The following is a 72,089-nucleotide window of genomic DNA, read 5'->3' on the forward strand; positions in this document are numbered from 1 at the left end:
TCTTAATGCACCGCGAAAAAGTGAAACGAGATGTAGTCAATACCAGCGTGTTCAAGTTTACGAATTTTCAATCGCCACAATGTGCAGTGGGAAGTGGTCCTTATGAAATATTCTTAGGCCTGTGTTCATCCTAAAAAAGCTGAAAATGCGGTTTTGATGTGGTCGCGCCGCAGTGCAGGATCAAAGCACGTGTGAATCTGCGCATTGATAACTGCTGCTTGATTTCAACTTTGGTGATTGAGCTTTTCGGGCGCAGCATTTCTTTTAATCGTAGAGTCAACGCTGCATGCGAAACAGAGTGCAAGGAAGAGCAATAAACCATGTTGACTTGAATTGTTTAATAAAATTTGCAACTTGATTCACCTTGTTGGCAGCGCAACCACTAAAAAGCTAACGAGGAACATGACACGTACACAAGATGGGCAAACATTTTAAAAATTATTTTCACCTTCGATCACAAACGTAGAGATAGATCTTGAGAAGGATTACATCCTTTACAGTAGAGGTAAATTCTAACAATTAAAAAGCGTCTAAAGTGAAGTTGGTTATTTTTGCAATATCGCTTGAAGTCCAGCTTTCTCGGGCAAAAATTTTGAAAAGTGAAAAACTCTAACACACTGTTATCAAAATATTGCAGGAAAATGGGCCATTCTTCAGAGATATCGCAAATTCTTTCATTGAAAGTGTTTCCATTAATTAAATTGAACTGCTAAGACTGCCAAACAAAGCCAAAGTGGAGTGCTTGTGACGATAGCGAAAACGTCAACAAAAAAATACCAGACTGCCATCGGGTGATCTGCGGATGTTTTGATTGTTATTGTGAAATCTCAGATTATATGACAAAACCGCGTTTATAAACGGTTCCTGCTCAACAATGCTTTTGTCCAGAACTGCTGGGTATGTTTAATTCACGTTTTTGCAGGGAAAGCAGCGGTAAAGCTGTCTTGCTGATGATGGCTGCAATGATCATGTTAGTAGGTGCATCTGTGGGCATCACGATTTTTTTGCTCAGGGGAGGTAAGCACCAAGCAGATTCTTCAATAGGCGCATCTTCAGGGTACAGAAAAATTGCACTGCAGTGCCGTAGCTTGTTTGAAACATTCCGCACACACGGTTTTCAGAACGGCCTGCTTTAAAACAGCTCGCATGAAACGAGCTCATGAGCCTCGCGTCACATATATTGCCCTATGTTTTTTTTCTTTCGTAATTGTAAAGCTGGTTGCGTCGTAAAAGCAGTGCTGAACAATAAATCCAACCATGGCACAAAGTTTTGTTATTTTACAACGCTTTCTCTCACAGAACAGTCTCATCCGAGGTCGGCTTCGAAGTTAAATTTAGCGCAAGCGCTTGAGTTGCAAAACAACATTTATGTTCTAAGTTGATTCAAAAAGGAAGGGTAAACAACTTTTATAAGTGCCAAAACTCAACAAATAATCGCATAATTTTAAAATCACGCTGTAGAAATACGCCGGCAAATTTTAGGCTTTTTCGTAGAAAAGAAAAATGCAGATCATTTTGCGACTTAGCGTTTTGTCAAGATGCATGATCCTCGTCGTGGAAGCTTCCTATCTCTAATTGTAGTGTACTTCTTGCATCGTTCAGAAAATTATTGATTTTAAATAATCGCAGTTTTGGCCCCGCAGTGAAACGCGTTTGAAATTGCGTGGACCCAGGCTGAAAAATCTCATGCACTGGCACGCAGCTTCCTTGACTATTCCCACTGTAACGGAGGCTGAGAGCAACGAAGGCCGGGGCACTCCAAAGGTCGTGTACCGGGGGACTGTCGAAGTGCGAATACCGGCCCCTCCCGGTAATCCGACGGCGCCGACGGATGTGTCTACTGTTCCACCACCGATGAGTGAGTGGGACAATCACTTTTTGTAAAGTGCTGCGCGTATCACTTTATTATACCGTTATCTGACACGCTGTGTTGCTCATTAAGGTTTTCGACTGCTGAGCATGAGGAAGCCGGTTGGAATCCCGGCCGTGGCAGCAATGTTATGATGCAGGCAAAATGTAAAATACGTCCATGTGGGGTGATATGTGAGCGCACGCTTAATAACTGCAGGTACCCGACAATATGTCTCTAGAGCATCTTTAATTTAGCCTGCTACAGTTACTGTGTGTTTCTTTTTTCTACAAGCAATTATTACTCCGCAACAAGGAATTACTCCGACCTATCAGCTGAGCTGGGAATAATGACCTTTAGTCGTAGGAGCATATAACCTTGTAGGAGAAAATTACGTTGGCATGAGGGACACTTCATTAGAACGGTAGCGCAAGTGAAGACTCGGTGTGTGAAGCCATCGACCTTCCAGAAGCGCGAACCCTCATGCACCCTCCAGAAGCTGCACCGACCGGAAGTTCTGGCAAAAGCGGGACGAACCAGTGACGGCGAAACGACAATCAACTTCACCCACCGCTACCATGTAGAAGCTGCAGCCACCTTCGCCCTAGAGAAGCCCCACTCGCCACACACACATGTAACTTCCCTTCCCACCCGTCTCCACCTTCCAGAGTCCTTGTTCCAGCGGAACCAAACGTGATGATGAAACCAAATCTAAAGAAGCATTATGCTGGGGGGAAAGGCTCTATGACCCTCTGTGAGCAGTCCAAACCCGTTTGGCGTCGACACTCCTTAGTCAAGCTGATGTAACGCCTCTGAAAACCGAATCCTCGCCATTCTCACCTTTACTGCGGTTGGTTGCGCTCTGAGTATGAGGCATACGCTGCGCCTAAAGACGCTGGTGCATACTTTTGCAGGCGTCGGGCCGGAGATGCTGATTTGCACCTACGGCCGCAGAACAACGTCACGCGCGGTCATGGCGAGCGACGGCCTGTGCGACATCGCCTTCTACGACTCCATCTACGCCGACAACCGAAATAATCTCTTCGGTGGCGGGCCGTTTGAGCTGGACCTGGTGACTTTCATGCATGCTGCCTCAACGTACAAAAAAACCACCCTGGGGGTAGCATTCGCGTTTCAGTGAGTGACCTTGGCCAATATATAGCCTGTTATGTATCATTGGAAAGTTTGCGACTCATTGTAACACATGCTGCGAGATCGTCAATACCCTACCAACTGAGCAGTCGTTTTTCAGCAATTCTTTACCATTTCTCGCCTCTGCGCCGCCAAAGACGAATAGTTTTTTGAAGTGAAAAGCTTCACTACTCTATGTAAACCAGTTTTCGGGTAGGACCTTGAACGACCTTCAGCCCAACCAAGGAGAGCAGTGTAAGACCATATGGGGTACAATTATGGTCTCGAACCTTTGACCCACGACATTTAGGTGACCTCTGGGCTTAGCTTTGACCTTTAGAACATCCGATTGGGCGATGTAAAGTCATGTGATGAGTAACCATGCGTGCAAAACCTTTTCGCTGAATTCCATGGTTAGTCAAGCTAAGCCACTACCAATTTATTTATTAATTGTTCTCGAAAGCGATGCTTTTAAAACAATTGGGCTCCATTGGAAGGTGCTTAGGTTTCCAGGCAAGCGTGTTATTGATACAAAAAGGAAGGGTAAACGACTTTTATACCTGACAAAACTAAACAAAAAGTCGAATAACTTTAAAATCACGCTGTAGCAATACGGCGTCATATTTTAGGCCTTTTCGTATAAAAGAAAAATCCAGATCACTTTGTGCCTGACCCACACAAAGGAACTTGTTTAAAGGCGGTGTTCTCAACACAAGCTAGGAAAAACACACCACCCATGAAGGCACAATTCTCTTTTGATATTCCTTGTGTTCACTGAAAAAGGGACGAAGAAATTTAATGTTGCGGTTTTGTCGCATGTATAGGGCATCTCGCAGTGCCACTGTAAATACTTCGACACTCTAGACGCACAGCATAATGTGGCGATGAAATTAAGCTGTGCTGCATTTTTTTCCTTTTACCGCGCTTGTGGTCAAGAGTTCGCCATGTCGAATTTTTGCAGGCACACGACCCAGCTCGGAAACGATCTGAGGCGGATCAAACCAAATCTGCTCGATGTCTTCTGGCAGAGCGGCATCTTCCACACCGGAATTCTCGACACGCCCGAAGGGGCGACGCGAACTCAAGTGATGACGGCTGTGTTGCGCCTCAAAGTACGGCTCTCTCCTATAGTTGCAGCAGTTAGGCTGAGAAAAAAATGGCTGTGGTTTCATCATCATCATCATCAGCAGCATCCTTACTACACCCACTGCAGGGCAAATGCCTCTCCCATGTCTCTCCAATTAACCCTATCTTTTGCCAGCTGCATCCACCCTTTGCCTGCAAACTTCTTAATCTCATCCGCCCACCTAACCTTCTGCCGCCCCCTGCTACGCTTACTTTCTCTTGGAATCCACTCCGTTACCCTTAAGGACCAGCGGTTATCTTGCCTTCGCATTACATGCCCTGCCCAAGCCCATTTCTTTCTCTTGATTTCGACTAGGATGTCATTAGCCCGTGTTTGTTCCCTCAACCACTCCGCCCGCTTCCGGTCTCTTAACGTTACACCTATCATTTTTCTTTCCATGGCTCGCTGCGTTGTCCTTAACTTAAGCTGAACTCTTTTCGTTAGCCTCCACGTTTCTGCCCCGTAGGTGAGTACCGGTAAGATTAAGCTGTTGTACACTTTCCTCTTGAGGGAAATTGGTAAACTGCCACTCATGATCAGCGAGAATTTGCCATATGCGCTCCACCCCATTCTTATACTTCTAGTTATTCCCCTCTCATGTTCCGAATCAGCTGTCACTACCTGCCCTAAGTAGACGTATTCCGTCACAGCTTCTAGGCTCTGGCTGCCAATTGTGAACTGTTGCTCCCTTGCTAGGCTGTTGGACATTACCTTGGTTTTCTGCATGTTAATATTTGACCCATCGATCTGCTCTGCCTGTCTAACTCATTGATCATGATTTGCAGTTCACCTCCTGAGTGACTCAGCAAGGCAATGTCATTAGCAAATCGGAGATTATTTAGGTATTCTCTATTTATTCTTATTCCCAACTGTTCCCAACTCAGGCCTCGAAATACCTCCTGTAAACATGCGGTGAACAGCATTGGCGAGATCGTGTCTCCTTGCCTGACGCCCTTCCTTATTGGAATTTTATTGCTGCCTTTATGGAGGACTATAGTAGCTGTGCAGTTGCTATATATATCTTCCAGTATTTTGACATAAGACTCTTCTACCCCCTGATTAAGCAATGCCTGTATGACTGCTGAGGTTTCCACTGAGTCGAATGCTTTCTCGTAATCAATGAAAGCTATATATAGAGGTTTGTTATATTCTGCGCATTTCTCTATCACCTGATTGATAGTGTGAATATGATCTATTGTGGAATATCCTTTACGAAAGCCTGCCTGATCATTTGGTTGATTAAAGTCTAACGTTGCCCTGACTCTATTAGCGATTACCTTAGTAAATACTTTGTAGGCAACGGATAGTAAGCTGATCGGCCTGTAATTTTTCAAGTCCTTGGCATCTCCCTTCTTATGAATTAAGATAATGTTTGCATTCCTCCAAGCTTCTGGTACAGTCAAGGTCATAAGGCAATGCGTATACAGGGTGGCTAGTTTTTCTAGCACGATGTTCCCTCTATCCTTCAACAGATCTGCTGTTACCTTATCCTCCCCAGCTGCGTTTCCCCTTTTAATTGCTTCTAAGGCTTTTTTTACTTCATCTTTCGTTACTGGCGGGATGACGCATTGCTGTGCACTGCTGTTTTTCTCATTAGCGCTCTGATTACATTGGCTACTGTACAGGTCTGTATAGAACTCTTCGGCTACGTTAACTATCTTATCCATATTTCTAATGACATTGCCCTCCTTGTCTCTTAATGCATACATCTGGTTCTTACCTATGCCTAGTTTCCTCTTCACTGCTTTTATGCTACCTCCGTTCTTTAGAGCATGCTCGATTCTCTCCATATTAAACTTCCTTATGTCGGCTACCTTGCGCTTATTTATTAACTTTGATAGCTCCGTTAGTTCTATTCTATCGGTAGGGTTAGACGCCCTCATGCTTTGACGCTTCTTAATCAGATCTTTCGTTGCCTGAGATAGCTTCCCGGTATCCTTTCGAACTGTCCTACCGCCTACTTCTACTGCGCACTCCGTAATTAATGATGTCAGATTATCGTGCATTGAATGAACATCAAGATCGTCTTCCTCGGTTAAAGCCGAATATCTGTTTGGCAGCGCTATCCTAAACTCCTGTGCTTTCCCTTTTACGGCTAACTCGTTAATGGTCTTGCTCTTCACTAGCTTCTTCCGTTCCCTCCTCTAGTCTAAGCTAATTCTAGACCTTACCATTCTGTGGTCGCTACAACGCACCTTTCCGAGGACGGCCACATCCTGAATGATGCTAGGTTTAGCGCATAGTATGAAGTCGATTTCATTTTTAATCTCACCATTGGGGCTCTTCCAGGTCCACTTCCTGTTTTCTCGTTCGCGGAAGAAGGTATTCATGATCCGTAAATTAGTTCTATCCGCGAATTCGACTTATAACTCTCCCCTGCTATTTTTAGAGCCTATCCCATAGGCTATCCCATAGCCTATCCCATAGTCACCTACCGCGTGGTCGTCAACCTGCTTCTTGCCCACCTTCGCGTTGAAGTCGCCCATCAGTACAGTGTACCGCGATTTTACTGTATTCATTGCCGATTCTACGTCCTCATAGAAACTTTCAACGGTGTGGTCATCATGGCTGGATGTGGGTGCGTAAGCGTGCACCACTTTCAGCTTGTACCTCCTATTCAGCCTAATTACTATAGCTGCTACCCTCTCGTTAATACTATAGAGCTCCTCTACGTTGCCTGCTAAATCCTTATTAATGAGGAATCCCACACCTAGTTCTCGTCTATCGTCTAATCCGCGATAGCCCAGTATGTGTCCATCCTTTAGTACTGCATACGCCTCACCTGTCCTCGTAACTTCGCTTAGCCCTATCACATCCCATTTAATTCCCGCTAGTTCCTCGAACAGCACTGCTAGGCTAGCCTCACTAGATAAAGTTCTAGCGTTAAACGTTGCCAGGTTCAGATTCCAATGGCGGCCTGTCCGGAGCCAGAGATTCTTAGCAGCCTCCGCTGCGTCACAGGTCTGACCGCCGCCATGGTCAGTTGCTCCGCAGCCACTGGGGACCGAGGGCCAAGGGTTAACTGGTTTGATCATAGAAGGTTGTGGCGAAGTACTACACCAGGGTGGCCAAATCCTGCTCAGGTGAGAGAGTGCGTTGTCGGTTCTGTTCACCGAGATCAGGCCGCACTCCAGGCCTGGTTATGCAATTCCATCGACACGCGGATTTTTTTTTTGAAACCCGGTGGACAATTGCGCAGCACCAGTATTTGAACCCCGGTCCTCTTGCACGCGAGGCGGATGTTCTACATTTACGCCATCGCTGCATACCTAGCTCTGGTTAAACCTGGATTGACGCGATAGCTACAGCTGGCCGACTAGAGTGCGCTCAGTCGAATTGCAAAGTCAGTCTTTCGCCGCTGCGTTTCACTGGGCCTTCCTTTTTCATCTTCGTTCCTGGATGTGGATTCACTCTTTCCCCCCTCTCTCCGTCTGCACTCCTCCCCCACACAGTTTTGCCCGCGCGCCTCGCCGCCGGAAGCTGCCACAGTGGCAACGGCGCCGCCAAGCTGAACGCTCTAAATGCTAGCGTAATGTAGGCGCGCGGCGCGCACACCAGCTGCGTGCTCTGACGTCACTCCGCGCATTCGCACAACTGACGAAGCTGGCGGCGCCGACGGCGAAGCGCGCAGCACGCACACCAGCTGCGGTCTATGACGTCACTCCGCGCATGCGCACAGCTGACGGAGCGATGGTGCCACGGCTCAGCGCGTAGCCACGCTGACCTCGCGAAGTTGCTGGCGTTGTGTAGCTATCGCTACAAAAGAAAGCTCTTCCAGCATAACTAATTTATGAACGCGATAGCGTTAGGGCTCACGTTGTGCAGCAAATTCGACGTCGTAGTTGTCGTCAGCGTTGTGAGCAAAAATCCTCGGTAAGGCAACCTAGATGGGCCACCTAGGACACGTGACCTGGTGGCGTCATCACAACCTGCCCACTGGATTGCGAGCAAAATTATCAGCGTGGCACGTGGCAGTTAAATTAACAATTGGTCGCGACAAGTTGTTCAGGAAGAGCAACCAGGATTGCACAAGCCCAACCATTGGCAACACCTGCCGTCGCAGGCCAGTGGCACATCGCGTAACCGCTGCCCCACAGCGCCAGAGGTGGTTTGAGGACCCCCCGGGATTTATCAATGAAAAAACGACAATGACCAATACGTCATGTATGGCCATTAACACTGTTGCTTCATACCCTTAAGGCGGAACTTTTATAGCGCCAGTTAAAACAGTGGTTTATTAAAATCAACAATAAGATCTATTAAGGACTTGGAGGACAGCCCCCGAAAACTATAGTAAAATCTGTAGACCTCTCTAATAACAGGGTACTTATTCTGTTTGCTAAATACTGTTGCTACACTAAGGAAAAATGAAGAGATCAGAAAGGAAGAAAAAAAGAGCACACATACTGGAAAAGGGTGAAATAGTGTGATACGTGAGCATAACCTAGGATTTAAGGAAATCTAATCATCAAGACACCAAGAAATTTCCCATAAACCTGGTAGGGCTCAAAGGTCGTGTATTTAACAATTATAAAAACAAAAATAGTATTAGCAGCAATACCAGATCGTGTCTGCTCTAAGCAGAGGTCTTGAATCATTCCCACCCCACGCCTTCCGCAGCTGTCGAGATTTCTCTCGAGTTTTCTATCGAATTTACCTCCCAGCACACCTCGCTCGAACATTATTAGCATCCCAAAGAACACACTTCGTTACTATAATCAACCGCCACTCTGGCCCAGTGGTTAAGGCGCTCTTCTACTGAGCCGGAGAACCCGGGTTCGAATCCGACCGCGGCGGCTGGGTTTCGATGGAGGCGAAACGCAAAAGGCGCCCGAATGCTGTGCGATATCAGTGCACGTTAAAGATCTTCAGTTGGCCGAAATTATTCCCGAGCCCTCCATTACCTCCTTTTCTCTTTCTTTCACTCCCTCCTTTATCCCTTTCCTTAAGGTGCAGTTCCGGCGTCCACAGAGATATTCGAGGTAGCTGCTGCGCCATTCGCTTTCCTAAGAAAACAAAATAATTTTCTTTAGGTACAGTAACTGCCCATCTGTCACCTCTGCCATGTCTTGCATGCGCCGTCCTGTTGGCTTTTCGGTGGCATCGGTGTCACTGACATTCCCTACTATTTTATAAAATAAAACTATCTCCCGGTCTAGAAAATATCCTCGGCATTGGTCTGTACCGTAGGATACAGCACAGACTGTGATCAGGCGCTCTTCAAAAATAGGACATCTCTAGTCAAAAGGACTGTGTGCTTCAGAGCGCAGGTCAAGCCTGGTGATGGAGGTTCGGTTGTTGAATGCCTATCTTTGTCTGTTCTTTACTCAGACGGATAGCAGAACGTCTAGAGCCGTATTGCTGACGCCACAAATTCTGCAAGCCGCAGATAGGCAGAATGTAGGTAACAAAGGGGAAACCAGAAGTCGGCAATACCTTCAGTAGAAGAAAAGTTCTCGCTGTCAGCTTCTCGGGCTAGATTGTTTTGCGGCTAATAGGCTTGCGCGTATCTCGTAGTGCATCACGTCTACTATCTTAGCAACACTATCCTTCAGTCTTTAACATCTTTCCGCTAGTTCGGCGTACTTATTACGTCAGACCTAACATGGTCTCTTCATATTAACTATATGATATGCAAAGCAAGTCGAAGGCTCGGAGATCTGTGACGTAATTTTTCTTCTGCCCACTACCACTAAAATTGCTTCTTTATAAAGCATTTGTCCGCACTAAAGTTGAGCACGCCTCCTCTGTATGGGACCCGAGCTCTGCTAAGCTCACTCGAGCTTGCTCAGAATAAATTTGCTCTGTTCATTCCTCATAACTGCAATCGGGCTGCCAGTGTCTCTACCATGAAACAAGCGCTAAGACTACCTTCAGTCGCCTATCGACGCTGTAGTTCTCGCCTCTGCTTTTCTCGCCAAATATACTTCCGTAACACCCACCTGCTCAATGAACTAAATTATAATCCTTTCGGTCGTTCTGCCCGCGTTGACCAATCTCACAAAGTTTTAATTATTTCTTCTCGTACCGATTCCTGTTCCCACAGTTTTATTCCACGAGCATCACAGGATTACAACCGCCTTCCCGGATTTATCACCGCCATTGAAGGACATCAACGTTTTAAAAATGCACTAGCTAACATTGTATAATTAGGAGCCTAATAACTTGGATATTTTTATTTTGCTGCGTTTATTTCTTTTGTTTAATGTGTTAGCCATTTGATCAGTCCCCACTGTAATGCCAAATGGCCCTTTGGGTATTAATAAATGAAATGAAATGTGGCGTAAATTTGCTGGGTTACTTGAAATCCCATACTACAAAAAGCTGCAAGGTTGTAAGGGCTCTAAGAAGAAAAGAAATGAGTTTAAAATCTTCAAGCAGCAGCTCTTTTCTTTTCTCTTTTCGTTTACAGGATCTAGATGGACTTTCCCATACCCAGACGGCGATGCGCCACCGTGCGTTAACAGCTCTCGCCGCACCATCCCCAGGCAGACAGTGGATTTACTTGCTTGACGAGGAATTCAAGTGAGCTTAGTTGGTCATATTGTTATGAAGTAATAGTGAGCGCACCTTTAAAGCAAACTACCGAGGTGACGCAGATGATCCCAAGTAAACAAACAATAAGTTATGATCACTGCCCTACAAAACTTGCAGTGTAACCTATCACATTATATGACAATGCCTGATCCATGCATTTGGGCGTTCCTCGCGTTCTGAACTACTCTCCCCTGAATATGGTGGCGGCAAAGAGGCACCTACAGCTATCCTCGGCAAACGGCCCCGAAAACTAAAGCATGTCAAACCGGTCTCTAGCTGGTGCGGATGCTATCGAAGGCTTCGCTGTCGTGTTTGCTGAGAACAGAAACTATGAACAGGTCAAGAACTCCGTCCAAGCAGAGTTCAGAAGTCAGTTCCTCCATCCTTCACACCAGATAAGTAGTAGTCAAATTCCTGTTATGTCTAAAGTAGAAGACTGTTTATGCTTTAACTATGCCGCGAACACAGTCCTAAAAAGAAAGTTAAAGCTTTTAAAAAACAACAAGAAATTTGTCAATGAGAATTTCAAGCCTATAATATTTAGTCCAAAAAGGCATCGTCACAAAGGTTGTCAGTGGGGTATCGGTAGAAGAGGACCGGATCAAACGTGCCTCCTGTTCTCTACCTTATTACCCCATTCATACCGACCAACTGGCGAAACTAAGCCCTGTTGCAGGGACTGAGCTTACCTGCTGAAAAGGTGCTCAGTATCTGTATTATATCAATACCTCCTTAACAATCCCTGAAGGATGGACTGAAGCGTGAGGTTCTGCACCTACGTAAGACAGGCGTAGCAATTTCTGTAAAGAGGAGATTTCATCAGAATGTACAGGGTCATGAAACCAGAAACTGTAAAGGATGAAGTGAATGTAGCAGAACATGTAGAAATAATTATCATGCCAAGAGAAATGGAAGAGTTTGTTATTGGTATATGGAGTTCAACGTCCCGAATAGACGAACGGCTGTTGACGAACGCCGTAGTGAAGGACCTCTGGTTAATTTATATCACTCATATGGCGCAGCATGTAGTCTACATCAAAATGTGGCCACCGTGATCGGAATTCGAGACCGCGACTTTTGGATCAACACTCGTACGCCAAAGCCACCGAGCCACCATGGAAAGGGCAATTAATGAGAGGAAGTAAATTACATGAAGGTTCAAGAAGTTTGAAAGATTAACAAGGAATAGTATGGTTAGCGTCTGGAAGCAAACGAAGGATCGGTTGAAATCGTTTTACTCCTTATGAATAAACTATTATGTTTTCATTAGCTGCCTCGATAAATGCTTGTGCAAAATATAAAGGTTCAAGCAAAAATAGAAACGAAAATGCATGTTACATCTGAGCTAAACCTAATTAAATTTTTGCCAACATACAAAAACGGCAACGCTAACGGAAGGTCAGGCAGTTGGAGACCTGATGAAACATAGCGCATAGATTTTATAAAATAATTCTGACCCGACGAGCACAACCTTAAGACCTCACAGACATTAGCGGCATCAAGAAATGCCTGCGTTGTACACAGTTCATAAGCAGGGCAATAGCGATTGCTCAAAACTGTGTCGACCGTTTAATCGCTTTCGCCTTTCCTGCGAAAACTGCTCCAAAGGCCACGACAACCACAGGAACTTTAAACAAGTGGTCTATTTTCTGGAGCCACGCTAGGAAATAAATGACAATTATGGCGTGCATATTTTTCTGTCTTCTCAGTATGCCTTTTTTTTGCAAAACCTGCCGTTCCGTGAATAGTGTTACCGAGGAAATTTGCAATGCACTGTACGCCAGTTTAAGAAATTCACCTATAAAAGGCATCCAATATACAGTGATTACTAGCAATTGTGCTCACATTGCATAATCTTGGTAGGAAAAAATTCAGTCAAGAACAAAATACGTGCATGGATATAAAGAACCAATTATTGTTTCTCAGGGACAAATACCAATCAGAACGATTGCTAGCACGACAAGAAATCTCCTTCGCTTCCTTTGAATTTTGGCAACAAGCGAGCAAGAGCGAGGAACGAATACATTTAAAAGGGACGAATTAATCTGGCTGCATGGGGCTTCTGATTGCTTCAAGGTGTGACCTGCCGCGAATTGCGTTGTTGCTTAGCATGTAAATACAAACGGGAGTGCAGAGCTAAATAGTAATAAATGCTAAACTTTATATGAAAGGAATAGTCCGTCGCAGTCATCATAGTAGTGGCTAAAATCACAACAACTCACTCATCTCGCTAACTTCTGGAGCTTTGCTGTGGCTGCAAGTTCATATGATTCATTACACTGTATCTTAACAATAACCCTGGGACCTGCTTCAGTACAATTTTTTTTAACTACCTGGGAATAAATTTCGTATTTCACACAAGTAAATACACAAGCCGTCTAAAAGTATTATGAGAGTGAGAAAAAATTAGAAAAAGAAAAAAGGCGATTAAGGTGCACTGAGTATCGAGTTCTTAGTTATGCGTTGGAGCTGACTCGTCTCCAAGAAACGAAGACATTTAAGGAGTTTTCACTATGACTTTGAACACAAAGTAAAAATTAATCTCAGGGCTGTAAGTAGGATTTGTAGTCGTAGTATCTGTGCTATCGCTCCCTAGAGAGCTAGCCGCGTCTGTTAATTATATTGCTTAATAAATTGTAGTAATTACCTGTTAAAATTGTATTTAAATTTTCCAATGTTTCACGAATATACAGCTTGCTTGCATAATCGAATTTAGATCGCTGTACAAAGCCAGTAGTCTGTGTGAGCCTAAGGTCTATCAGTCACATCATGTCAAACGTTCTTGGACAAACTTTTTAAATATTGGAGAATTGTAAGGTACTGTTTTGGGAGATTTGAAGGAAGTGGTCCATTCTTCCCATAGTAGCAAAATCTTGCTTTTAAAGTTTTTCCATCGCTCGCATCGAGCAGTTAAAACTGCCATATAGAAAATCAATAGGGAATGCTTTTGACAATAGCAAAAACGTTAATTACGAAAGAATATATACCCGCCGAAAGGAGATCTGCTGGTATATTTATTGTTGAGATGAAATCTTATAGTATGTTGTTACGTGGCAGCCAGCCGGAGAATGAGGCGCCGTGAACGATGGACAACAGATTTCATCTGCTCCATTGTTGTTGTGTTCTACTTCTTCCTCTTAAAACATGGCACATACCCAAGGAGGGGGGAGGGGGGATTGGCCAATGTGTAGCGGCATCAACAAGGAAATTTTCATAGAAGATTACGACTAAAAAATTTTTAGCACCAAGCGTGAATTTTGAAAAATGTGTCAATAAAAAACGAGAGAAGAATATTTAAGGTAAAATAACCGCCAGCATTTCGCTCAAAAAAGATAAGCTCGAAGAATTATAAATGAGCAAATCAACCTACGAGTTGCAATTATGTAATCATAGAGAATCCCACAAATTGAACCCAATGCAAATCCTATGGCGCTCGAGCCGAACGATAATCACGCTGGCAGAAAGAACGGGAGCGCTAACCTAGATAGAGGGACCCTTAGCGTCGTGCTACTGCCAGCTTCGTCTTCTTCGTGACATTACGAGAGGCCACTGACCAATCGATCAGATCTTCAATGATTGGCACTGAAGAACATGCACGCGAAGTAGTGGTGGGCTGTACATGACGGTACAACAAAGATGGCAAGTTGGTGTTATGCTAGCCGGCACGAAGAAAACGTCACGTGACGCAGCATGAACGCCAGCACTACACCACCTTGCCATCTTTTTTGTACCGTCATCTCAAACCCGTCACTATTTCGCGCACATCTTCTTCATTGTCTTTCATCGACGATCTCGCCGATCGCTCTCTAGCACCGGGTAATGTGACTAAGAGACGAAGCTGGCAATAGAGCCAGCTTCTTCGTCTTCGTCACAGTACAAAAAAATTGCGTTGACAATTTCTTTCCCCGTTGTAAAATGTAACAATTGTCCAGAATTTTTGAGTATGTAAGAAACAATTTCCAGGGCTCACTTAAGTGTTGTCCACGTTCAGGAGGCTCCAGTTCATCCCGGACTTGCTCATTATGTACGGCCACTACCCGTTCGGGGACAGCACGGTCGCCAACTGCGCCGTCGTGCCTCCCACCAGGTTGTCGGCGCCCCCCTTGCCACCTCAGTTCCGAGGGAGCTACCTCTACGACCTGGTCAGTCAGACGACTCCATTGATGACAAGCGCTAGTTCGCCTTTATTCGGAAGCTAGCATTAGGTTCCCATTTAAAAGTTGGGAGAGAATGCGGCTTGCTTCCGACGCTTCTTAGAATGGTGTGCACTACTTGGTGCAGCCTCGGAGGCCACTATGCGAATGAACGAAGCAGCCTCCGCGCTTTGGCTGTGGTGACGCACCGCTCATTTTGCGCAGCCAGAAAGAGCGATGGTAAATGTGTTTGTCAGAGCGTGTAGTCTTGTAGCCATTAGAGGTATTCGAGTCTGGACCTGAAATAATTCTAGATGCCATGCACATCAATGTGCCATTAGGTTCTCAGTATTCTATCTCTAACGCCACGTCAAGGTCATGTGGCAAAAACTGCAGCAAATTTTCCTGGGATATTTCCTGCAATATAAAATGTAAAGCCGGAATGCGGCGGGTATTCAGCTCAAAAGAGCAACACATACTTTCGTTTAGTAGTAAAAAAAATTGGCCACCATATCGCAGGTTGCAGAAGAGGAGAGAATTGAACTTTTTACCGTGTCCAGAACATTCTCTTCACTATTTCATGCCCGTCTTTCGCCACAAGAGAACTTACAATGTCGCAATTATGTGAGCTGTCGCTGCAATAGGGCTAGTTCTCTTTTCGCAAGATGATGCAGCGCTTGAGAACAGAATTTACTGCAGCTGCGAAAAGAATTCAAATCAAATCAAATTTTATTCCGCAACAAAAAAGTTACGAGGAGGGCAGGTAAAAGCTGCGGCAAACGTGTGTTGATGAAATTACGAAGAAACAAAAGGAGCCGTGACTCACTCAGTCCCGTGAACACCTAATTATGACACCCTGGACAGCATTCAGAGAGAGAAAAGAAGGAGCAAGAAGTTAAGGAACATGCCATACGTAGTCTAGTTCATCTCTTCAGCAGGTATGCCCCTAAATAATATTATTTTCCTACAAATCAAATCGTTTATGCTTTCTTTTAGAAGAGTTTCCAAAGACAGTGAAAAAAAATGAAAAAATCGTAGACAATTGCGCTAAGCGCTGTGTTTAACGTCTTTTTATTTCCGTAATTCCTCCTCATTTTCCATCCCCACTTGCATAACAATTGAAGGCATGTGTCCAGTCAGCATTACGTGTCGGCACATGCACACTTGCGAGCAAAAAAAGAAATATTAGCACAATGACGTCATCGGAGTGGTGAAAACCGCACCGCGTGGCTCTATCGGCGGCGTGCTCTGCAAACACACCTGGCAATTTTGTTATCGCTGTGTTCGTAACCAGAGCGCGGAGCGTTGCTATCTGCTGCTCCTGTGGCACGTCACTATAGTGCTAATAATTTTTACTCACAACTCTACAGTCTTCTCTTACAAGACACAGTTGGTATTTATGATTACTAAGGTGGCGCATTGCTCATTTGCCGCTGCTCTCAATGACGTAGCTGTGAGGATTTATGGTATATGGTTTAAGGGGGTTTAACGTTCCAAAGCGACTCAGCCTATGAGGAGTGCCGTAGTTAAGGGCTGCGGAAATTTAGATCACCTGGGATTATTTCATGTGCATTGGCATCGCATACCAGGCTGGGCTCTATAATTTCGCCGCCATAGAAATTCAATTGCCGCTGCTGGGATGGAACCTGCGTTTTTCGGGTCAGCAGCCGAGCGTCATAACCACTGAGCCACCGCGGCTTTTTTTTCCTTATTGACTGAGCCACCTCGGCGGCCGAATGAATGAATGAATGAATGGTATATCCGTGAGGTCAATACAAGAAAGTTCGTTATACCCGAGGTAGTATACAAAGTTCGTTCTTAGTATTTGCACTGACTACTGAGAGATGGCGCTCGCCATTCCCGCTTGCATAGACAGTTCTAATGGTAACACATTAAAAAGTGCAAGGCGACGATAACGGGCATTTGAGAGATGGACGCCAGTAATTTTTAGCAGTAAGATTTTTGAAAAATTAAGTTGTGTTGTGTGGCACACTAATACCAGTGGTTGAAGAAGTCATAAAAATGGCTAAGTCGTGTTCACTAGTCAATTGCCAAATTTCTGCAGTTCACGTCCGAGTTTTTGAGGCCGCGCTTTTAGCGTTCAGCGGATGACCTCAATGGGCTTCAGAACGTCTGGCATCCATTTGTTCCCGATGTTGAAATGAAACAAGGCATCATACAAACTAAAATTCAATGTTGGTAGGCTTGTATAGCTAGCCAATGTGTTTCAACGTTTTGAGTCCCTTTTCTATGCGTTTTATTTATCAAATGCAAACTGAAGGATAAAGATTTTAACAGACAATTATTATTATTTTGCACAGAAAACTTACGAGAACAAAACTATTAATGCCATGAATACTAGGAAATTTTTTGGTGGGGAGAGAGAGAGAGAAAACTTTATTTGCGCCAAAAAGTGGTCGATTCAGCGGGACCCGGGTGTCTTCATGTTGAAGTTCCGAGTCTTCCAGGGGTGGTGCCCTTATTCCAGGGCCCCACTGAGTCTTGCTACCTCATACGCATGCTGGACCAGTCCTTTTTGGACCGCCAGCACGCTGCTGGTGAGCAGGCTCTCCCACTGTTCCGCATTGGGCTCTTTTAGTTTATGGAATGAATAATTGTTTTTACACTCCCATGTAATATCGTATAAAGTGGGGGTGGCTCCACACAACTTGCATGTGTCCGCGCACTGGTTCGGAAACATGTTGTTAAGTATGTGTGTTATGAAAGCTTCCTGTTTGCAGTCTACGCCAACCGACTGCCTCATATTGCGTTAATAGCTGGTGTGTGGAGGATACGCTATCCTCTGTCCTCTGTAGTGATTTAGGATTTCCGTGTACGATGGTTCCACCGTTGTGGTGGGCTCAGGGTCACTTGATGTATCTGCTCGGTTGGTAAGCTCGCGAGCTAGATCGTCGGCCCTCTGATTCCCAGTCACCCCAGTGTGCCCCGGCACCCAGAAAACTTGGTGCTGAATTTCTTTGACGGGGGTCCCACCTGGAGGATGATGCGTAGCGCTCCCTTGCTGATCCTACCCTTAGTGTAGTGCCTGCATGCTTCTTTGGAGTCAGTGATTATTGTGAGCGATTTATTTCTGCGGTATCCTTCAGCCACTGCTAGCACAACAGCAGCTTCTTCCCCCTCGGATACTCTGCAGCCGCTCTGTGATATACTGGTGACTAGGTCCCATTGATGGTTCACCACCACCGATACTACTCTGTGTTCCTTCGTGTTTCGGTTCCATCGATGCAAAGCCGCATCTGTGTATACTAAATTTGTTTTTTCAGCTAAGTGCTTTTCAACATACCCTGCTCTCGCAGCCCTTCTCCCTGCGTGCAGGATAGGGTCCATGTTGCGAGGGATTGGGCACACCCTGAGTGTTTGGCGAATGTTATCAGGTATGCCCGCAACCCTATCTTCCACTTCTTCACTTAAGTATCCCAGCCTTAGGAGGAGCGCTCGGCCGGTGGCTGACTGCTGGAGCCTGTACATTTGGGCCCCTATTTGAGTTTCTTTATCTCGTCAAACGTATTGTGGACTCCCAACTTGAGGAGCTTCTCGTTTGACGCATTTCTTGGTAGATTTAGGGCCGTCTTGAAAGCCTTCCTGATTAAAGTGTCTGCTTGTTATTTTTCGTGCTGTGTCATCTTGTGGTAGGAGAGTGAGTATGTTATGCGGCTGACCACCAGGCTCTTGACTAATTTGATCGTGTCACTCTCCTTCATGCCAAATCTTCTCTGTGATACTCTGGTGATCATTCTGCTGACCTGTTGCATCGATTGTTGGAGAAGGCTTAGGGTGTAGCTGCACTTCCCGCTGCTTTGGATCCACATTCCCAAAACTCTGATCATGTTGCGTCCGGGAGGGCCTCCCCTTCAATTTTTATGTTGTATATTCCTTTGGATGGTCTCTTGCCCACTCGTAAAATTACCGACTTCTCGTTGGAGCGTGCCAGGCCTCTCTCTCTGACGTAGTTCTCCACGCATGTGGCTGCCTGCTGCAGGAGATCTTGTTTTTGCCCTGAGGAGCCCTGGCTGATCCAGATCGTTATATCATCGGCGTACATAGCGTGCTGTATCCCCTCTATCTGGCTCAGCTATCTGCCTAGCCCAATCATGGCTATGTTGAAGAGGACCGGCGAGATCACTGAACCTTGCGGGGTGCCTTTGTTTGGTGTTTCGGAGGCCTTGCTGCGTAGGTCCCCCAGTCCAACCGTAGCTGTGCGGTTTGACAGGAAGGCCCTTACGTAGTCGTGTACTCTTCTTCCGCAGTTGTTGGCAGTTAGCCCTTCCATGATGGCGTCATGGCTGACGTTATCGAACGCGCCCTTGATGTCCAGTGCCATGATGATGTTCTCCCCTGTTTTTAAGGCGGCTTCTGCGACTTCCTCCTTGATCTGTAACAGGATGTCCTGCGTCGATAGATTTGTTCTGAAGCCGAACATACTGTGCGGGTACAGATCTTCATCTTCCAGTTATTTTTGTATTCTCCTTGTGATTACTCTCTCAAAAAGCTTTCCTAGGCACGACGGGAGCGAGATAGGGCGCATATTGTTTATGTCCAACTTCTTGCCTGGCTTGGGAATCATCACAACTTCTGCATGCTTCCAATCCCGTGGCAGTGTGCCTTCTGTCCACAGTGTATTGAGGTAGTCTGTGAGTTGCATCACCGCTTCATCGCTGAGGTTGCGAATTAGCGAGTTTCTGATTTTATCGGCTCCTCCTGCTGTGTTTCTGGTAACCGCCCTGATGGCCGCATAAACCTCTTCATTGGTTATTGCCCTGCCGAGGTGCGGGTTCTCCTCCCCTTGATATTCTCCTTGGTATCCTTGCGGCTTGTCTGTGCCAAAGCACTTCTTCTTGGCCACCTCCAGGATCTCTTCATATGACTCTTTGCTGTTGTGGACCAGCCTCTGGATTGCTTTCCCACTTTCTGCTTTGGTCTTTGTTGGATCCATGAGGCCTTTGAGTATCCTCCGATCCATGAAGGCTTTGAGTATCCTCCACGTTCTGGCCGCGCTAAGGGTGCCATTCAGAGAGCTGCTAAACTGCTCCCACCCCTGTCTGGCCAGGTGTGCCGCATACTCCTCTGCCTTCTTGCTGACCTCTGCGATCTTGAGTCGTAGCTTCCTGTTAAGCTTCGGTCTTTTGCATCTCTTTGTGAGCCCTCGCCTTGCTTCCCATAGCCTAAGAAGCCTCGGATCCACTTCCGGTGTGACTTCCGTTCGGTCTATCTCTTGCGTGTTTTGTTCCTGCAACTCTTTCAGCTGCTTGCTCCATTACTCTATTGAGGTGATTGCGCCTTGCATCTGCCCACAATTGCCCCGGAAAGTGTCCCAGTCTGTTATGTGGGCGGTTCCAATTTTTCTTTTAGTATTATCTGCTTCAAGGGTGACCTTGATTTCATAGTGGTCACTTCCCAGGTTCTCCAGAAATTTCTCCCACACGACCTGCCGCGCTCCTCTGACAAAAGTCAGGTCTGGACACGTGTCTGGGCTAACGCTATTCTCTAGTCGCGTGAGTTGGTTCTCATCTGTCAGTAGGGTGCAGTTTGCATTTTCCACTGCTATACAGATTAGTTGTCCTTTTTTCTCTCCTTTCTGGTAGCCCCAGCTCGAGTCTCTCGCGTTGAAGTCTCCCTCGATAAGCAGAGTGTTGGATTTAGCTAGTCTTCCCACCTCCATTAAGAGCTTATTGAAATTGCATCTCTTCTGTCTGGGTGGGCTATATAGGTTTACTATGAAAGTGCTTTTGGCTTTATGCTTCTTTTTGGGAATAACCTCCGTTATAACGTGCTCTATTCCCGTGTCCTCAATTTCGTCATGCGCTATGGTGACTAGGTGGTGGTTAATTAGAGTTGCCGTGCGTTCATTTCCCTGGCACTGGTATCCTTTTAAAACCGGAGTTATATTAGTTTCTCGTAAGAGAATTAAATCATGCGGTGAGCCCTGCGTGTATATGAATTGCTGCAGTAGTCCCTGCTTGCGCCGGTAACCCCGACAGTTCCACTGCCATATATTTAGTTTGCTGTTGCCTGCCATGTCGTTGTCTAATTGTTGCTAGTTTGGTTTTCGTTCCCAAATCTTCTTTCGTTGCAAAACCTATCCTTTGCTTGTAATTTTTTGAACAGTTTGGCTTTTGATATAGCTACGGAAATACTGGTTTTCTTGCTGTTGCTGCTGCATTTGCGACTGCATTTGTGATATTTGATTTTGTATGCTGCGTAGCAGCCTTTCCATGCTGTTCTCTGCATCACTTTCCATTACGACTGGTGGGGGAGTTGGACTCCGTGGTGACGTTGGCACGTGCACCGGGGTGCCTGTTCTAAGAGCCTGCTGCCCACTGATGTATTTCCACAGTCTTTCTTTGAGCTGCTTGTTTTCCTCTCTAAGCAGCTCTAGCTCTTTCTTAATCTTTTTGATTTCGTCTTTGTCATCATTATTGTTTTGCCCATTTTGCGAAAAAAGTGATTTGGGAGGGCCTGCTCCCCAGCTCACCTGAACGCCGCACTTGGTCTGCTTCTGCTGTTGTGGTTTGGGTGGTATCCCGTGCTTGTGGCCTAGGGGCGGGAAGGACGCGTCCCTGGGTCCACCGCTGCGGCCGCTGCGACCCCGGCTCCGGCTCTGGCAGCGCTGACGGAAGGCTCCCTCGTCCTGGTTGCGAGGATGACTGCCACTCCTGTCCCGCTCCGAGCTGAACCATCTCGGCCGGCGTCTCTTGCTGCGGCTACGACTCCTTCTCTGCTGCTGCGCCCCTTGTGGCGGGCGCCCTCTCAGCTCTGCCGCCGACTTGAGTCTTTGTTTGCATTCCCTTGCGCCGGTCAGGTGCTCGCCTCCACAGATCATGCACTTGACTTGACATTGATGTTCTTCCTTCGGATTGCTTGCTCCGCAGCGCCTTCAGGTTTTTGCGCTCGGTGTCGGGCATACATCCGAGCGATGTCCTTGCATGCCGCATACGAAGCAGCACTGCCTCGTTGGCCTGTAGGGGTAGGTTTGGTACTCTCCCGAACAAAAGAGGACCCATTTAGGACTGTTGGGTTTCTCAAAGGAGAGTAATGCCGTCTCCGAATTACCTAGCATTCGTGCCGCTACAATCCTGTTGTCCTGCGTTCCCAATCTGAGCTGCGATTGGAGTTCTTCCGTCATGCCTGACGGTAATCCGTGTATGACTGCCCGTGCGATATCGCTGGGTAGGGCGATGTACGCTTGTACTTGATACGTTGTGCCTTCATACGGAATGCTCTCGATGTTTCTTATTTTCTTCGCTGTGTTGTCGTCTGAAATACTTGCTATGATGATATTCGACCCCGACCTGAGTCTGACTATGAAGTCTTCTGCCTTGATACTTCTATTGCTCGCTTCTACGACGGCTTTTGTAGCTTGATAGGGCTTCATTCCTTGCACTTTAAGTCCGTATCGCGGCTTGATGATGATCTTCATATCATCCCTGGGTAGCGGGGGCAGCTTCTGCCTTGTCTGCCCCTTTTGTATGCCTTCCTTGCCGCTCTCCGGTTGCGTCACACCGTCTGCGGCCCCGTTGTCTGGCGCAATTTTGCTGTTGTTGTTGGTGATTCCCAGCAGGGGTTGGGCGCTGTCTTTTCCCATCTCATTCGCCCTCTGTCTGTTTCCTGGATTGGTATATTGTCCATCCTGGTTCTGTTTCCACGGCCCGCCTGCTAACGCTCATCGTGTTGCCTTGTGGCATGGCCTCTGCTTCTTTAGATTCCATGGGTCCGCCGTCCGGTCCCGCGCCGTTGCACGTGGTCGTCGGTGCGATCTCCATTTCCTGGTAATTGTCTTGTTCCTGGATAAATACAGGTTCCATATTGCTTGCAGTAGGGTTATTGTGTGCCCGAGTCGCCAATCACCGATCCGAGAGCTTCCAGCCCGGCGGCGCGCCCCTGTGGGCTCCGGGGTGGTTAGGCCTAGCCGTTAGGCCTAACGCCCTGCCACGTGGTCTCCGCTTCTATCCTCGATAAAAATCCAAAATTTGGGCCTACCGGAATGAGTTTGGTGTCCTCGTGGTCCTGATGACTTGTTCTCGATTGTCCCAAAAATTTGGGTGGCCCGATGATTAGTCGAGTTGGAGTTGCGTAAATTCGCAAAGCCCATGCGACACACGTCCGCACGCCTCGCTTTTGGTGGAAAATATTTTGTTACGAGAGAAACGCGTGGTTACAACTTTGGAGATAACTATAGAACTATGTTATTTATGGACATAATTTTTATTCCAGTTTTTGTCAGAAATAAATCAGTACCTTTAAAGACCAAATTTTAATAACACGCATTATTCAAAGATATTAAGATTTCAATATTGGCTAGGTTTTAAACATCTACTTAGGCGCCCGATTCTATTCTGACATTAGAACCCGAGATTTATGCCTGAGAAATCCAGGTGCCACAGCACCCGTTCCTGGGGAACTAGAGCAGCAAGCAGTGTAGAGCAGCAGGTCGTGCGCTTTGTCAAGAAGGACACGTGACACGTCCGTCAACGAGTTACTTTTCCTGGTCTGTGTGGCTGCTCGTGCTTCCTAGCTGTGTTATTTTCAAACGGCGCTTGGAACCCACAAAATTCGTTTGGCCACAACCCCAAGTGCATTCGTGCTTTCTAAATTTCGGCACTAGTAATGCTCTTATTAATTGCCAGATACAGATGTTTAACGGAACGAAGTGCCGAACTGTTTTGCTGAAAAGTTTTCTATTAGCATAAAGTTATCTATCTTACCATTCAACAACAATTAGCTGTTTTCTAACTTCCGCTATCTTTGGTATCATTACGCTGTGAAACCCAAATCAATGTCTACTCAATCCGGTTTAGAAAAAGTGTTTTAGGCTGCGCTCAAATGTTCATGGAATAAAAAAAGCTTATTCATCAGATCATTAGAAGCTTATTGGTTGCTTCTGAGCCCAGTGTCCATGGTGAATCTCCTTCTTCTCAACAGTATTCGGTGGCTTTGATGTTATCGTGCCCCTGGCGACTTCGGCTGACCACTCGACCGCACGTAGCTGGACGTCTGGTTCCGAGCTGGTTGCCGCATGCAGTCTCCGACAGCTCTTGGGTATTTAGCTCCCATTGTGATTTTGGCTTGAGCTCCAGGTACTTGTATATTACGTGAGCCTGGTCTGCCTTTCTTTCCTTACACGCTGCGCATGACGGCTCGTAGAGCTCAAATGACCAGCATATGAGCGGTAAGGATAAAGCGCAAAGGTGCTCCTCAGACATTGCAACAGTCGTTTCTCTCACACAGTCGGTCGGCCCGCAAGCCGTTTTAGAGCTGCAGAGGAGACAGGTGACCACCCATGCGCTGCTGTCCGTCACAATGAAGGGCCGCTGGACGATGGCCGCCCAGGGAGAGCCGCTGGAGTTCTTCTCGAGGTGTGAGCGGAACCCCGGGGCGGAGTCGTTCGGAAGCTACACCCAGGTAAGCGTGTGCAGCTTCACCATAGGCAACCCAAGACTCTCGTCTGGGTACCCTACGGGGAAGAACTTGGTGTGGCGAATTGTCGCCTCTTCGAAAGCGCCTTCGTGTATGGACGAGTGTGGGTATTGAGGGGCGCACTTTGCTAGGCCTGCAAGAAAATAATTTCCTGCAAGGCAAACAGCTACATCATTGACGACGGTGTCACGTCATGAGAAAAAAATACTGCGTAAACTTGCTCCAGAAACAAGTTTTTGGCTACGTTGGCTAATACCCAATGTGGCATGGGGTAGAGGGAGCGGATGCTGTCGGTGATGTAAGCTAGAGTAGTTGCCGGGATGTCATGGGCACCGCATTCAGACACAACATAATGGTTTGGGTCTGCTGTAGATATGGCCTGCATTTCTTCATAGCACTTGAGGGTGAAAAATATGGGGTAATATTGTTACTCCGGACGAAGGCATTCGCTAATGATTGTGCTGTGTTATCGAGGACAGCGCAGTGTTTCTGGTTCTCTAGAAATCTCAATGGTTCTTGTGTAAATTAGTACACTGTTTCAAGAATCCAGCTATGTTGTTTTTGTCTTCTGATAAATAAAATATGGCGCAGAAAATATACCTCCTTTCACACCCTTCGTACGTTTTCCTGTGAAACCACTTGCGCTCTAGTACATCACTGAATTGCCAATGTGAAGCGTGTGACTAACGATCTGAGCAGAGACTGAAATTGGCTGAAACTAATGGCAAGTAAAATGAGCAGTTCCATGGTTAAAAGAAGAAAGAGTGGAATATGTCACGATCAATGGAAGAGCGCTTCCTCGGCCAACTGCTTGAACGTACTGTGCATGCGGCTGTAGAAAGAACAATTCTGACGTTCACTAAAAGCTCGTCAAAAGGGATAGTTCAACTAGTCTGAGAGGTTTCTCCAGCAGCAATCACTTAGCGACGAATATCGGTAGGGTTCTCTGCTTGCTCCATTCTCTGGACAAATCCCACAAATTGTGGTAGCGGCCGTATTCTTCACTAACAAAGGAGATTAGGTAATACTTGAGAATCAGCAGCGCCCGCAATTGTTTGCACGACAGCCTTGTTTTTGACGCATTGCACATGTTGAAGTTTCATTCAGAAGATTTTCTTACAAATAATTAATGTACGCGCATGGCGTTTTGCCTGCTTACTTTCCACTACCATTCCATTGCCACCAGCAGTCCTTTAGCGGGGCTTCCTGCACTCCGTTCCAGGTCTGCACGGCGAGAAATTACGTGTCGAATCTGAGGTACCAGCCCCAGCACTACGCCATGCTTACCTACGATAACAACCGGACTATGTTTGCATACGACAACGAAGTTGGCCTAGCCTCCAAAGTATGTATTTTTTCTCTCATTATGTATTTCCCTTTTATCCGAACACATTATCCGTTGTACACATTGTTTAGGCCACGCCAATACCTCCAAACCGCAATGACTTAGTAAATCGTCCAGACCTTATCGTACTGTCAAGCGGGAATGAAACGCGAACAGCACCAGTGAACAAAAAGCTAATTACTTTTGCAGTTTTTACTGAAGTCTACAACCAGAATTCTTTGTTTCTTGGTAAAAGATCTACTAAGTGCGCATTCGTGAACGTTTTGTAAACCAATATCAGCCTACAACGTAGAAAAGTACGACATATGAGTGTTCGCGTTTCGTTCTCGCCTGACTACACGGCTTCTGAAATCAATATTTGAAACATGATCGCTGGTGGGCTTGCACAGAGACATTTAGTGTCAATCAATACTAACAAATTATTTGCTAGTTTTGCTTACTACAGGTTGGAGTCCGTTCCTTTTGTGCTCTCACCGTTCTTCTCAAAAGCACAGTGCTGCAGTATTCTTCAAAAACTAAGGAGAGTTCTGCGGGAACGGCGTTTGAAGCAGTACATAACATTGTAGTACGAAGTAAAAAGTGATTCGACAGACTGCCTCCTTCATTGCTACAGCCGATTACTACTGTGCGACGTTTCCAATTTCAGACCGTTTGTGAGGCATTATGAACCTGCTCAAAGCCTGCTCTACTTGATCGTTAAGGCAGAAGTAATTTTTTTAACCCTTCTCCATACTGTTCTTCCTCCAGCAGCTTTATACTGCTACAATAGTATAAACAAGAATCGCACTGTCGCAACTCGTAAAATAACTATTTACTGTTTGGCCTAAATTCCCAGCACAGACCTAGTCCTCACATACTTTCAGCAGTCCCTGTCATAAAATATTCAATGGCGAGGAACTGTGTCGCTGCCAATGTGCACGCAGTTTGTATAAGGGAGACATTTTAAAAATTCCTCGAGCCCTTGTTTCTCTTTCAATAACTATGCTTGAAGAAACAGTCTAGAAATATTAATATGCACTTATTACTGTATATAAGCTCTTCTTTCGGACGACGGCGTTGAAATGCGAGGGTACCCCTCAGAGAATAAGAATTAGAAGACAAGTGCAGGAAATGCAGTGTAGGCACCGCGCTGTTGGGGCACAAAAAGACAAGCTTACCGTGGTACCCGACAGGACACAGGTCGCGGGTGACCCGCTTTCACTCTTTATTTGTAAACAGTTTAAATCCTTCAAGACGTGATGCCTTGTTCCCTTCCTCACTTTGATTTTCCTGCATGTGTTTTCTTGTTTGCCCGTATCGTCATACTCTTGTAAAGGCTACTGAAAACCAATATCAAAGGGAACGAACTGAGGGCGCGTCCTTCAGCCTGCAGCTGGAGCTCGCCTTTCGCAAGAATCTCCCCGTAGTGCTGTTTGCCATTAGAGCCGCTCAATTGTTTTGTAGGAGTAGTCCAAAGCAGATAGAGCAAAGATGCGAAGTGGCAGTTCACTTATGGCGAAGTTATTTACAAACGGATATAAGAGATGTTCAGTTAGGTGGGTCATATGCCACGTCCGCTTTTGGCACATGCTCAGATTTTCTGCGGCTGAGCACTGACTTCTTCGTATGTTTGTTTCATAATTTTACACGCCTATACTGTAATATATTAATGCCTTTCAAAATCTGTAGATGAGTCTTCAGAATAAACGAGCTGTTGTTTTTTTTGTGATTTGCCCTTATCGCTGTTGTATGTCTAACGCAATCAGCCGGTGGTCTCTTTCAAGCTTTTAGACAAGCATATTTTACTATGAGTTCTTGCTTAATCAATGAAAATGCCATATTTTATGAGACAATTTCACTGAAACCAGACATTGCATGATGTAACCACCATTTTCATATATTGAAATATTTCTTGCACCTAGTTTTTTTTCCGATATTTGTAAAAATAAATCTCTTCCTGAACTGCTAAGAGCTTTAAAATCCAAGCTGAGGAAAATCATGCGAACGTTTTATTTCATTACGGGTTACACGCAGCTATGCAAGGTGAAGAACGAAGCGCGAGACCTGACATTCGGCATCGCCGTCTACGACGTCGACTACGACGACTACGCCAATGTGTGCAGGTCGCTCAACAAGTTTCGCGGCCACAGCCGCCTGAAGGCGCTCCGAAAAATCGTGGACTACTACAGAAATCTGGCCAATCACATTTTCAACGAGACGTTGTGCACGGCCGCTGCTTCTTGAGGTCAAACTGGTTGCCCTTTCTGACCACGGCAGGAGAGACGCGTATGATCCCATGTGTTCCCCCAATAAAATGTCAACGATGGAGCACCAAAAGAAGAGTTATAGGGGGAACTTAAGGCTTTCATAAAATAAGGAGTAGCTATGGATGCATTAGTCATGCAAGTAAAAGAAAATTCTGCAGTCCTTCTTTCGGAATAATTTGTGGAAGCGCATGATAGTGTTTTGATTAATTCATTTTCGAATGTATGTGATTGGAAAGTTCTCGATACGAAAAATACAAACGAATTAATTTCAAATGTATGCAGGGGTAAAGTTGGTGTCTGTGCAAAGTTTCGAATAAGTATCCGCCATTGTGGTGTTCTAGATGGCACACACACCGAAGACCTGATCTCTGCCGCCGCGGTGGCTGAGTGGTTATGGCGCTTGGCTGCTGGCTCAAAAGACGTGGGTTCGATCCCGGCCGCGTCGGTCGAATTTCGATGGAGGCGAAATTCTAGAGGCCCGTGTACTGTGCGATGTCAGTGCACGTTAAAGAACCCCAAGTGGTTGAAACTTCCGGAGCCCTCCACTACGGCGTCCCTCATAGCCTGAGTCGCTTTGGGGCGTTAAACCCCCATAAACTAAAACTGATCTCTGCCTTCCTGCAAAGTAGCAGCCTTTATTGCGATATACTGCTCCAAAGAAAATTTCTTCTGGCGCGAAGTCTATTGCAGATATTGGGTAAAATTATTTTCCAGGAGTCAATCTGCTTTGATTTCGTAGTCTTTAGTATGTACTAAATAATAAGCTTACTCGATATTTTTTACTTTATAAAAGCCGGTCGACATTTATATAATACCTCTACTTTTACTTTTTATTTTTCAGTGGAACGCAATACTCCGGGAAATATTTATTATTTTCTGTGAATCCAAAATTTTCTGCTGTTCCTCGCAAGAAAGATTCCATTAAAATTATTTTCGCGCTTGCAAGCATATGCGCATCAAGAAAAATTTATGCGAAATACAAAATATCTTCTTCCCTGCAAAGCAAAATATACGTACGTTCTCCCGAGGACACTTGGTGCCGCATATTACGTAATTTATTCTCTGTGCCGCAGGAATTGCTATACGCAGAAGTTCCACATATCGAATACTGCAAAGAGCCCGAGACGTCTTAGAGCGTGTGGCCGAATTCAGCAGTTCTCATATTTAGAATATTCATGTGATTAAAAATATAGTTTTTCCCATGAGAGACCACTGCACCTGCTCGCAAAGGGATTAACGAAATGGTGACTCCCAACATGCCTTTGAAACGATTGAATTTGTGTAGTCGGATAGTTGCTATGTGTGTGCTTGATCATGTGATAAATCTGTGTGCGCGCCCTTCGATCTGTGGTCCGCATAGTCAGAGCTCGGCCACGGCACCCGCGTTTTCAAGGAAGCGAAAAACAATATACGTCCGCGTCTTGTGCAGTGTCAGTGCGCAGTAGAAAAAACCCCAGGGAGTTCAGGTTAGTCCGGAGTACAGTATTACGGTGCCTCTAAATGCCAAATTGCAGCTTTGTAATGCCAAACCTCAGACATCTAGCTACTTGAGTATCTGGAACAGACCCAGGTAAAGAAATCTGAAGCCCGTCACGACATACATTTGTGAACATTGCTTCAAATCCAGCGCCATAGCTTACTTGGTAGATCATCGCACGCAACACGCAGAGGTCGGTAACTGCCTACGACTACAATGAAATGAATAATAATAATAATAATATTAATTGGTTTTGGAGGAAAGGAAATGGCGCAGTATCTGTCTCATATATCGTTGGACACCTGAACCGCGCCGTAAAGGAAGGGATAAAGGATGGAGTGAAAGAAAGGAAGAAAGAGGTGCCGTAGTGGAGGGCTCCGGAATAATTGCGACCACCTGGGGATCTTTAACGTGAACTGACATCGCACAGCACACGGGCGCCTTAGCGTTTTTCCTCCATAAAAACGCAGCCGCCGCGGTCGGGTTAGAACCCGGGAACTCCGAATCTGTAGTCGAGCGCCGTAACCACTGAGCTACCGCGACGGGTGATGAAATGCGACACTGAATCAGTCAGATAAATGTTCTTCAAAGGCGTGAAGAAAACTGAAGGGCCGAGAAGAGGCGTTCGTGCGAAACTTCGTGTCAGAAACTGTTTGCAGGAAGGAGGTTTGCTTGAATGCTTCCTCCCTTGCAGAAATTTGCTCCAACAAATGACCTGGCTGCATTAGGTTACAACCAGGAAGCAGCATTTGGTAACGTTGAGCCATGGTCCGCTAGCCAATCACAGCAGCAAATGAAATAAGCTTTTTGATTTTTTACTTCATTAAACAAGCCAAATATCAAAATTCGAGACCTTATAATTTTTCGCTTGGGATTAGCTTCTTGTTTATGTAAGAATAAAAGTATTAACAACGGACTACTTATTTGTTGTGGAAAGGGAGAGAGGAAAACTTTATTGGCGCCAAAAATCGGTCGATTCTGCGGGACCCGGGTGTCTTCATGTTGAAGTTCCGAGTCTGTGCGGTGGTCCTGAATGTGTAGGGAGCTTCACTTCAGATTTTAGTTGTATCCGGATATAGTAAGCTTGTTTTGAGCGCAACTGTTTCAGAATTTCCGATTGAGGTTTGTTTAGCTTGTTTGTTGGTCATCGGCACATTTTAAAGAAAACAGTTTTCTGCGCACTCGACGCATTGGGACATATTTAGCTTTCATTATGTCATAGTCTAATCATATCTCCTATAATGGTTATAACAAAATCAAGACTATCCTTTGCGCCATCTGGAGCTGCTCAAAAGAAATGTCTTTTTTACGTACAGATCGTGTCAAGTGTAAGCTTATAATAAACGTGGGTCTAATAAACGTCTGATATGCGACAAGTTTAAGTTTACTAGGAGCATATCTGACTTCCGGCCAGATAGCACATCCAGTAAAATGTGAAAGACAAATATCTATATTAGATTACAGCTTAAACTGCATATGTCAACACTAGGCCATGGTCTTCGGCGTCCTCTATTACTCTGCCAGCTAATGACAACAGTACACGAAAACAGGTTTTTAATGTTGGACTTTACTGAACAAGCCAGGTATCAAAATTCTAGATGTTGTTTTTCCTGTTCTTAGCATCTTTATTTTGCAAAAAAAAGTTTTAACGGACTACTCTTTTGTCGTGTAGCGGTTCTGAATGTGGGTGGAGTTTCACTGCACACTTCAAGGAGTATAGACACCTCATTTTAGTGGCATGTTTTTTTTCGCTACAATGCTGCGGATGACACTGCTACCCATGAATCACCATGTGATATTTGCCTAAACCGCAAAATAATTTATGATGGAATTTTTTTTTGTCATACTGTTTTGGTTTCGGTTTCAACAGCCGAACGATGGCTGCTACGTCAGTGTGCTTTTGTGCCACGTGATGCATGAAAAAACGTCCATATAATCGCTGCTTCATCGTTTTAATTTACTGCAGTGATGAAGTGTTTCGACGGAGGCGAAACGCATGGATGGATGGAAAACTTTATTAAGCAAGCGAGTTTGGACCGTGCAAGGTCTCAGGGCCACCGCACAGCCCTCACATAACGCGCATGTGTCCAGGCCACGTAGGGCCATGGCACTGGCACCCCGGTTCACACAGCGAAGTTGCGTGTCCGGGTCCTGCGACGCAAGGAGGGCCTCCCATTCCTCCCATGTACCGATGGCGGGCGGTCCCTGCGGGGGAGGATCGGCAGGGCAGCCGAAGAGGGTGTGGTCCAGGGTGGCGTGCGGAGCTCCGCAGAGAGTGCACTCTGGGGAAACATGGCGGAAGTAGGAGAGACGCTGAGGGGTAGGAAGAGTTCGGGTCTGGAGTCGCCTCCAGAGGATTTGTTGGAAGTGGGATAGGCGGGGGTGGGGAGGGGGATAGAGTCGACGGGCAAGCCGTGCTTCTTGAGTTAGTTCTGAAAACGTGTGTGCCCGCTCCCTCGAGAAATCCCGGCTGGGGTCGCCATTTGCCCGGCAAATAAGTCCTCGGGCTATGGTATCGGCGGCCTCATTTCCGGGATTGCCAGAGTGAGCCGGCACCCACACGAGCTCAATGCGCCTATCGGGATTTAGGGTGCACATTCTCAATATCTGCCACGCGGGGGGATGGACGCGTCCGCGGGCGAAGTTAAGAACGGCTGTCTTGGAATCGCTAAGTATTTTTATGGAGGAAAAACGCTAAGGCGCCCGTGTGCTGTGCGATGTCAGTGCACGTTAAAGATCCCCAGGTGGTCGAAATTATTCCGGAGCCCTCCACTACGGCACCTCTTCTTCCTTTCTTCTTTCACTCCCTCCTTTATCCCTTCCCTTACGGCGCGGTTCAGGTGTCCAACGATATATGAGACAGATACTGCGCCATTTCCTTTCCCCCAAAACCAATTATTATTATTAAGTATATAAGCCGCATTGGTTTGGGCAATGGCTATTGCTATAGCTGCTTCCTCTGCTTCTTCCGGGGTACAAGGGGGGTCTATGAAATGGGTAAATGGGGGGGCTGCTGGATGGTAAGCCACAGCTACTGAACGGTCTGGACCACACGCGGCGTCCACCCAGCGCACATCCTCTGAAGGGCCATATTCTTTATGGAGAGCTTTGGCTCGCGCGACGCGGCGGGATTGATGGTATTCAGGGTGGACATTCTTAGGAAGGGGTTTCAGGATAAGCGCGGTGTGTATGGCGCGAGGGAGAGAGAGATGAAGTCTGTCGTGTGTGCCGGTATGCGAATTCCCTGAGAATCCGGTATGTATCGTCCGGTTTCCGTGCCAGCCAGACGAAGGTACTGTGTGTAGCGATGTGCATCTATAAGTTCTTGTATAGTATTGTGCATTCCTAATTTGAAGAGCCTGTCCGTGCTAGTGCTCTTTGGTAGGTTTAGCGCTGCTTCAGTAGCCATGCGGATTAGAGCATTGATCCTGTCTTTATCCGCACAGGAGAGGCTCAGGTAAGGAGTGGTGTAAAGAATGCGGCTAAGCACAAAGGCATGCAGCACCTTGAGATTGTCTGCTTCGTCTAGACCGGCTCGTGAATGTGAAACCCTCCTAAAAAGTTGGATGACGGAGTGAGTGGACTGTTTTAGTGCTTTCAGGGTAAGGTTGTTTTTCCCCGTGTCCTGTAAATGCAGGCCAAGAATGCGGAGGGTAGGTGTTTGCGGTTAGGAGTGTCATGCAGGTAGATCGTGATGGGGGAGGTAGGGACGCGCCGCGGGCGGATCATGAGAAGTGCTGACTTTGTGGGGGAGCATTCAAGCCCAATGTTTGCCGCGTGAGTAGCTATAGTTGTGGCGGCTTCCTGAAGGGTCGATTCTATGTCGCCATCCGAGCCGTATGTGGTCCAAACCGTTATATCATCCGCGTAAAGTGTGTGTCCTATGTGCGGCATGCGGCTGAGAGCCTTGGCCAGGGGGATGAGGGTGAGGTTGAAGAGGAAGGGAGATAACACCGCTCCTTGCAGGGTACCAACATTACCAAGTGTGAAGGGGGGGGGGGGGGTCTGTATATCATCTATATGCAGTGAGGCTGTGCGACCGTTTAAGAAGGCCCGAATATAGTTGTAGGTCTTAGGCCCCAACTGCAGCTCTTGGATGCCCTGCAGGATGGCGCTGTGCGTAACTTTGTCGAATGCTTTGGTGAGATCGACTGCCAGGATTGCTCTGGTGCGATGTAACATGTCATTGAGGATAGCGTGTGAAATCTGCAGTAGGGCGTCCTGTGCCGAGAGGTGGGCTCGAAATCCTACCATAGTACGGGGATATAGTCCATGGGATTCCATGTGTTGCGTGAGACGGGTGAGGATGACATGCTCAAACAGTTTGCCCAAGCACGAATTCAGCGAAATGGGACGGAGGTTTTGGCGTTAATGGGCTTATTTGGTTTAGGAATGAAAATTATTTTCCCGTGCTTCCATTCAGCGGGTAGCGCCCCCATTGAAGTAGTCGGTGAGAAGGGAAATTGAACGGTCATCTAAATTTCTGAGCATGACATTTGTGATTTGGTCCTCCCCAGGGGTTGAGGTTCGGAGCTTGATAAGGGCTGCTCTGACTTCAACCTCCATAATGGGGGCGTCGAGGGAGGGTTGATCGGGGCCTACATATACGGGATATGATACAGCTTGGCCCACAGTGGTATAAGTTGATTGTAGTTGGCGTAACAGTGCTTGATGATTTCGACGATTTTTTGGGTAAGTCTTTTGAGTGTAAGCCGTGTTTGCTTTTTAGATTCAGTGGGGTCTATCATATGCCGTAGAAGATGCCAGGCCCTGGTGGAGGAGAGATTACCGCGTAATACGTCACATAATTGGTGCCAGTTAGATTTGCTGAGTGCGGCACTGTGCTCTTCTAATTGTTTCTGTAGTTGCGCTAATTTTAGCTAAGTTTCCGATTTTGCTTCTGGGTTTTCCAGCGTGGGAGGATACTGGTCTGAGCTTGGAGTAGGTGCGCTAAGCGACTGTCTGCAACGGGTGTCTCGGGGGTGGCGTCTAATGTTTGCGTGAATGCCTAAACATCGTGTTTCAGCTCTGTCATTCATGTGTGGAGGTTAAATGGGGATTCTAATGTTTTGGCCTCTCTGTGCTTCCGAAGATTATCCCAGCTGGTAATTCGGACACGGTAGTTTTTAGCTTTTTTGGCGAAATCAAGCTGTATAGTTATGATATAATGATCACTGCCCAGGGCCTCATTTGTGTTTGTCCACACCGGTGTGGGAAGGTTGCGACCAAAAGTAAGATCTGGGCTTGTGTCGGCAGTGACACTATTGCCGATTCTTGTAGGTGTGCTCAGATCATTATATATGGACAGGCCGTGCATCTGAAGGGTGTTGCGCAATTCCGCTCCTCTCTTGTTAGTGCGTGTGTACCCCCAGTCTACATGTGCGCAGTTGAAATCCCCTAATTTAATGAGGGGGTTCCTTTTTGCAGCGTTGGAGGCGGCTTTAATTAGAGAGATTAAATCTGAGACTGGTTGCCTCGGAAGGAGGTAACAGTTGAGGATGAAGAGGGGATGAGATCGGTGAGTGGAGGGGATTACTTCTAGGAATGTGTGAGCTACCGGCGAGGTTAGTACATGACAAGTGTATGGTACAAAATGTTAGAGATACGTGGTAACCCTGGGGTTTGGAGTGGTGTCAGAGGGTACCAGAGCGTATCCTGGCAGCGATAAATTTGTGCCAGCATCCTGAAGTGCTACTATATCAGGGGGTGTGGAGGAAGCAGAGAGGAGCTACTGCAGGGGGTCTTGTTTGCGACGAAACCCCCTGCGACGAGACCCCCTGCAGTTTCATTGTAGGATGCTTAATTGGATATTATTGCCCGTCAACTGGGCCATGCTGGAGGGTGGGGGGGGCGGAGGATGGGAGTATCTATGGGGTTGCTAGCTGGGATATTGAAGACATTCCAGCAATTATTTGTGTAATTTGTTGGAGAATGGCAGTGGTTACTTGACTGATAATAGTTTCTGTAAGCTTAGTGATGGCGGCTTCAATGTAATTTTGAGTCTGACACAGAATACTGGCTTCGAGCCGTTGGGCAAAAGTTTGTAATATAAAATCCATGTCTGGAATGTCTTCTGGTCTGCGTTTTTTTTGTGGAGGGGGTGTGGAGGGTTGGGGTGTAGGTGAAGAGGTTTGGGGTGTTGGTGAAGGAGTGGGCGGAGAAACGGTAGTATGGATAAAAATAATGGCTGCCCTAAGATGCCTTACCTCTTCCCGCAGGAGAGCTATCTCTTCCTCCCGCTGTGAGGTTTGCGGTGTACTGGTGGGTTTGGTCCAGGCTCGCTGGCGATCTTGATGAGGCACTAGCGGTGGAAACTCCTATGGCGTGGGCACTGGTTGCTTGGGTTTCAGCGCGGTCTGTCTACGAGGTGGAGGGGTCCTGGCTTTGCACGAGCCGGTACCGGTAAGGTGGCAACTACCACTAAGAATGCAGCTTGGTGTGCATGGGGTCTCTTGAGGGGTGTGTTTCTCGCCACACCTCGAGCAGAGTCCAGCCTTCGGCAGAGGGCACACGTCGTACCTGTGTCCAGGCTTCCTGCAGTTTGTGCAGGCATCGGTGCTACCCTTATATTTGGTGCAGCGGTGTACCACACACATATATTTAATTGTGTGAGGCACGGGATATGAGGCAAAAGTTATTAAGATGGACGCTGTTTTCCCTATGCGTCGGGCCGCTATAATGTTAGCGTCCGGGTTTCTGTACTCTGGGTCAGTCAGGATTTGCGCTGGTGTTTCATTCCAGTAGGCCCGGGAAATGACGCCCTTGACTGCCGCTGGAGGTGCCGCGATGTACGCGGCTACCGGGTATTGTTGTCCAGCTAAGGTAATTTGTTGAATTTTGACCAATGCCAGAGCTGTTGCCTCCGCTACCGTCGCCACTGTGAAGGTATTGTTGGTTGGGTGGATTCTTATGTGCAACTCGCCAATCACTGAACAGCTGAGCGTCGAGTGAAGTGCCTGCAGGATACTGGGAGCCGGGATCTTCTCCAGGGAGAGGCCGCCTCGCGGGCGAAAGACGACTTTGATGGTTCCCGCCGGCAGTGCGGCGAGTTGCTTACTTCTATGGACGACGGCGCGCGTCATGCGTAGGAGCTGCGGCGTCTCCTTGAACGCGCTTCGGGTGTTCCCAGATGCAGCGCCCGGTGGCGCGACGGCGTTGCTGGCGCTTGGTTTAGGTTGAACGGAGGCCGATACCGGGTGTTTTAGGGGCGAATTCGAATCCGTGGTCCGATTACGGTATGCATGGAGCACAGTTTTCCACTCACCAGGGTGGCAGTCCAAGGGGCTCAAGGTCTCTCCATCCACGGGCTCCTCCATGGCTGTTGGAGAGGGAGGAACACGTGCACGTTAAAGATCCACAGGTGGTCGAATTATTCCGGAGCCCTGCACTACGCCACCCTTTCCTTTCTTCTCTCCGTCCCTCGTTTATTCCTTCCCATGCGGTGCGGTTCAGGTTGTGGTCAAGGTGCGAGACAGATACTGCGCCATTTCTTATCCCCAAATACCAACCCAAAAAAAAGACAGCCTTCCTCAACAGCCGGAATGACAACCAATGCGGAAGCAGCGATTATATTGTAGTTCGTTATGTTTCACGTGACCTGTAAGCTCACGTTGACGTCACAGTCCTAGTTTGGTTGTTGAAACCGACACCGAAGCAGGACGAGAAAGAAATTCGATTATAAATTATTTGGCGGTCGTAAAAGAACACCAAGGAGTAATCCAAGTACAATAAAGCCTTATGCATCATTACGAACAAGAAAAGACGCACCCAAAATTTACGTGTTGATTCTACTTACTTTGTATCCGACTGTAATATGAGCTCTCCATGTCAAATCGTTTCTTATTATAACACCTAAATATTAAATATCTAAACCCTCCACAATGAAATGCGTCTGCAACTAGTAAGAAACGGCACAAATATGTTTTCTGCATATTTTTCTGCGTTTAATTCAATATCTCATTGAAGGCACCAATGATGAATAACGAGAAGATAATTTTGTTAAACGTCGTGATCAATTAGAAAGGTTATCACCTTAGAAAGTACGCAATCATAAAAAGTCCGACAGACACATGCTCAGCAGCAGAAGACAGCAAACTATTAACACAGATTTATAAAAGCAGCAGTCCTATGACACTACCTTGGGATACACCTGTCGGGGCAGGAAGGGCTTCATATTCTCGGACATAAATAGTTACGCACTGCGTCCAGTGCCACAGGTAGGCCATAATATACATAGCAAGATAAGCAAGAACGTCATCGGATTCGAGTTTTAAGATGAGTTACATTGGCATGCTCTGTCAAACGCCTTGAGGAAATTAAAATAAGCAGATAAACCCGCGGTGAATATTTAAGAACTGCTAAAAATTTTCTATTGTGAATATATTCGTTCTGTAGACATTTCCTTTCGGAAGTCGCGTGAAACAGGCTAGAGAGTATCATTTTTAGCAACAAAAGACTTGATATAACAAGCCATTATATATTCATTTGTTTGTAACAAGACTTAGTAACTTATATTTGTTGTCAATTAGAGAAATATTTTGTGCATTTCTACGATATGGCCTAGACTGCCAGTCATAAAGCATATTCATTAAAAAAATAAAACTAAATGCCTTTGTCAAGATTTCTATTAAATATACTGCAAAACATTTGCACTATTAAAGTAAGGTATTTGGAAAGCTATCTAAGCCGGGACTTTTTTAATCGCCGATTTGATGCAGCACACACAACGCATCTCCCACATTCTTGAACAAAAGTCTTGAATATGAGAACGTTTTAATGTACTGCTGCGGGAATATTGAAGATAATAGTTCATTATTCAGGTGCGTAGCATAAAGAATGGATCATCGCTTGCATGAAGTAGTTAAGACCGAATTAAAAAAAAATCGCAGGACGCTTAAGCTTCGTCTTTAAGAGTGAGACGCGACAGCGTGTCGCAGCGTTGCCGAGGTGTACATGGAAGGCCATCGCCCTTTCGGCGCGACCCTGGCCCGTTGGACAATTTAAGGAAATGACACCTGGCTCATATCTCGGCGGACACCCGAACCGGGCCGTAAGGGAACGAAAATGAACAATTGCTTTTAAGGAAAGGAACTGACGCCTGTCTCACATTTCTCGTTGGACACCCGGATCGCGCCGTAAGGGAAGGAAAAATTGATCGATCAATCGATCAAGCAATCAATCAATCAATCAATCGATCGATCGATCGGTCGATCATTCAATTAATCAATCGATCGATCAATAGGCGATCAAACGATCGATCAATCAATCAATCAGCTGTCGCGTTAAAATCCCTTTCCTTACGGCGCGGTCCAGGTGTCCACCGAGATGCGTCATTTTTCGCTCACGGCCAATGACGCCGACGCCGACGACACCGGCTTTTCCTCGACACGAGCTCCTTAACGCTCTAGGGTTGAAAAACCAGCGGGAACACTTTTGACGATCGCTAATAAATGGCAAATTAAAGAAAGCCAGTAGACGGGAGATCTGCTGATATGTAGGTTGTCATAGTGAACTCTTACAATATATGAAAACTTTGCGTCCATGACCTGTTTCCCGTTTCAAGAATGTTTTCATCCAGAATTCTTGGGTGTGCAATCAGGAATACCCGCCGCGGTGGCTCAGTGGTTAGGGCGCTCGACTACTGATCTGGAGTTCTCGGGTTCGAACCCGACCGCAGCGGCTGCGTTTTTATGGAGGAAAAACGTTAAGGTGCCCAGGTGTCAGTGCACGTTAAAGATAATTAATAATAATAATTGGTTTTTGGGGAAAGGAAATGGCGCAGTATTTGTCTCATATATCTTTGGACACCTGAACCGCGCCGTAAGGAAAGCGATAAAGGAGGGAGTGAAAGAAAAGAAGAATAGGTGCCGTAGTGGAGGGCTCCGGAATAATTTCGACCACCTGGGGATATTTAACGTGCACTGACATCGCACAGCACACGGGCGCCGTAGCGTTTTTTCCTCCATAAAAACGCAGCCGCCACGGTAGGGTTCGAACCCGGGAACTCCAGATCAGTAGTCGAGCGCCCTAACCACTGAGCCACCGCGGCGGGGACGTTAAAGATCCCCAGGTGGTCGAAATTTTTCCGGAGCCATCCACTACAGCACCTCTTCTTGCTTTCTTTTTTCACTCCCTCCTTTATCCCTGCCCTTACGGCGCGGTTCAGGTGTCTGACGATATATGAGACAAATACTGCGCCATTTCCTTTCCCCAAAAACCAAATATTATTATCATTATCACGAATAATTGCTACATCACCTGTCGAACTGCGCTTGGCCGGGCCATGCATAATAAACACGATAAGGAAGTACAAGTTAGAAACGTGTGTCATAATTTTAATCATCTATAACGTCATCATCAGAAAGCATTTCGGTGAACTAATGAGTCTTTTCACTTAAAACACCAAGCTTCGGTGATCACTTGTCATAAAGTCGGGAAGGGTCGAGTTAAAAAAAAATTGCTGGTGGTTTAGCTGTGGTTAACCCTGGTCGAAAGCGAAAAGCTGCATCCTCCTGGCTATGTTTGTGGTCGAGCGACTGGGGGTTTCCGTAGACAGCCGTACTGACACACACACAGTACTAAGCATTTTTTTATTTGTTAAGCACCTTGTTTTCTACGATACGGCATTAAAGGCGCTCGCACAAGGCAATATATATTTTATATAGCTTCGGTCATATTCACAACTGTATCATTGCTTTTTGTACGTAGAGATATGGATCCAAATCCCGTTCCAAAACGATGCGCAAATCCTGTAGATAATTTCACGAAGCCAAATTGAAAACGAAATTGGCTTTTTGGGAAAACCCCGCCACGGTGGCTCAGTGGTTAGGACACTCAACTACTGATCCGGAGTTCCCGGGTTCGAACCCGACCGCGGCGGCTGCGTTTTTATGAAGGAAAAACGCTAAGGCGCCCGTGTGCTGTGCGATGTCAGTGCACGTTAAAGATCCCCAAGTGGTCGAAATTATCCCGGAGTCCTCCACTACGGCACTTCTTCTTCCTTTCTTCTTTCACTCCCTCCTTTATCCCTTCCCTTACAGTGCGGTTCAGGTATCCAACAATGTATGACATAGATACTGCGCCATTTTCCTTTCCCCAAAACCACTTATTCTTCTTATTATCATTATATTGGGAATAGGAAATTTCGCAATGTGAGACACGGGTCATATCCTTTTCTTAATAATAATAATAATAATAATTGGTTTTTGGGGAAAGGAAATGGCGCAGAATCTGTCTCATATATCGTTGGACACCTGAACCGCGCCGTAAGGGTAGGGATAAAGGTGGGAGTGAAAGAAGAAAGGAAGAAGAGGTGCCGTAGTGGAGGGCTCCGGAATAATTTCGACCACCTGGGGATCTTTAACGTGCACTGACATCGCACAGCACACGGGTGCCTTAGCGTTTTTCCTCCATAAAAACGCAGCCGCCGCGGTCAGGTTCGAACCCGGGAGCTCCAGATCAGTAGTCGAGCGCCCTAACCACTGAGCCACCGCGGCGGGGCATTTTCTTAAGAACAATCTTTCGTTTGTCTTCTCCTACGGCGCGGTTCGGTTCGTGTGTCCGCCGCGATATGTTTGACAGGCGTAATTTCCTTTCCTTAAAACCAATTTTCATTGCCAGGACCCCGCCATCCTACTTTCCGCGGTGGCTCAGTGGTTAGCATGCTCGGCTACTGGTCCGCAGCTCCTGGGTTCGAACCCGACCGCGGCGGCTGTGTTTTTATGGAGGCAAAACACTAAGCGCCCGTGCGCTGTGCGATGTCAGGGCACATAAAAATCCCCAGGTGGTTGAAATTTTTCCGGAGCCCTCCACTGCGGTACCTCTTTCTTTATTTCATCTTTCACTCCCTTCTTTATACCTTTCCTTAGAGCGCGGTTCAGGTGTCCAAAAATATCAGACAGAAACTGCGGCATTTTCTTTCCCCAAAAAGCTATTATTATGAGCAATGTGAACGCCGTTATCTTTCGCTTTGTATATCCTGGATTAGCTGAAAAAATCCACAATCATTTTTCCAGTTGGACACCGATGCCACGTAGTACTTACACGAAAGCGAAATTGAGGTGCACCAGCCGAGGTGGATCAGTGGTTAAGGCGCTCGTCTACTGAGCCGGAGTACCCGGTTTTGAACCCAAAGGCGGCGGCCGCGTTTCGATAGAGGCCCCGTGTGCACGTTAAAGACCTCCAGGCGGTCGAAATTATTCCGGAGCCCTCCACAACGGCACCTCTTTCTTCTCTTAGTCCCTCCTTTATTTCTTCCCTTAAGGCACGCACGGTTCAGGTGTGCGCCGATGTGTGAGACAGATATTGCGCCATTTCCTTTCCTGAAAAACGATTTTTTTCTTTTTTTTTTATGAAACGCAATCGCGGCAGTAACCGTCTCGCATATGAGGAAATATCAAGTGCAAAAAAAAAAACGCTTGGACGACAGAAGAAAAATAATACAAGCGCTGACGAGTCACCGCTTGTGTTCGTTTTTTTTTCTGTCGTCCATGCGTTTTTTTGTGCTGCATATTTCCTCTTCTGTGATGAACCATCTGGCCTAAATCACAACCCTTCATCAGTTCGTCTTGTCAACATAGTGCAGTGCTGTATACGCTTGGGCAAGTTGGTGTGACATGTTTTTTTCCAGCGGCGCAGGGGACAAAGGACGTGATCAGCGCCGTGTCTGTGCACTTGTCACGTCTTTTGTCCCTTGCGCTGCTGGAAAAAATATTGCAGTGCGAGTGTGTTTTTATTTCTCCATCATAAACTAATCGCGCGCACAGCCTGTACACATTTGTTATTGTGTATATAGTTTGTGTATATTACCTCTCCTCCTATCCTCTCTTTCGGTCCCCTCACCTCTTTCATATAATTTCTCAATTCGGCCTGCTATCCTTTATTTCCACTTTCCCAGCTGAGGTGCTTCAGTACCGATGGCAGATGCCAGGGCTAGCAAAAATATTTCCTTCCTTTTTATTATTTGAATAAAAGCACTTACTACATCAATTCGTCTCGCAGATCACGGGGGACACCCGAACTGCGCCGTAAGGGCAGGGTAATGGGCGCGATGAAAGCAGAAAGCAAGAAAGATGTGCCGTATTAGAGGTCTCCGTGATAAATTCGATTAGCTCTGCGAGCGTGTTAAAAATTCTCAACTGCAGCAGTCGATCTGAGTTGGTATGCCCGTAGGCGAAGTGCCGCCTTGTGTGCTGTTATAATGATGCTATTGCGTCTTCGTCTCTGCGACACAAATGAAAGAACGAGCAGGCGTACGCGATTCGACTTATCATGAATGATTGCGTAATCCTGCATAGGTCGGCTTCTCTCATGCCCCTGTGAGGGGTGGAAATGCGCCTCACCAGCCCGCCTATCCGATGCGCCGTGATGCGTAGACGGCAGATCGCTTCCATGTTGCGAGTATTATTCTGAATAAACATGCCAAGAACACTGATCGTGGCCACCGGGGGTATTAGATGGCTGTCAATGTGCAACTCGATGGGTCTCCGAGGGTCGTGTGCTGCCTGTGAGGCTTGTTTGTTCCTGATAACTAGGAGTTCTGATTTAGCCGGTGAACACGCAAGGACGTTCCTTTGCACGAAAGTGTGTACCGTGTCGATATCACGTCGTGGTGATTCGGCAGTCTCCCCATCCGATCCGGAGTTGGTCCATATGATGATGTCGTCGGCGCATATAGAATGATGTATATGCGGTATGGCGTCTAACAGACGCGGGTGGCGACTCATAGTAATGTTGAAGAGAAAGAGTGAAAGTAGAGCGCGTTGCGGGATTCCTCTGGTGCGAGTGTAATTTTGTCTCTGCTTTTGTCACCGAAATGCAGCGTAGCCGTGCCCTGGTTCAGAAAGGTGGCGATGTAGTCGTATGTCCATTTGCCTACGTTCATCATTGACAGGTGAGAGAGGATGGAAGCGTGAGACACATTGTCAAATGCCTTATTCACACCGAGTCCCAAGGTGGTACGCGTAGCTCTTATTCGATTTCGATCTTGAATGTCTTACTGTATCTGCCACATGATGTCCCGAGTCGAGTCACCTGTTCGAAACCCAATCATGGCCGGGGCAAAACGTGTCTTTTGCGTCGGCGTGCATTTGGAGCCTTTTTAAGAAAAAATTGCTGATGGCCTAGCTCTGTTAGGCCAGGATATAGATAGCAAAAGCGCGCAGACGTCTGCATCGGAAGAGTGCATTCCCTAGAGGCGCCTATATTCATAGCTAAAACTTGAGCCGTCGTGGCGGAGTGGTAGCGTCTCCGCCTCAAACGCCAAAAGCCATTGTTTGGTTTCGAGCCTCGGCACGTTTTTTTTATAATCACTGTGTGTGCGGGGGTTTCAGTGGCTCCCGTCGATGCCGCCAGCGAATACGTTGGTTAGCGCTTAAGCGCAGGCTCTGTTAAGGCGCGTTTATACTCAGGCATAAGGCGCGCGCGCGCACTGCATGGCGACGTCACGTCGGCCAAAGCGAGACCCTCTATACTCCAACTGCGCTTGACCGCCGACGCCTTCAGCGGCTTCGGCGCACTCTGACCACACCAGCGGAGACTTGGAGCACGTCTGTATTTCGTGCCGAGTGCGCCAGCCGTCGCCGGCCCGGCCAGACCGATTCAGCTCCGCGGCGAGGCGCGCGTTGTGGCGTGATGTGCCTCCTCGGAGCACCGCCACGGCGAAATCGCAAGTTCGCAGAAAGGATAGCTTTCGCTTTAAAACATGCTCTATTACCTTTCGTAGGCATGACGTTCGCGAAATTGGGCGGAGGTTTCCAATCTCGGGTCTTTTTCCTGGTTTAGTAATGAAAATGATTTTAGCGAGCTTCCACGCGTCGGGGACGCTGCCTCATGTCCTATATCTGATGAAGAGGTCCATAAGGGCCTGTACTGATTTGTCGTCTAAGTTGCGCAACATCTTATTGGTGCTTCGATCGTCCCCGAATGCCGAGGTGGTGTTAATCTGATTTAAGACCAGCTCTTATCTCCGCTACGGTAAAGACCCTATCCTTTGAGCATTATCCGACCCTGAATACCCATTTGGCGTGGGCATATCATTAGTGATGTTTGCGTACTGATTTTTAATGTGGACATGAGCTCGTCGTCACTGCCCTGGAAAGCTTGTGCGATCCTTCGTGGGGTCTTATGAGGTTCGGTCTTAGTTTTCGCAGGATCACGGAAATGGTTAAGTAGAAATCATTTGTTCTTATTGCCCAGTTGCCCAATAAGGCGGTTGCAAGTCTGATGCCACTGCTCTTGGCTATAAACTTCCACTTGTATGCCTCGATATCCTCTTCAAGTCGGGCTAGTCGAAGGTTTAAAAGCCGGTTATGCGTATTTTTACGCCATCGAGCGTGTATACTTCGTTGTGCTTGCATCATGTGTACTAGCTTGGCGTCCGGACTGGGACCGTATTCTTCCTGTGTCACAGGTTTCGGGGTGGTGGCGGCGTCTTGAAGCAGACGCTCCGTCCGCTGTCGTAAATCTACTATGCCCTCCGTCGGTGCCTTTGCAAGCGGACATATCTGAAGGCACCTCCCCCGACGACGCATTCTGCATGGCTTGGAGAGTGGTACACAGCACACAATGATCGCTTCCTATTTTGATGTTGAGATTCTGTCATCTCACATAGAGGATATTAACTGCAAAGGTAGAGTCGGGGCGCGTATCCCTGATTACAGTTTTACCAATGCACGCAGCTTTGTCAGGGTCAATAATTAAGGTGTCCTAGCGCTTTAGCAGTTTCCCAAAGTTTAATTCTCTTTCTGCCGTTAGTTGAGTAGCCCCATTCTCCATGGCCCACGTTAAAGCCTCCGACACACAGCTACAATTCATCTCGTGCAGTTGCAAGCGCCTTGCAGAGGAGGGTAGCTATTTTCGTGCTGTTGTCTATTTTCGTGCTGTTTGTGCTGTTGTCCTGGACAGGGCGCAAGCCACCACTCAGAAGCCTACAAACAAATCCCATTCATAGCTCCTACTGATTATCTTTAATCACAATTAAACGGTGAATATCACCCTGCATGCCCGCACTGCGGTGACGGGACGCACGCCACCCAAGACCAAAATATATGGGAATGCGCTAGCAAACCTCCTGCGATGACATTTGCCAGCTCCCTCGGCGGAGGAATTGGACAAGCTCTTGGCCAGTTCAAGAAAAACAACGGAGGTGGCCCTCATCACGTGAGCTCAATAGGTGGCCTCCGACTGGAGGCCACTCTGGACTGAGGCCACTCTGGACTCGCCTCAGCCGCAAATAATTCCTTCCATTTGGGGGTCATAAAGTTGTAACCAACCGCCATTACCACCGGAATAATTTCGACCACATGGGGATCCTTAACGTGCACTGACATCGCACAGAACACAAGCGCCTTTTGTGTTTCGCCTCCATCGAAACGCGACCGCCGCAGTAGGGTTCCAAGCGAAGTGAGCCTCCTTCGTCCCTTCATCGTGCTCAGCTGCACAACGCGCAAAATTTGTACTTAAAATTGTTTTGGGGGGAGAGGAAATGGCACAGTATCAGTCTCAAATATCGGTTGACACCTGAACCGCGCCGTAAGGGAAGGATTAAAGGAGGAACTGAAAGAAGAAAGGAAGAAATAGGTGCCGTATTGGATGGCTCTGGAATAATTTGAACTACCCGGGGACCTTTAACTTACACTGCGCACAGCAAACGGGCGCCTTAGAACACGGACACCTGAACCGCGCCGCAAGGGAAGGGATAAAGGAGGGACTGAGAGAAGAAAGGCAGAATAAGCTGCTGTATTAGAGGGCTAATAATAATAATAATAATTGGTTTTTGGGGAAAGGAAATGGCGCAGTGCGGGCGGTTGGTGCAGGCGGGGATGAAGGTGGCGGCACTGGCGTCCCTACCGCGTCACCGGCGGCGCTTGATTAACGATCTTCGCCGATCAACGATCTCGTAACGGTGGTTCCATCATCCGCATATGGTGCGCTCCGGGCCCGGAGAGATCCATGGCAACCGGCGTGGTGTCGGCGTTAGGTCTAGCCGTGGGTGGAGATGGCGGCGGCGGCGCCGTAGGCGCCGTGCCCGCGTTCGCGCCTTCTAAAAGGGGCCGCGAAGTGCCCAAAATTCGCTTGCCTGAGCCGAACGTGGTGTCCATGGGTACCGGTTTTAGAACCTTGGCATAAAAAGGACCGCCGAAAAAGTCGAAAAACTGCGGAACCCATGCGACACACGACCGCACAGTTCCGACGCCTAGAGGAGTCCCCCGTCGGGTTCGAACCCGAGCACTCTGGACCAGTAGCCGAGCGCCGTAACCACTGAGCCACAGCGGCGGGTAGAGAAGGAAAGAACACAGTAACTCTCTCTCTCTCTCTTGGTGGACACCTCAACCGCGCTGTCAGAGGTTCAACCTCTCAAAGGACGTCGTAGTGGAGGGCCCCGGAAATTTCCGCCACGTGTGGAAGGGATGAAGGATGAAGCGAAAGATGGCAGAAAGAAAGAGATGACGTACTTACCAATGGGAATGCGCCGCGCGGCACGGAGAGAAAGAGATGCCATACTGACCAATGGGAGCGCGCCGCGCGGCACAGAAGAGAGGAGAGTGACTGACGTCTGTGCTCGTGAATGTGTCATGAGCCTTGGCGTGAGCGCGTGCAACGGGAGGGTAAAACCGCAAACGCTTGAACGCTGAAGTATATGAGCATTGTTCGTCGGGTGCTGTGCCGTGTTCACCTAGAGGGTAGCCAAATACCGTACGCGGAGCCCCAATCTTCCAACCAACCAAGCCCAGCCACCAAGCATTGTTCGATTAGAAGCGGATGAGACCGTGTGCACGGAGTTGGTACGCTTCGAACCGTCGACGCTGATGCTCAAAAGGGGTGGCTCGAACTTCACGCCAGCCCTGCTTACTCGCTCCCATCAGTTTCTTAGAACAATGCACTCGAGGCATGCCCGCAAGATATTCAAGCCTGCGTCTTCGATATCGGACCGACGCTCAACACCACGGCTTGGGAACCTCACTGCGCTCAAGGTACGACCTGCTTTTTGGATGTATTTTTCAATTCATGTTACTGCTGGCGGAATTAGACGCGCAGCAGTTAGACAGTTTTTGTAACGACCATAACTTCAGCATTGGCACCGCGTGGTGTTGGTACTGGGATCTGCTGCACAGCGTCTCAATAGGTGTCCGGGCTGGCGCCAACAATACTCTGCAGCGTGTCCAGAGCGATAGCCAGGCTTCATTCTCCCGGTACAGCCTGAAATTTGGCTGCGCTTATTCAGCAGTAAACACATGAATCATCCGCGTTCTACTCTTGCACGGATCAAGAATTTTTGGATAATGGTTTGAGGACAGCATTCATCTTACTACCCTTATTTACCGCTTTAGTGACGTGGTCTATGTGAAGATAAAGATCAAGCGGGGCCAGCACACGCAATAATAAAGCAACGGCGCGTTTGGCGTTTGATGGGAGGTCGGGCACGGGAAGACGCGAGCGTTGTCCACTTTTGAGAGTTCACTGCACTCGCCCCCGTTACCAGCAGTTATTTGCTGTTTGGTGTGGGGCCTTTGTTCGAGCTCCGAGTTCGATGCCAGCATCCCAGCTCCGACTGAACGTCAAGTTCCAGGGACTCTCCAGAGAGAACCAACTGCTCGTCTTCGCGCAGTACCTCAAGGCGGCGTTTCTCCGCCGGCGAACCCTTCACCTCCATCGATGGGCGATAAACGCTGGTGCTCGCGACCAGCGTCTTTCTCAGTACCGAATGCAACCGCAACGAATTCAGCTTCTCTGCTGTGGATACATCTTGGTTACTCCCTGTCGTGCTATTTCGTGTTCTGTTTCGAATATTATGATGGTATGCGTGTTGTGCGCCTGTCGATGTGGCGACCCAAGTCTACTGGCTCGAACTTAGGCCCGCGGTTACCCTCATCGCGGATTTTTGCAGACCTGTGCAAGGAAGCCGTTTGTTCCTCACGTGAACTCTTGCTTTCCTGTGACCCGAAGTGGTGTACTGCGCGCTTCGCTCTCGTATTGATATACGTGGGTGGCACGCAGCCGGGTAATGAGGTGGCATCGCTCTATGGGACCCTGTACGAGCATCGTGCCCGGAAATGTAGGATCGGCTACGCGCTGCGAGCCACGAAGTCTCACCTTCATGGATATATGCCTTCCAGCTCGTCATTTATACGAGGTAATATATATCGGAGCTTTTCGTTAACGCTACAATGCTGTGAAACGCACCGTTGCCGCCGACGCCCCACCGACCACGCGACGACGTTAGTGGCGATGCGCACTGACATCCGCACTGACGTAGCTAAAGGGCATCGCATTTAAGATTGAAGCGAAAAGCTTTACTACGCTAGGTAAAGCAGTCGTGGCACAGGCCGGAAATGTACCTTGAACGACCTTCAGCCCAACCACGTTCATACCTTCCTTACTGCGCGGTTCGGGTGTCCACCGATGTATGTGAGACTTAATGCGTCATTTCCTTTCCTCAAAACCAATTTTCGAAACCAATCTTCAATTTTCTTCGAAAGCAAACGAAAGGCGCATAACTGGCCCCCTGGGACAGTGGACACTTCAGTCGTGCTTTAACCTACGTGGCGGTAGTGACAGATGTGCGCTGCATGTATTGGCATTCACAACATTTCAAGTAGCAGAAACGCGGCACTGAAGCTTAGACCGTCCGTGTTGTGTTCATTGCGGTTGGCGTTGTTGGCGTTGACAACGCTCTATAGACTCCGGTGATTTTGAGGAAAGGAAGGCGCATAACTAGCTCTCTGGAAGAGTGGACACCTCAATCGCGCTTTGAGGCATGTGGCGGTGAGGAGAGATGTGGGCTGCATTCATCAGCGCTGCAGACGCTGTGGAGGACACGCGGCACTGTAGCAATAGGGCGCAGCGTTCATGGGGTGACCAACCTCTCGCGATCAACCGTTAATTTAACTGCCACCTCTCAGTTAGGCAGGGTGGGCGCACTGCCTATCCAGCGTTCGCTATGTAACCAAGTTTAGCAGTAGTTGAACCGCAGCAATTTTTGTGCTTCTTTGCCTGTGGACGGCCTGTGTTTGAATCTGCAGTCCAGTACTGAAACACGAATGACGCAGCTCGTGCAAACATTTTCTTTCACGCCGACCAGGCTTGGTACCGTGGTAGTTTTCACAGTTGATAAAACCTACCACAACGAGATAGACGCCTGGCGCCGTGTCGTAGAAGAGTGCCGCTATGGAAGACATAAGGCGGGTTATATATTTGTGTAAGGACGTATAATTCAGCGCATTGTCTGCTGCGCCGGACGATATCTGCGCTTTTTGCGTTTATGAGCGTATTGCGTGCAGCTGCGTCGACGAACGCACTCTGCAGTGTAATAATAATAATAATAATTGGTTTTTTGGGGAAAGGAAATGGCGCAGTATCTGTCTCATATATCGTTGGACACCTGAACCGCGCCGTAAGGGAAGAGATAAAGGAGGGAGTGAAAGAAGAAAGGAAGAATAGGTGCGTAGTGGAGGGCTCTGGAGTAATTTCGACCACCTGGGGATCTTTAACGTGCACTGACATCGCACAGCACACGGGCGCCTTAGCGTTTTTCCTCCATAAAAACGCAGGCTCCGCGGTCGGGTTCGAACCCGGGAACTCCGGATCAGTAGTCGAGCGCCCTAACCACTGAGCCACCGCGGCGGATCAATCTGCAGTGTCCGAATTGCGAAATTCCTCAGTCTAAAAATGCGTCGATGTACGGGTGGTGGGGGTGCAATTGTACAGGCGAGTTTTATAACACCTCCACGCTACGTCGACGCATGTTCATTGACGCAGCTACATAGCAAAACATGTGCCCAAAATCTCCTAACACAAGTGACTAGGCTGCAAAATGAAGAGAACTTGTATGACACCTGCCTCTAAAATGACTATGACGCTTTATTTCTGGATGACCGCGGCGGTGCGTTTTTGTGGAGGAAAAACGCTAAGGCGCCCGTGTGCTGTGCGATGTCAGTGCACGTTAAAGATCTCCAGGTGGTCGAAATTATTCCGGAGCCCTCCACTACGGCACCTCTTTATTCCTTTCATCTTTCACTCCCTCCTTTATCCCTTCCCTTACGGCGCGGTTCAGGTGTCCAAAGATATGAGACAGATACTGTGCCATTTCCTTTCCCCCTAAAACCAATTCTTCTTCTTCTCTTTATTTCTGGAAAGCGCATACGCGTACCTGCACTAATGCATGATCGCTTTTTTTCGATAGCGGAAAGTGTCAGCACAGCTTCACTACACATGCTTCGAACAAGAAATCTCGACATCACTTGAGCAGATTTCTTTCGGTTTTTTGTTGCATCATTTTTGTGGAAGCGTGGAGCGTTGAGACGGCTGGTAGTTCATGATCATAAGGTGTGCGACTAGACCGGACAAAAAGGCGAGAAAAGGAGAGTATTCATTTGATCTAGTACTCGCTCATTGTGACCAGAGATGATATTAAAAGTGATAAATGACGGTGGATGTCCTGGTTCACTGTGAACTTGACGCCACTGAATTGAGTTTCGTCACAGTAGTGATATGTATAATGGGAAAAGCGCAGCCTACTATAAGCACATTGACACAAAAATGCGCGCCAGAGGTACAGTTCTAAATGATTTCACATCGTGCATTTGGAATCACGAATTCATAACGCCGAGAGGTAGAATATAGATCTCCTCGTAGGTTGTCAACGTTATTCTTCGCCACGTAACAAAGCATACTGTAGAGACGATGTTGAGAAACGTTCCAGGGGCGATTAACAGTAAAACACGGGAGTTAACTACTAGGCGGAAGCCGAGAGCTGAAATGACGATGGCGAAACAGACTGAATGCTCCGGCCTCGAATTTCGCCATATTTTTGGCGTCTCACACGGTAATGGTATGCACCGACTAATTAGTGCAGTTTACATTGCATCGGTATCGAAGTAGTTACACGGGTCTTTTCAAGTCAGCTGGGTGAAGGCTTGGGCGAGGCATGCAAAAAGGCGTCTTCATACTTGCCTGCGCGTGTCATTGGGTGCTGCTCAGCAGTTGGTGCTCACTGGCTGCCACTGGTCGGAGACTGCTTCCGTCCGCCTGTTGCACACACTAGCGTGATTCGTCCCCATTTAGATATGCTTAGCAACAAATGGATTGCGTCGGTTGCCACTCGCGCGCATGCAAACGTTTTTCAGAGTTCTTTCAAAGGGAGCTTGTATAACACTCCTTTACAATGATCTATTGGGAGGGATACTTATCAGCTATAAGTTTGCGAAATTTGACAGCAGCGAAATGTAGCTCTGAGGATCCTCTGCACAATGTCGAACTAGAATCAATCGAGATAGTGTTATAGTGGTTTCTGAGTTTTGTTGCTGCGTGTTTAGCTGATATTTTTATATTTCTTGTTCTGCTGTTCCCCTCTTTTACGATATTTCTATTCACTCCCAGCTGATCTGAACATCCAGAAACTGTGACAGAAGTATGCTGAAGACAGGATTTTCGTTCAAGGTCTTGTGGTTTAAGAGAAGGGCGAAATTCTGAAAATTGTCAGGAATGACATGGAGTTCAATTTGTACATCAATGTATAGATCATAATATTTGACAAGTTCATATGTACTTATTTATAAATAGAGTAAGGAAATGTTCAGAATGATTGTAAGAGAATTGCTATTAGCTCACAAAATCTGCTGCCATAACGCATGCTCGGGAGTGCGGTTTCCTGCCAACTCTCAAGAGCCAACTAAGAGGAACATGCTTCTCGAAAGCGTCTTCCAGGTACGCCCGGCAGCAAGCGTCAACAGGCGCTGAGGAACGGGTTACCAACCGGGCACAGCGGGACGTCCACTTTTGTGCTGCCCACGTTGATATATGAGGCAGTTCGTCAATCGGGAGGGGTGGTACTGTGTTTCGCATGAATCCGATGTCTCATCTCAACATTAACGTTATAGCAGTAACCAGCGTCGTTAGACGGAACTACAGGAGCACAGAATCTCTCGAGTGGGCGCCACCAAGCGAATTCTACCGCTTCAAAGATAAGCAACTTTTAGAGAAGCTTGACGGTGTCGCGTTTTCTGAATTTTAAGGCGAAACCCTTTAATGGCTCATCGTTGTCCGTCCGCGAAAACTGTAACCCTATAGCTCTCGGGTAACCCAGAGACTGCAGAGGAAGCTGCCATAGCACTGGCTTGTGTAGGCACAAAAGCGAGATACATCATCAGTGACTCCAAAGTTGCCATACTAAATTTCAGCAGGGGCCGGGTCTCCCCTCTAACGAATACAATTCTAAGCCGTCATGTAATAGACCGGAAAATTACGCTAGTCTGGACACCAGCACATGCATCCCTGCCTGGTAATGAGACGGCCCACGAGTTCGCTCGAGGCTTTTCTTTCCGGGCGGACCCGAGCGAGGTGGTCTTTACCGACAGGGATCGCATGGTGACCTACAGAGAAATAACACAACACTATCGTTTGCAACGAGCTAGACTTCCTCCAGCGGATAGATCCTTGTCCAGATACCAAGCCATCAACTGGCGCCGGTTACAAACTTACACATTTCCAAACGCGGCCCTCTGGAGTCTTATGTACCCAGGGCAATTTTCAGAAAAATGCGCGAACTGCGAACTTAGGGCCACCTTGGACCACATACTATGGGAATGTCCTCATGCTCCCCGGGAGGGACGAGGTATTAACACAAAAGATCAATGGGAGACCTTACTACTGAGCTCCGACCCGGCGACTCAGTTAAAACTCGTCCGACTGGCCGAAGCCGCCGCCGAGAGTCAAGACCTTTCGGCCGTCGTCTAGGCGGGTAGCCATCTGGCTACCCTCTTTTTGTTGGATATTAAAAGTTTTCCTATCCTATCCTATATTCTATAGCTGTCAATCAAACGGGGTTCGTGAGTCCACCGATATTTGGGAGACAGGGGTCATTTCGGTTCATTAAAACCAATTTTCATTTCATTAGAGAGTTTTAGTTTCACGTACGTAGAGGGTTCACGTACGCAAACGTGAGAAGTCTACGTAACCTGCACGCAGGTGGTTTGAAACCCTTATAGTTACACGTACGCGAAAGACGCCGCGCGTTACGCCTAGCGCCATCTACTAAGAAACACAGACACTGGTTGTAGCCAAAATCATCCAAGACAAATCATTAAGCGAAGCCATTCATAGCAAGACCGTTGCTATGACGACGACCAACGCTACTTTGTCAGGCCTAGCAGCTGAAAAATCGCCCTTCTGTCTGAAAAACAAAAGCTATTTGTCGCTTGAAACCTTATGCTAGGGTAAGAATGGGCAAATCCAAGGCGAATACAGCAGTTTAGAACACCATATCGCCTCGAGGGATTAGCGACGAAGCTGTTATCGCCGTGAAGCGGCGGGCAGGGTGCCGCCATGTTTGTCAACGCTACGTACGCAAGCAACGCAAAGACCGCAATGAAAAAATCCGAATCTCACGTACGTACGTGAGACTCGCTCATACCCTTTGCGTTCTGCGCATGCGCACTGGTCACCCGTAAGAGCTCTACGTACGTGAAGCCTCTACGTACGTGAAACTAAAACTCTCTATTTTCCTCTCCTTACGGCGCGCGTTTGAGTGTCCACCGAGATTTGTGACAGGCGTCATTACCTTTCCTTAAAACCAAACTTCATTTCATATTCCTTATCTTACGTCGCGGTTCGGGTGTCCACCGAGGTATGTGAGACAGGCGTCATTTCCTTTCCTTAAATTGTCCAACGGGCAAGGCGTCGCGCCGAACGGGCGATGGCGCTCCGGGAAGCTTCAGCGCCCTCCAATGTGGAAGCAGTTATGCGCCGCCGCGATGAATCGAGATAAGTCTGGTGGCATCGCAAAGAAAACAATAAAGCCGTGTGGCTGATGAGCATGGGACGTCATTGAGTGGCGCCACTATGACTTAGGAATGTCTTAGCTCACCAGGGGCTAAACAAGACATAAGTTTTGAAGCCTGAAGCTGCAGAGCGAGGACCCCTACGCGCAGCGCAAAGCAACCCGCATGGCGGCTGAGGCCGTGAAGCATCAGCTACACCGTCCTCAGCCGGCCTCTCCTCCTGATCGGGCTTAGGCTTCGGCCGAGCCTGAGAGGGGGTAGGGAGACCACCATCTGCCGGAAAGAAAGTTTTTCTGAACTGAACTGAACTACGATTTGAGATGAGCACTCTCCAGACAATATTGCCAGACGCCTCCTGAACACCGATCTGGAAGGATACCGGCTAATCGCTCTTTGTAGTATTTAATCAACATCTTCACCACACATCAGCGCCACAAGCATCAACACCACGCTAAAGGTTTTCACCTTACCGCACTTTAGGTCAACAAAGTGTCCTCCTGAATTTTTAATTTCCTTCTCGTGGAGCACGTGGAGTCAGTATCATTTTCCACTCACTGTCATCTCTCTCAGCAGAGTGCACTGTCCCATAACTCCTGCTTGTTGTAGCGGAACCGAGCAGCATTAGGAAACGGTGACTTCGAGTGCTCACTTTCAGACTTTCCATCCATCCATTGAGTCACAAGACCGTCACCTCGTGCTTTTGGTTTACTTCTGGATGGGGGAGGTTTTTTACATGCAGCGAAGGCCTAGCCGTTTGAGCCAGCGCCTCGTACGGTGTATGTCAGGGGTTTGATTCCCACTGCACCTGTCTTGTTTGATTACCGGTAAAGCGTCTCAAGAAGGCAGGTGACTCAGGTTCTCATTGTGTGTATCCTCTGTGCTGTAAATAACACCAAACAATAACTTTACATCTATCGAGGAAAACTGTGTCATTCAGATCAATTTCTGTTGATGAGACTATAAAGTCTGTTCAAGACTATTGAGATTTTCAGTCGCATACTGAATTACCCCGAACATTCAAGTATGTGCCCGAAAGATGAGCGTTTTACTGCAGGTGTGTATGTTGCGCTAGAAGAACATCCACGCTATGGCTTTGTGCACGGCACAGAAGCGGCACAAGAGGCATCTACCGCAGTTAAATCCCGCTTAAGTACTTTAGATGTGTTCTAATTATAGAAATGGTCGAAGATCGCAAGTCCACTACACACTTAATGTGACTTTGGTATCGTCTGCGCGTTAAGGAGTTTAAAAGAATTACGTGATAGAAAGGCACCGCACCAAAAACGTCTGTCGTTGTGACCTGGAAGCCACACGCGCGTTGCTATCACTGCGGCTTCGGCTGAGAAAGCACATGAACGCTTAAATATAAGCGTCGCTCCTGTTTCGACCGCATTTCTCTTCTTATATTCGTGCTTGATTAGAACTGGACGTTGCACGCAATCATGAATTCGTAACTCAAGAAACGCTTGCCGCTTCGTGTCTGGAGGCCTCGCGTTCTGTTTTACCTCTATTTTATTTCTCCTTCTCGTATTTCAGCTAAGCTGTACGCCAATGTTTCCTTGCGCAGGTCGACTCTCGTCGAAGGCCACCTTGATCGCGTGAAATACTGGCGTCGCGTGCGGGCCACTTCCCCAACGAAGACGGTCCTCTCAGTCTTCATTTCACCACACTGGGCAGGTGAGCGATCGTTAGTGCATGGGTGGAAGTTTAGGGCGGAACTTTTCATCTAGCCAAACAGTAGAAAAAATGATTGCGTTTCAACGTAGTCAAACCAAGCAGACGTGCGAAAACATGCGTTAATTATTCGCACCTTATTTCTGGCATCTACACGTGAGCGCAATGCGGTTGCGCCCGCATGCTGAATGCTGTACATGCAAGACGTATAATGCCAGCTGTCCCCCTTTGTAAACTTTTGGAGCCGCAGAAATGAACGAAAGCTTTTCGCACACAAGAAACATACGTCCCAGGCTTGCCCGATGAGAAAGCGGGAAGAGGACCACGAAAGCGGCGGAAGGGCTCCGACTACAGGCAGCAGAAGCACTTTGTGATGGCGCCAAGAATGCGGCTGTATGGCCAGCTGTTGTCTACTGTGGCTGAATTTCTGAAGCCATATGCTCCCTACTTGAATTTTCCAGCCCAATTCTTTGGGTTTCAATCTGATGAGGGGAGACTGCAAGGACGCGACAATCGACGTTATTTCCTTTTCAGGGCGACCTAAGCCGTGATCACAACAGCCTCCCTTGCATAGTTTACCTTTGCACGATTAAAGAAGGAAGGACATAATTGCAAGACCAGCTCCGTTTTAAGCGTATGACGCGATAGCGTAATGGGTTAATTCCCATATATGCAGAAGGTCATTCCCTACGTCACTTTTATACATCCCTTGGAGTCCTCATACTCTTCCTGGAGCAGTGGTGCAGTGATACAGTGGTTAAGCAATGCGCCATTTCCCTGCAATGGCAGGTGCTCCCAACATTAGACCATGTGCGGACCTGGTTGCTCTGCAACAGCGATCAATCATTAATTTAACTGCCACCTCTCATAATGGGCAGTTTGCGCACTATGCAATGGGCAGGTTGGGATGACCCCCGCAAGGTCACGTGACTTATATGGGCCACCTGCCTCCTAGGTTGCTCTCTGTGGACCACCTGCAAGAGTCATGCTTGTCATTTTTCGCTCACAACGCCCAGAACGCACATGCCAACGTCGGATTTTCTGGGTAACGCAGCCTTTAACACTGTCGCGTAAATTTGTTACGACAAACATAGGTGCAAGTGGAGGTATGAGTCTTCGTTCCAACGTCACTTCATGGGCTGGAAGACAATGCGAAGTCAAGCGCCACGTTATTGTTAAGTGCTCTCTCCGTGAGTGTGCAGTCTAGCATTCAATACACACGTTCTTCTTCGGTGCTTCCCCGGGATTCGTGGCAGTTAGCACGAAATTTCCGGACACCTTCACTACGGCGTCCCTCATAGCCTGAGTCGCTGTGGGTGATTAAACCCCCTTAGACAATAAAACCTGTCTCTTTCATGTTGTGTAACTTGACAATTGGTTTAGTTTCGTTTATGCGGTTTAACTTCCCAAAGTAACTCAGGCTATGAGGGACGCCGCAGTGAAGGGCGCCGGAAGTTCCGACTACCTGGGGTTCTTTGACGTCCACTGACATCGCAGAGTACATGTGCCTCATGCATTTCGTCTCCGTCAAAATGCGACCATCGTGGCCAGGATCGAACCCGCGTCTTTCGGGCCAGCAGCCGAGAGCCGTAACCACTGGTATTCCCCTAAGCCACTGCAATACCCTTGCCATAAATGGAACCCGCAGCGACAAAAATGCTGTTCTCCTTCTGTAACAGATGTTGACGTAAGACTTTCTGTGCGCAGGAGGGCTCAGTTCTGTCGTCGCGGTACCTGTCGCGTGGAATACGTGCGTCGCGTCTGAGCGCGTGCTTCAGGTCATGGAAGCTCCTTCGCTACAAGGTAAGCGATCGTTCGTGAGTTAAAAATCGGCATCGAATATTTGTTCATGGCGTGCTTGTGCCCTTTACGCCGGACCTTGGCGCCTAGCTTTAAACATGCTGTCACCGTTTCTGAACTGTAAAGGTCTAAAAGCACCACCGAGAGTCTGTCAGCCGCTACAGTCTTAATCATCTATCTTTTCGTGGCAGTTAGCACACCTTTGGACCTGTAAATGCAGAAAAAATTAGTCGGGGTAGTATCTGCTTAAACGTTGCGCATGATCTGCGTGTATCAAGTTAGAGGCGTTGCATATAGAGACAGATTATTTCTCCTTTACCTCTACAGTGTTTCGGAGGGGCCTTTCCAATAGCATAATCACCTGACCGCTATTTATTATGCGACAAACTGACTGGTGAGGTCTGACAGCCGCAATGACCTATGCTTCGGTACCGCGCATTGCTTTAAGCTTCGGTCCTTTTAAGACTGTAATTCGATTATGAAGTAATAATATTAATATATTAATAATAATAATAATTTTATTCAACAAAACTCGATACAATACCAGAAACCAGGTTCGCCTAAGCCATCATTGTGGCTTGTCACGCGAAGCCTGACAGTCGACAGCCAAACTCGGCCGCAAAGTTCACTTTATTTTTTTTTTAAGGAGACACTAAAGATACAAAACAGACAGTAAGTAATATCACATCATACACAAGATAGGTGGAAACCGAAAAGTTTTGCTGTGCATAGAAATTGAACTATACAGTTTAATTATTCTAAGTACCATTTCTTTAGATTATTGCGAATATCACGTAAAGACTCACAGGAATTAATTTCAGAGGGAAGAGCATTAAGTATATTTGGAACATAATAAGCTGGAGCATATTTACCCAATCTGGTCCGCGCGCGAGGAACTAAAAATGCAGGAGCCTGACGTAAAGGCCGGGGAAGCTCAATGGGGACTTTAAATGTATCGCTCCAGAAATGTTTTAGTACTACAGTATGAACAAAAAGGGATCGAAAATTGGGCATGCTTAGCATCTGAAAAAGGTTGACATCTTGCGGAGTACACACATTGGAAGTAACACTCTTTAGCATGCATATTAACAATCTATTTACACGTTGATGCCAGATACCAGCACAATGAACAAAAGTTGTGATTCCATGCCTAAGTACACTGTAGGCTAAAGAATGAACCAATAATTTCCTCACCTAAATTGGTGTAAACATCTTAATACGATACAACAATCAGACGACTTTGCGAAGTTTTGCACACACGTAGGATAAGTGAATAGAAAAAAGAAGACCGGAATCAAACCAAATCCCCAAATACCTTACAGAATCCGAAAACTGTACTGGAGGGCAAGAGCAGTTCATACATCGGGATGAGTGTAGATAAAGAGGGTAAGAAAGTGACACACACTTGAGTGGGCTGCGGAAGCAAATTAACTTTGATTTAGAATGATTAATATCTATTAAATTCATATAAAAAAATCCATTATTTTCTGACGTCAGTCTGAAGCATTGAAAATGCGTTGGAAAAGTTCACGTGGGTAGCTACAAGTGCAGTCTCATCCGCATATTGAAATAGTTTGCAAGTAGGGAGCACAGTACACATGTCCTTAACGTATATATTAAAAAGTAAGGGAGATAATATGGAACCTTGTGGTACGCCAGCCTTGAGAAAAACACGGGAGCTGCAGGTGTTTGAAATGGAAACATGCTGGGAACGAACTCTAAGGAAGTTATGCAACAAGCGAAAAAAAGGACCACGAAAACCAAAATTGTAGAGCTTATCTAATAATATAGCATGGCATACAGTGTCGAACGCTTTTGCGACAACCAAAAAAGTGCACATGATACGAGATTTCTTTCTAGAGAAGAAAACAAGTGGTCACTCATTTCTTCTAGTAAGGCCTGAGGGCCTCTTTTTTCGATAAACCCACACTGACAATCGGAAAACCCTCCCGATTTAGAAATAAAGCTGTTCATTACCAAGAATATGTGTTTCTCTAAAACTTTCGCTAAACTCAGCAGGATGGAAATGGGGCGGTAATTATGCACACACTTGGCATCGCCGCCTTTAAAAAGGGGCCGCACAACGGCTGTTTTTAAGCGTGCAGGAATGCTTCCGCTTTCAATTCTCCCGTTTAAAATTTCTAACAGGACTTTCTTCAAAATGCCGAAATTCCTGTAAAGATCAAACATGCGGATTTTATCGACTCCTGGTGATTGATGCCTGTCGAGGCTGCCTAATAAAGAGTACAGTTCTTCTTCCGTGATAGAGGGAAAGAAAGCGGACTCAACTACCGGATTAGTTGTGCTTGCAGTGTAACATGAATGCTTGGACAACCCAGAAAACTTAGCGAAAAATTGGTTAAAGTTGTTCACGACTATTGATAAATCTGAACGAATATTGTTCTGAACATCGTTAGTCGACTTTGAAGGTAAACCTCTCACCTCGTTTATAAGAGACCATATTTTCTTGCCATTATGACGAGATTGATGAAAGCGGTTTCTATTGTACGAACGCTTGGCTGCACGAATGAGGGCATTTACTTTATTTCGAGAAGTTCTAAATTGAGCACGCAGGGCACTATCACTGGGCGTACGTCGGCAACGTTGCCATAGTAGGTCTTTTTCCTTAATAGCTGATAAAATCTCACCATTTATCCAGGGTTGAGTCGAGCAGCGTTGGCGGACAAAAACTTTCCTTTCACTGGATTTGTAAATCTATTCTATCGAGCAAGAAAATTTATCGTATAGTTCGGACCTGTCGGTGGTTTCCAGCAGACCTGGCCAGTCGAACAAAGCTACAAGTTTATCAAAAGTAACAGCATCAGTAACAGACCGGCAGATCTTAGATCTAGAACATGATGAAAGAGACGGGAAGCGCAACTGAGAGGCAATAAAGTAATGGTCAGCAACTTTTTGCTGTATTACTGCACCGAGAACTGAAGCAATCTCGGTGCGGATGTTGAAATGATCTATACAAGATTTTACTAAATAATTAAGAAGTAATTCTTCCCTAGTTGGAATGTCAATGATGCTTTCAAGTCCGTGTTTTGCAATGATATCTAAGTAATCACAAGCCGAGGATGCGGTGGGATTAAGAATATCGATATTAAAATCACCTACTAGGCATAAGTTAGGCTCTAACGAGAACTTCAATAAATGAGCTTCCAACTCATTAAGGAACGAAAGCAGGTTACCTGAAGGTGGTCTGTATACTGCCAAAAGGGATAATTGGACAAACTGGTTTGAAATCTTCAGTGCCAATGATTCTGCGCTAGAAAAATTTGCCGCTATCTGTTCCACGCTCCAAGTATCCAGCACACTAACTGCTATTCCCCCGCCCCTTTGAGAGTCTCGAGTGAACCAAAAAGAAACAAATCCTGGGAGAGTGAATAACACGCTCTCAGCTGCGGATACATTTATTTCGGTAAGAATAAAAACGTCTATTTTGTGTAAAATACTGCTATCGTGAGTACAAAAAGAATCCCAGTGTTTTCGCAAGCTGCGGATATTAACATGGACAGCAGTAACTGCCGAAGGAAAGGAAAAATGACAATTAAATGCTTGAAAGTATTACAATATATAATATATTATAAGTATTATAAGTATAATAATAATAATAATAATAGTAATCTCCTCCTATCTTCTCTTCCTGTCCTCTCACCTCTTTCATTCCATTTCTCCATTCTGCCTGCTATCCTTTATTTCCGCTGCCCCCCAGCTCAGGTGCTTCAGTATCAATGGCAGATGCCGGGGCTAGCAAAAATCTTTTCCTTCTTTTTTACTATTATTGTAATAAAAACCACTACCAATAATAATAATAATAATAATAATAATAATAATGTTTTATTCAAAGCACGGATGTAATATCGGACGCGGACACGCCAAAGCCACAATTCGGTTAGAAGGGCGCCGTCCGGCAGCAGCGACAACCTATGTAGCTGTCACACAAAGTTTTGAAGCGAAAGCTTTATTAGGCTAGGTAAAGCCGATTTCGCCGTGCGTTGCCGGTTGACCTTCAAGCCTGCCAGAAGTCAGGTCTTGCTTTAGGCCTTTCCATATGTGGTCCACCGTCGTGACGCACCACTTTATTTTTGACCTTGACCTTCGACATTTTGATTCGCTAATAGCGGGCGGTAGAATAGGCCGCAACGTTCATTCGGTAACCAACCTCTCGCCATCAGCCATTAATTTAACTTCGGCCTGCCAGGATGGCAGGGTGCGCCCGCCATTCAGTGCGGAACGCACTCAACGTCACAGACTCCAAGCCACGTCTACTTGTCCAATACACCGCTGCTTTCGCTCTCTAACAATGTTCGGCAGTAGTTAAACCACAGCGAATTTTTTGCCCAGAAGTTATTTGCAAATCCTCATGAATAAATTTGCTCGCAAATACTCATAAGTGTCGCTTGGTTTAGGGAGTTCAACGTGCCAAAGGGACACAGGCTATGAGGAACACCGTAGTGAAGGGCTTCGGGGAAATCGACCACTTGGGGTCCTTTAACGTGCACTGGCATCGCACAGAACACGAACGTGTAGAATTTCGCCTCCGCCAAAATTCGACCGCTGCGGCCGGGATTGAACCCGCATCTTTCGGGTCAGCAGCCGAGCGCCATAACCACTGCGCCACAGTGGCGGCTGCAAAACCCTAACTGCTTCCTACTGCTGCTCAGCCGCATTTACTAGGGATCGACTACAACTTATGCAGCAAAATCATATTTCTTTTAACAAAGGCTACGTAAAATAACCACGATATGTTTTTTTTTTGTAAATGGCAGCTTCTCCTTTAACCCAGAGCGTGACGCTTCAAATATGCATTGATTACGGTGATTTAATCGAGGCTTTTAGGAACCTAAGAACATATTTGGACGACTGCAAAAGGATACGAAATATTTGCCGGAATAAATTCGTGCTAGCGCACGAATTTGGCTCATGGCAAGATTCTACGACAGTGTCACTGTAAAACATTCTTTTTTTAATACAGCTAGTAGGTTAGCTAGTAGTATTAGGTTCATATTCAGCGCCGTTTCTGTAAAAAAAAGTGCATCTTAAAATGAAATATTCTTACACAACCGTCCGGACCTTAATGTACTTTTGCAGCTTGCTACAAACCTCATGTTCTCATAACCACTAGTAGAGGTCATCGACATTGTCGTCCTCGTGCGGCTGTGTTGCTCTGCCGTTTAACGCCTCTAGCAGTTCCTCTGCTGGTAGTTTTCTGACATTTGTCTCACGGCTTCTTGACTTTGATGTATGGAGTTTCCTTCCGTACAACTTTATAGAACACGATAAAACTAAAAAAAAATGAAAGCAGCTTGCAACAACTTCCCACTCCTTGCAGGTTAAGTTGGGATTTATACTCATCAGCCGTGTTAAAATTGTTCACGTAATATTTGCTCTCGCGAATATCTTTTGCATCAGTATCAATAAAAGCGCTAAGAACCGTCGGCTACTGACCCGGAGCACGAGGGTTCGAATCCGACCGCGGCGGCCGCGTTTCGATGGAGGCGAAACGCTAAGGCGGCCGTGTGCTGTGCCCGTTAAAGATTCCCTAGGTGGTGGAAATTGTTCCTCCACTACGGCACCTCTTTCTTCCTTTCTTCTTTTACTCCCTCCTTTATCCCTTCCCGTACGGCGCGGTTCAGGTGTCCGTCGATATATAAGAGATGCTGCGCCATTTCCTTTCTCCAAAACACCAACCAATAAAACCGTTTAAGCCTTGGTCGCACAGGAAAAGTTTGAGAATACAATGCGTGTGAGTGGCGGTTTACAGCAGGCGTTAGTTCATTCTACTGACATTTCGCAGGACGAGGTTGACGTCCACTTTGTCGCGTGCCTTGTACATGGACCCCGTGCGGGTGACCGCCGAAGCGCCAATCGAGTCCTGCAGCCTCTGCCACACTACCTTTTCCGGGTGAGCACCTTTTGACGTCCAGGAGGCCTGCCTTCTCGGACACCACGGCCCTGCGCTGGGCGCTGAAATGGTTCGGTTACTGTGCACGCCGCTCTGGGTAGCCGTCTTATATCGCAAGGGGGAGCGGTTAAAATAAACAAAGAAGCCAAAAAAGCATCCAGGCTATTAGGTAGTACGCCTGGGTTAGCCCATTCAATGAAATGCAACAGTTTTCCTGCTTGTAGTTAGGTACGCCCGGTAAAATCTTTAACTGGCTCGATTTTTACATCCCTAATTGCACCTTGTAAAAGACTTCTCTCCGCTAAGCGGCTTGCATATTCATGGTGTAATTCGACGCGTGTGGTGGCATTTTATGGTCTTTTTTTCCATATTACGCTTTATTTTTTTTCATATTACAGGTCGTTTACCCAAAGTAACCGCGATTGCACCACCCGAACGATTGCTACAGATCCGTGGTTATTGCGCTCGGCTACTGACACGAAAGAGGCGGGTTCGATCCCGGTCACGGCGGTCGAATTTCGATGGAGGTGAAATGCTAGCGGCCCGTGTGCAGTGCGATGTAAGTCCACGTTAAATGATCGCAGGTGGTAGAAATTTCCGTAGCCTTTAACTACGGCGTCCCTCATAATCTGAGTCGCGTTGGGACGTTAAAGCCCCAATAAACCAAACCGTAAACCTTTGTTTTCTGGCTTTTCGTAACCGCAGACGAACATTTCTAATAATTTTGATTTAGTCAGGCAAGTACTTAAGCAGAATATCGCACTACACAAGTCGCACCACACACTTGCAGCATGAACGTGCAAGCGGTTTAGCCAAGAGAAGCCCTTTGCAATTAGCAATTAGAAGTGCAAAAATCAAGCCAGTTAACGATTTGGCCTGGTGTACCTTCCGGTAGCATTTTAATAACGGAACTCCCAAAGAAGTCTATGCATTCTTCACGGCTCTCATCTCCGGTTTACAATTACACTGGGGTTCCTGTGCAATCCAAATGATCACAGACCTGTATTGGGGAGTTGAGCTCCCACTCAAGAGCCTGGATTGTAGCCTGAAGTGTGCAATACACTATTGCTCCTTTTGTGACTTGTCAGTCGTAACATCCGCAAAAACGCCAAGGTTAGGTGGGCACAAGGCAAGCACAGGTGCACCTCTTCGGACGAACGGAGTAAAAATTACCGCTCAGGGCAGACGGCTAAGCGGGATAGTAAAATGAGTTTCATGCATGCAAAAACATTGCCAGACGTTTGCCACTGAGGTAATAAGATTTTGAGCGCAATTTCACTCGCTGCGCGTTTGGCTGCCCATTAAGCCGCTGCATATGCCACACCAATCAGGGTAAAACAAGCCTGTGTATTGTGCCACGTTTTATCGTCGCGCTTATAAAGCAGCCAAACGGCATTGCAGTTTGTTCGCTCTGCGTACATCACTAGCACTTCATTTAATTGCGGCCACTTTTTTTGTCGCGCTGCGGCTGTCGCATTTCTGTGGGGGGTAAATGCTAGAACACTACGTACTCGTTGCTGTCAGAGCACTTCTTAGAACCTCAGGTGGTCGAAATTCGCTTCCAGGTGGTCGAAAGGCGCTTAACACCCCGTGGGCGGGAAGCGCCTCCTATTGGGTCACGAAGTGGTGGACACCGAAATCTCCCAGAGTGCTTTGGTCGTGTGGGTTGATTGCGCCCCCGCCGCACCTTATCAGAGTCGCTGCCATCCAGATCTGCTGGTTAACAAAACTTGAACGTTATCCGGCTGCTCTTTGTTCCTCTCCCCTATCCGCTAGTCGATCTGACCGCTCCACTGGTGAAGCGAGAGATAAGAGTATATATTATATAGCTACGTGCCACGGAATATAGGACAAAACGTTTTAAAGCGAAGGCTGTCGTAGGCCTCACCCACGGGTTTAGCGCCTTAGTAGTAGTTGTAGTAGTGGGCGTGCCCACAGGGTGTGTACCACGTGGAAGATTGAGCATGCGGATAACCGCGAATGGAGGGGACCGAGCGAGAGCGGAGTAACGCGCAACAGAGGGCGGAAACCCCTCCGGGTGCTTACGATGAAAGGAAGAGGAGACGGTTACCGTGGAAGAAGGAGGGCGATATGCCGAGAGCGGACGTACGCGCAACCCCAGGGTGCCTAACCAAGGAAGGAAGTTGCCAAGGAAGGAAAGGCGGGAATATAGCGAGAGGAAATTAATATGGCACACTCCAGGACATTTTTTTTTCTCGAAATGGGCGTACTAACGCTCTTGAGTCCAAATATTCCGGGGCAAAATAGCGTCAGACTACTTCGGCCATATTACTGGCCACTGAATGTAATAGGTTAGACTATTTTTGCCTTTTCTTCACTCCAAAAATAAATTAATTAAGCAAAGAAGGGTCATTATTTTTGTTGAAATGAGTGTCAAGATCTGACCATTTCCTTTTTTCATCCCATCACTATTAGCTGTTAGTAATGACGGTCGGGCAGAACTTCTGGAGTGAAATTTTAGAGCTTCCCCTAAAATGTCAAATTTTTCCATTTTCATTTTGATGTGTGCTAGTGGCGCGTATTTCGCGTTGGAAAGAAAGCCTGGGAAATATTAGGGGCCCAACCAGTGTTCACCGGTAGTCCGCTCCTCACTGCAGATTGCTGTTGCATGGATTAAGGCCCCAATTCAGAGACTGCAAGACGGCCATTTCTAAAATATTGTTTCTGTCGGACTCGGAAAGTCTTCAGTGCTTCATGTGCACTTATATTAACTCACGATAAAGGTTGTTGCTTCCGGACTCCCGAAAAGTGAAACTTCTGATGGGTTGCGGGTATGAAAAACCTAACAAGCGAAACTCGACTGATAATCTGCGCTTGGGTTCCATCTATTATTGTAGTTGTGACCATGCTGTTTCTAGTACTGCCAACGGTTTGTTTACAATACGAAGGCGCCCTTAAGTATGAATATACTTAAGGGCTTCGCTAGAGGTGCAGCAGTGGAATTTCAACGTCTTCTCTCCATTTGCAGGTGGCTTTCGAAGAGTTGAAGTTCCATTGTCCGCCTCTCGCTATCAGCTGCCGCGGTGGCTAAGTGCTTATGGCACTCGGCTGCTGACCAGAAAGACCCGGGTTCGATCCCGGAGGTAAAATTATAGAGGCCCGTGTTCTGTGCCATGTCAGTGCACGCAAAGAACTCGAGGTGCTCGAAATATCCGGACACCTTCACTACGGCGTCCCTCATAGCCTGAGTCGCTGTGGGTGATTAAACCCCCTTAGACAATAAAACCTGTCTCCTTCATGTTGTGTAACTTGACAATTGGTTTAGTTTCGTTTATGCGGTTTAACTTCCCAAAGTAACTCAGGCTATGAGGGACGCCGCAGTGAAGGGCGCCGGAAGTTCCAACTACCTGGGGTTCTTTGACGTCCACTGACATCGCAGAGTACACGTGCCTCATGCATTTCGCCTCCGTCAAAATGCGACCATCGCGGCCAGGATCGAACCCGCGTCTTTCGGGCCAGCAGCCGAGAGCCGTAACCACTGGTATTCCCCTAAGCCACTGCAATACCCTGGCCATAAATGGAACCCGCAGCGACAAACATGCTGTTCTTCTCCTTCTGTAACAGATGTTGACGTAACACTTTCTGTGCGCAGGACGGCTCAGTTCTGTCGTCGCGGTACCTGTCGTGTGGAATACCTGCGTCGCGTCTGAGCGCGTGCTTCAGGTCATGGAAGCTCCTTCGCTACAAGGTAAGCGATAGTTCGTGAGTTAAAAATCGGCATCGAATATTTGTTCATGGCGTGCTTGTGCCGTTACGCCGGACATTGGGGCGTAGCTTTAAACACGCTGTCACCGTTTCTGAACTGTAAAGGTCTAAAAGCACCCCCGAGAGTCTGTCAGCCGCTACAGTCATAATCATCTATCTTTTCGCGGTGAAAGGCTGCCTTGCACAGCCGGGGAACTAACAATGAAGAACGCGTTCATTACTGGCTTTAGGCTTGTCACATACGTTATTCACAATGTGATGTGATGAGGCAGGCTCTGATTGGATTAGCGGTAATTGGTGACGCAATGTCACATGCAAGCTGCTGCGATGCTAGTAGTGCCTTAGGTGGGCATCGAAACGGCGGCTGCCTAAAACTCCCGTAGTGAATTTGTCGCGTGAGTGGCGGCCAGCCGCACACATAGCTCAGCCTCTTCTTCAACGTGCCGCGGTCAACTGGTGACGCTGCACACCTAATGGAACATTTGGGGTAAAGCTCCAACTACAATCACCTGCTGCCCCAAACTCTTGCGTATAGCACTGCGGCCGTAATTCTGCAGGTTCGAATCCCGCTCTGTTGTAACTGTTCGAGTTTCGGACGGGGGTGTACACAAGGGGACAAAAGTTTAGAATTTTTGTGGTGACAGTTCTCTCGAAGCCGATTGCAAAAAACCTAACAGGTGTAGGGAATTATTTTCCTTCGAACATAAGTTTTAAAGTCTCATTTGTTCACTTTGTTTCATTTCGTAGAGGTTGGAGATGAGGCTTCCTTATTGTCTACAATTTCTTTCCCATGGATGCTAAAAAGGAGATATAGTTCTGCTGAACAAAGGAAAAAAATACGAAAACACTATCACAAAACCAAAAAATAAAACCACAAACGAAACAGTTCATAAGTCTATACATAAAAAGAACTCAAAACAATAAACTGCCCAGGAAGGTACTTAACTTGGCTAGTGACATAAATGATATTCTTTAATGATATTCCTTAATAATATGATATTCCTTCATAATACTTCTAAAAGATATTCCTTAGATGGATGCAATGAACCGAAGGCGCTTCCACTCTGCGCTGGCTCGAGTAAGGACAAGAAAGATACTGCGCCATTTCCATCCCCCCTTAAAAAAAGCAGTTTTAAATTCCTCATGAGGGTCGCCTTAAAGAGGCCTTGAGACACCTTCTGAGGCGAGTACACAAGCTCGCTAAGTGATTAGGTTGCGTCGTCACGAACACCCGAGCCAAATGCTACACTTATACACTCAGCACAGAACCCGCAATTTCGCGCGAAAGTTGGCGAGCCCTTTCCGGCGACAACGCGCTACCGCCCTCTTCCGCCTAACGGCCCGGTGCATGCCGGTTAAGAGGTGGCTATTCCTGAGAATCTCAGACTTCACGCAGCTACCGTGGCCGTGGCCCGTAAGTCGCGTTGCTATGGAGTGTGAGGGAGTTCCTTCCCCCGGAGGTATTCCCTCCTACGTCAGTGGGGGGGGGGGGGGGTGGGGGGGAGAGAGGGGGCTCTGGAAGGTCGGTAGAGGAGCGCCGACCATTGAGCATCCAAAAAGGGATGTGCGAGGTAGAAGCGCGAAGGCGTCGTGATTCGGATTTTGTCAACTTCTACTAAATCTTCTACAAAAAGCGTTAAAAAATTCTTGCCTGTGGATATTCATGAAGCGGCGTATTTTAACATCGAACGCTTACCCCACACTCATTAGGAGCCCCTTTCAGAGCCGCTCTGAGAGCTTTCACCAAATTATCCTCCTTCGAGTGAAAAAGCATAGAGGCGCTTCGGAGCTCAGTGAACAACCGCCCTATAAATAAGTGTATATGCTAAGCAGTCCGAGGTCTCATTATTACCACAATACTCGCAAAATCGATGTGCACCAAAGCCGCATCGCATCCTCTTCGTCCAGCCACATTAGTTAATAGTTAGCAAGAAACTTTTTATTGTTCACGGATAGTGTTCATCGAGCTGTTAAAGGCAACGCGAGGATAGGTGCGGGCGCCTCGGAGGCAAACAGTATTTCTCTTAGAGGACGCTTTCAGTTCAATAAGTCTATTCTTTCCACTTTGTTTTATGCAGCGCCCCCTTTAGTTAGATTAGTGTTAGAGAAATCAGAAAAAGATTAACTCCATGACCGTCGGTTCTCAAGATGTGTTTGAATGTGCTGGCACAGTTTTTCGCAGTTAACGTTAGGTGAAAGTGTTGGCTTTAAGAGTGGCTGCCACACATACCCAACAAAGTAGTAACATTTGTCGCTTTGAGCTATGAAAAGCGGACAAAAAAGAAAACGCAAGTTCATAATCACTGCTCGTCACGGCTCTTGGGCACGCTTGCAAGAATTAAAGAAGACAGATTTGTTGCCGGTCTAACCTTGTTCAGGATCTAAACCCTTTTTTGGAATTGAGGAAAAGAAATGTGCATAACTGCTGTGTCTGTGGATACCTCAACCGCGCTCTTACGGACAAAAAGAACATCAACGCAGGTTAGCCACTGCACCTTTCAGTAAGCGTCCTGGCTTTTAGTGCGACAACTCCGTTTTCAACCCTGCAAAATCCGCCTGTTTGTGTGAAGCCTCTTAGAGGGTCACAAAACCAATGGCGTATAACTGCCCCCTTGGTAAGTGGTAAGTGAACACATCAATCATTCTTTGAGCCATGTGACAGTAATGACAATTGTGCGCTGCATGCGCTGGGGAGGAAGAGTCAGTGCTTCCATAGATGTGAAATCTAAAATCACCCCTGGAATTATACTTCAGTTACTTCACATAATGTATGAACCGGAGTTAGAAAACAAAGTCCCTCGAAATCACCTCCCCCTTTCCTCAGCACGCTGACGGGATGTTTTTAGCCGTGATATTTCATGAACCGTTTCGTTATCGGCAAATATGTCTGATCTGTGATGTTAAAGACGTCAGAAGCTGTGATTCGTGACAGGCTCTCGTCCAGGCAGCTGGCATGGCTGCTTCGATTTTCTCCCGCATTCGAGCTCCAGAAATTGTACATCACCAAATGAGAGTGGCCTTCGAATTCTGGTGCATATGTTTCTTCCCGTACCTCTAGATGAAGTTTGTTTGAACCGCCTTTCTGACGCTACCTTTTCACACTCAACGCCAAGAGTGCACTCAGAGTGGCCGCTTCTTGCGACACGAGGCGTGCGTTCCTCGCGTGGGTGCGGTCCCTGCGCAAGCTGCACCGCGCATGCAATATGCCTTTGGCGGAAAGCAAAAAGGCGTGAGGTATGTTACTTTGTAATATCGAGAACAAATGCCTCTCACCACTAGCAAAGCCATTTAGGCAAATGGGCGCCGTGTTTTTCAACGATCAGGTCATTTCGCTACCATAGGTCAAAGAACTTGAGCTTGTGTTTCACCCCCGTGAGTGTGGTCTTGATCCGACGGATAATCATAAAGCTATAATATTCATTTTCGGCTTACGCGTACTAGGTACTTTGCGTATCTAGTACGTGCAAGCCGAAAGGGCACAGTGTACGACTTCCCTCGTAGTGCTTGCGTCGCTTCGAGAAGTCAACCCCACAGTTTACAATTATGTAAACGGCCGGATGTGGATTCGCTTCTCTGTCAGATTAAAATGATTTAGTCGCCTCTCAGCGTTCCTTACATTCCATGCATGTCGTCCTGCGAGCCATAGATATACGTCGGTTTCTTTGTTAGTAAAAGATGTGCTTTCTGTATTTGTCGCGAAATAGTCTGGGCTGCTATTTTGTGCGCAATAGCAATTTTTTTTTTGGCATTTACCATTCGAATCATAGTTATGGTAAAGTGGAAATATGAGATTACACGATTTGTTTATATTGGTTTTTCGAGGAGGTTTAGAGTAGATCGCTGGCCGATGACATATTCTCGCCCTCTACAGTGAGAACGTGCAAACTCTGAAATTAATGCGTTTTTAGACCTTATGATGCTATGCAAACATCTTCAACCGTGGGCGCCTTCGGAGCCGCCCTTAAAAGACTCATCAGTTATACGCTGGTTACTCAACAAATATAGCTCAGGCCCTCCCACAAAAGCGTTTAAAACTTCTCGCGCATTGACGAGCAACGGCAACTCTACTGACGCGTTTATTATGAATTTAGCAGTCTTGGAGATTTGACCACTTTGCTGACTGCTACATGCTCCTGAGCAGAACAGCACGGCATTCATTGTTAAAATCAAGGTGGCCACGCTTAGGAACCGACTTGTCCTTAGTTTGTTCAGGACACCCTGCTGTAGTGTCTTTGCGCCATTGACCTGGAGCTTCCTGAATATCTCGTACAGTGGAAGCAGTATTCGTGCACAGGCGAAACATATGGCACCTCAAGAGTTATGTCAGAGTCGCTAGAATGGTATTATGAAGTGAAGTCTCCAGCACCTCATTTGGTCCGAAATATAGTGAACTAGAATACTGTCCTAGTGGAGCGAACGGGAAGGCGCAGGCGGGTTCTTGGCGTACAAGCCACCAGATGGCGCCACTGCAACTTTTTCTAGCGGCGACGGCGCTGCTGCTTCCGCATCGTCGTAACGGTGGGGTGCATAATACGCGCCTACTTAAGAAACCTGCATGCCATGGCTTCTACTAACTTCAACGTAACCTCCTAGGCACCTTTTTTCCCCCACCGAGCCCCTTCGAGCATTTTGGCGACGATGACAAATCGCTTCGTTCTATGTCGTCTGCTACCGACAGAGGTTAATGCGATATGCTCATAGTTTTGCTGGTGGATGTAATTTGGTTAGATGCATCTCTTAATGAGGTTATTTTTAAAAACCCATTATTTCATCGCTCAGGGCACTGTATGATCCGCTTGTACGGAAATAATTTTTCCCCTTTTCCTGAAGTGGTTCGGCGGCCTGAGAAACGCATTTGTTCACAACATTTTACCCATGATTAAAAATATTTTACCCTAATTTTAGGCAAGGCTTGCAGCGTAA

At 47.0% G+C, this 72,089-nt stretch overlaps 1 protein-coding gene across 1 annotated transcript; it reads left to right on the forward strand.

Annotated features, from left to right (window-relative positions):
- Positions 1-2,907: 2,907 nt before the first annotated feature.
- On the forward strand, positions 2,908-27,819 carry LOC144100407 (uncharacterized). Its single transcript, XM_077633365.1, has 7 exons — positions 2,908-2,986; positions 3,942-4,092; positions 10,519-10,631; positions 14,635-14,785; positions 24,023-24,196; positions 25,434-25,556; positions 27,570-27,819. The coding sequence occupies exons 1-7, from the start codon at positions 2,931-2,933 to the stop codon at positions 27,777-27,779; spliced, it is 978 nt and encodes a 325-aa protein (XP_077489491.1). The 5' UTR covers positions 2,908-2,930; the 3' UTR covers positions 27,780-27,819.
- Positions 27,820-72,089: the final 44,270 nt, after the last annotated feature.

The sequence above is a fragment of the Amblyomma americanum genome, chromosome 8, assembly GCF_052857255.1.
Source record: "Amblyomma americanum isolate KBUSLIRL-KWMA chromosome 8, ASM5285725v1, whole genome shotgun sequence".
Classification (NCBI taxonomy): domain Eukaryota; kingdom Metazoa; phylum Arthropoda; class Arachnida; order Ixodida; family Ixodidae; genus Amblyomma; species Amblyomma americanum.

Excerpts from the sequence above, each read along its gene's own strand:
- LOC144100407 (XM_077633365.1), top strand. The coding sequence starts at position 2,931 with ATGCATGCTGCCTCAACGTACAAAAAAACCACCCTGGGGGTAGCATTC. Across the intron at positions 14,786-24,022 it reads GGAGCTACCTCTACGACCTG|TCGGTCGGCCCGCAAGCCGT; the intron begins GTCAGTCAGACG and ends TCTCTCACACAG. Across the intron at positions 25,557-27,569 it reads AAGTTGGCCTAGCCTCCAAA|CTATGCAAGGTGAAGAACGA; the intron begins GTATGTATTTTT and ends GGTTACACGCAG.